The sequence below is a fragment of the Pinus tabuliformis genome, chromosome 4_2 (assembly GCF_031772625.1).
Source record: "Pinus tabuliformis cultivar Carrire ecotype Pingquan chromosome 4_2, CPIR1, whole genome shotgun sequence".
In the NCBI taxonomy this organism is placed as follows: domain Eukaryota; kingdom Viridiplantae; phylum Streptophyta; class Pinopsida; order Pinales; family Pinaceae; genus Pinus; species Pinus tabuliformis.
Genome location: NC_142304.1, coordinates 543,571,994 through 543,644,082, shown reverse-complemented (window position 1 = coordinate 543,644,082; position 72,089 = coordinate 543,571,994). Strand labels below are relative to the sequence as shown.

General features: G+C 38.1%; 1 protein-coding gene across 1 annotated transcript; it reads left to right on the top strand.

Annotated features, from left to right (window-relative positions):
* Nucleotides 1-42,459: 42,459 nt before the first annotated feature.
* LOC149170434 (uncharacterized) lies at nt 42,460-69,754 on the top strand. The gene is made up of 3 exons (XM_089425585.1): nt 42,460-42,570; nt 67,727-68,337; nt 68,584-69,754. Exons 1-3 carry the CDS (start codon nt 42,460-42,462, stop codon nt 69,752-69,754), a joined length of 1,893 nt encoding a protein of 630 aa, XP_089281711.1.
* Nucleotides 69,755-72,089: the final 2,335 nt, after the last annotated feature.

The following is a 72,089-nucleotide window of genomic DNA, read 5'->3' as shown; positions in this document are numbered from 1 at the left end:
ACCTGCTAAAAAAATACCATAGAAATTTACCTAAATACCATAGAAATTTACCTTTAGAGCTGGAAACAAATGCTAAAGTGATTACTGGAATCTCCTAGGCACCTCCTCAACAACAATGCCAAAATGTTGGTTGCAATATTGGTTTATATTTGACTCAACATTTATTTTTTTCAATCCAGAATAATTTATTTCGAGGCGTAGTACTGTATGTACCACAAAGAATCAATACCCTATATAGTTTCACTTAAATCAAGTCAAACCATAAATTATTCTTCCACCCTACAAACTCAAAACAAGATCTCTACTTAAATTTTCACCCCTTTAGTCAATGCTTGTCTACATAAAAAGAGGCAGCTTATTAACAAAACTACACTACCATCTATATTCAAATTTGGAAAAAACTTTCAAAATCACAACCTCACCAACCAAGAAAAATAAATCAAGTGATTGTGCAATCCAATGTGTCACATGTACTAACGAAATATCTTATTGCAAATATATTCCTTCTATATTCAAACCATACATACATTATGCCTAGAAGTATGTATGTGGAAGGCCCAATACTGCTGTAGCCTGTGTTGGATCTTAGAAAAGTACCAATCAATCAAAATTTCATCACACCCTTCATGAAATGATTCATACTCACAACAATTCTCTCACAACTTTCAATAAATAAAATACAACACACAACATCAAATAAAAGCAAAGTAATTGAAAATAATGCACTATTATATTTGAATGCCTATACTTAATATACTAACCATACCCCATGTAGTACCTATGTTGTAATAATCATCCCTAATCTTGGAATCAACCTACATCGTAAATAAAAAGAACGAAATCTATTTTGCTTACCCGAACAAGGGAACAATCGTTGTCTCGATCCAATAATACAAGCACCCGGGACTATGCTAGATTGGGTGACAAGAGAATACAAAGGATAAAATGGTAAAGGGTTTAGAGCAGAGCTTAGGATAGAGTCCAATTGTAATCCAGTTGCTAAGACTTAAAAAAATACAAGAAGTTAAGCCTATTTCATTAATCGATTGGTTACCCCGACCAACAAAAAGGCTAGAACTGATGATAATTAGTCCTTACCCCAAGACTTACCCTTCTCGAAAGAGGATTCAAAATGTCGATAGAAAGAGACAGTCACATGAGGAAAACACTAAATCAGAGCTATACGAACCCTCAATAGTCTCAAATTGATATCGAAACCCACAATGACCTCAAATCGATATCAAAATCTTCAACAATCTCAGATCAATATTGAAACCCTCAAGCAACCAGTTCCAAAACCCCTGCAGCCATTTTAGAATGATGACTGTGAATTTCATCAACAAATAGGAACTCAAATATACATTTTATCAATGAAATAAGGATGAAAAAATGTATTTCATCAACGAAATAAAGATTCAAATCCAACTCATATATTCGAAGAGAGTGACACAAGAATAAAACAACAATCTTAAATATAAGGGAAGCATGATACCAAGAAATCAATATAGTATTTAAAATCGAAATTCTACAGAAATGCTTCAATCCACAACATGCACACACATTTAATCTACAAAAAATATACAAAGGGTTGTGGAGCTGGGCTGGTGGGCCCTTACTAGACCAGCTTCCACACCTAGATTAACGAAATAACTTACAAAAACAAGGAATTAATCATGTAACATAACATAACTCACAAATATAAATAAACACTTAGAATAGAGGTTATATTGATTAAACAATATTCACATCACAAGTTCATCTAGTTTGAGGAGTGAGAACTTCAACAACATCTCCCTATTCTCACTAGTTTTTCTCGTAGGCCCAATTATACAATTTATACATCATAATGAATAACAAAGAGGCACTAAGGCTGACTCCCATTTAGAAACAGTTGGATCTAAGATCCAGTTTAGGTCTAACATGAAACCAAATGCCCTAGACTTGGACACTTGAACCTGGATTTGACTGTAGGAGTTGACCATTGAGTCTTCACCCTTTGCTTTCTCAAGTTGTTACATCGGTGGGGGGAAACAAAAGATTTTGCCTGATCTCATCTAACGATCTGACTGTCAACTCACATCCTGAAAAGTTGATTATGAACCCGTGGTACAGGAAACCACCTAGTTACGGGCACTGCATATATTAGGGTTAGTGGTTTGTATTGATCACATTTTTTTATAGAAAATCACACAAATCAAATAATTCTATCATTAAACATAAATATGCTTACCTAGATTTTTAAAATATTGTATTTTCAATACTTTTCTTCAAAAACCACATCAAATAGAGGATAAACACTTATAGGTTTAGGAAAAAATTGGGTAAAATAGAGGTGGGTAAGGGAAAACATAAGAAATTTTCGGCACCCATTAGTATAGCTCATATGGAACGTTATGTAAGGTCTCAAGTCTCCTTATGTTTGAACTGCCCAGTAGTATTACCTGATACTTTGAAAGATCTCATGGTATCAGGATGGAACTTCCCTTGATGTATTAAATGTGATTCGTGAGGTTCATAGGAATGTTGCCTAGTGTTTCAAAGTCATATGGAGTGACAATATTTGTTTTATGCATAGATTAACTTTATCTCTGCTGTGTTCCTAGCATAAAATCTATCGACATATGCCCTCTAAAATCACTACCATTGTTCCTAGTATTTTCCCTCCATAAATCCTATTAACATATTCCCTCTTTAATGACGAGGCAAACTGTTAGTTTTCTCATATATATGCATACAATAGGGAATATAAGTTTGAAGTAGTTGTTGTACATATATATGGTTTTTATTCATAGATAATAAGAGAAACTCGTGACAATATGCAATCTCCATGGCTTTTAATTGCATTGTCATCTACTCATGATGTAGAGTCATAATGTGTTCCAATAACTTATGTGAGAATGACTAAATGCGAAAAATGTGTTGTCATCATAGTATTTTGGTAATTTTTATGTGTTGTTCATAATAAAGTATTGCCACAAACCGATGTTATGTAAAATCACGTTATGATATCACTGGGCATGTTAATGTGTGAAATTTTATAATTGCATTGTTACAAAGTGTGTTGTTGGGAATATTTTTAAGTGTAACCATTTAACTCAATGCCGGGCATGAACTATTATTTGAGCATGATGTCATGTGAAACCATTTAACTAAACATTGGGCATGACGTATTGTTTATTTATGGTATATGTCATGTGAAACCAATTAACTCAATGCTAAGCATGATGTGATGTCACCAAAAAATGTGTAACCTTTTGTTTCATTACTAGGCATAATGCATTGTTACAACAACGTGTTGCTATACGTTTTGTTGCTTATGAAACCTAGTTTTGCATTGGTTCACCGACCATTCATTTTAGTATCAATGATATGTGTTTTTTGTAATGCTCGGAAGTTATGAAAATGTTGTGATATAACTTTGTTCTCTGGGAGGATTTTTATTATCCTAGGGAATTTTCTATCGGTAAGGTTCTATAGCCACCTAATTGGTTAAAGATCAATTGTTGTACCTCCGTTCCTAGCATTTTTTGTTAAGTTCTATTGACATATGCTCTTACTAAATTGTGACACAACTGTTTATAATTTATATTTATTTATATATATATATATATATATATAGTGAAGAAAAGTTCAATTCTTATTATATATACTTCTATATAGTAGTGGCCCTTCATAAATATTTAGCACTCTTACAAATCTTGTAGAAATTTTGAATAATATGACACTAATTCACAGAGATTATCTTGATTATACACTATTGTGGACTACATGCATAATACATAACCTCCTCTACGTTGATAATCAATTTTGTAGTATTAAAAACAATGAAACATCAATCGCATGCACAAATTAACACAGTATGTAACCCGGGGAAAGCATACAGCTGAAAACCCCACACTATCTATATATTATATTGATTAAGAACATGTAACAATACATAGTACAATACTCCTCACAAGTACTCAGTACTATCTCCACCTGTTACACACAAACTAGCTCAGATCTGAATCAATCACAGGTTCAAATCTCCTCCGCTGCTTGCCTGCCTCCACTGCGCAATCCTGCATGAGAATAGATGATGAATGGCTGAAGTAAACTCATATTTTCTTGGCTGAACCACACAATCCTCATTGGCATTACTCAATCCCATTGATTGTGTAAGATCTCATGCACAACTATAGTCATAACTGATAGCAATCTCAACCTCTAACACCTATCTCCACTGAACTGTCCATGCACTGAGTTAACTGATGAATTCTTTAGTTGCTTTATGAGATAATAATTAGTGAATTAATTAACAATTAATTCACATCACTCATCACTAGTGTATTCTGCAGTTAGACTAAATACAACTAGTTCAACGAAGTCAAACTGAACACAACTCCATCAACTCCACAATCAACTCCACTGAAACTCAATCACTTGAGTTCTAACTGAAGTCCATCATCCAATAACTCAACTGACTCATAAGAAAAGCATATTTACTTCTGACAGCTGCATGTGCCACATATGTAGCTCAAACTGAAGTGCTCCAAGAGGATAAGATAATGTTTATAGTCCAAATATTATTATGAGCTAATAATATTCAACTGTTCTATTTTCAGCCTGGCAGTCTAAAAATAGAAACCACCCATATGTCTAAAAATAGAAGTCCATCTATTTTTACCAACATGACCAATCATCCACAAATAGCATCCTGCAACTCATAGACCATGATCCATATGTCTAAAAATAGACAGTCTAAAAATAGACTTTGCGCCAAAAATAGCCTGCCGGCCCACTTAGTGAAGGTGATTTCTTTTCACTAAGCTCCATCATCTTGTTGCATTTTCAACACTCCCTCTCAACAAGATATGGATTATCTGCAACCCCTATCCTGCAACTCTGGAATGTTTTGCATGCAACACATTTACCCTGTCCACTTGCTCCAGCAACACTTGGAATAAAAACACTCCCAACTGACCACTCTATTGCGCTAGGAACATACTCTGATGCTGAAGCTCTACCTGCTCCTGGCAAATGCTCCCTCTCTGACCTCTGCGCTACTGCAACATCTCCATGCATCTCACACCATTGCACACTTATCTGTGCCACCTAGCACTGTGCAAAACACTTGTGCCTCTTGCATTGCTGTAGCCTGCTAGCTATGCGCTGTCCTAGGATTCCCTGCACTGTCGCTCTCTCTGCCGCTCCATCCGCATTTGTCTCTACCAAATCAGTTAATTCCTGATACTCCACATTGGGGCTCCCTTAGCAAGGTCTCATCCAAGAGGTTGGGTACCTCAAGGATCCTGCCCCTCCTCCTTGGGACAATCACTCTATATCGCCCCACCTCCTACCTGGAGGTATGGTTGCATGTGATCCCTCTGCCCACCCGGCTCGAAGCTTCCCCCTACTGGAGGTATCTGCATGAGTAGATGTCTCTACTCAATCTCCTCTCAGCTTCCCTTGTTGTGGTTGCTCCACAACCTCCTGAAGCTGTTGCACCAATCATGTCTCCTCCACAATCATCTGAGACTTCTTCTAGCTCTGCATGTTGAGAGGTAATATGTGCTCCCTCTAAACCACCAAGTCTCCATCAGTTGCCTCACTGCTCAAGGATTTGCATGCATCTTGAACCTCAAGAGCATACATGTTCTTAACCCGTGAACCAATCTGCTTCACCTGTCTAGTGATGATGTGTCTAAGGAAAACCTTTCCTTTACTGATGACTACATCATAGCCTCTGTCTTCCAACATCGCGATCGACACCAAGTTTCTCTTCAGTCCTGGTATGTACTTGACATTGGTCAAGGTAAGGCGAGCTCCATGCTCCCTCTGAAAAATAACCATGCCTACACCTGAGACACTATACTTCTCATCATTACCCATCGCTATGAGTATCTGGAGATCTTTCTCCTCCAAAGTACTAAACAAACTCTTGTCACCGGTCATGTGGAAAGAAGCTCCACTGTCAAGAAACCAACCACTTCCTACCATGGATGAAACCATGCATGTGAAGAGTGTGAAATCCAACTCAAACTGTGAAGCAAGTGCCTCACCTTCAGATCCTTCCCCGGATCCCTTCTTGGATTTCTTCTTTGGGCAATTAGTAGCATAATGGCCCAACTCATGACAACGAAAGCATCTCACCTTTGACTTGTCAACCTTCTTCCCATCATTGAAAGAACTGGATTCAGAAAGAGAGCTCTTCTCCTTCCCCTTCTTCACCTTACTTGCTAAGGCATAGTTCTCCTCATCATGCATGGATGAATAACTGTCTCTGGTGCTCCATCTGATCTCCTCTTGCACAAGATCCGACCAAAGTCTCTCCCATCTTGGCAATTTCTCCCGACCATTGACAGAGTCCTGATAGGAATTCCAACTCTTCGGAAGACCAAGGAGATCCAAGCTCACCAAGTCCACATCATCGACAGTCACCCCCACACTTCCCAGCTCATCTCGACATTGGGTGAACTTCGTGAGATACCTGGGCATACTGTCTCCATTCTAACACTTAATGTTTCTGAGTTTGTCCTTGAGCACCAACTTCCTCTGGTCGCTCTTGCTTTGGAATAGATCTGTCAACACTTTCCACATCAAGTATGGAGAACCCTTTCCATGCAGGCTGGATACAATGTGATCCTTCACGCCCTCCAATAGAATCCTTCGACACTTTGCTGTCTTCTTTTGCCAAACCACAGCTTCAGCAGCATCAGTAGGCTTTGGGACCTCAGCCTCTATGAAATCCTTCAACCCATTTTCATCTAACACCGCCTCCATCCTGTCTTTCCATGCAATATAATTTGAGCTGCCCTCAAGAGCATACTCCAATCGCAATCCGTTGAAAGACATTTCAACTTTGACACCAAGAAAACACTGTTGCAAATTTGAATTCCACCAGCTCAAAACTCAACTGCCTATGATCTAAAATTTGTGAGAACAAAGATTTCTCGTATAGAGATTGAATGTATGGGATTTTACCTGATATCTCACCTTCCAAAGGAAGGATGAATCCAGAGGCTACCTGGCCCAATTACAGACTCTGCCTGAAGAAATAAAATGTAAACACTTTCTGAATAATAGATCTGATGATCAATAGCTCTGATACCATGTAGAAATTTTGAATAATATTACACTTATTCACAGAGATTATCCTAATTATACACTATTGTAGAATACATGCATAATACATAACCTCCTCTACGTTGATCATCAATTTTGCAGTATTAAAAACAATGAAACATCAATCACATGCACACATTAACACAGGATGTAACTCAGGAAAAGCATACAGCTGAAAACCACACACTATCTGTATATTATATTGTTTGATAACATGTAACAATACATAGTACAATACTCCTCACAAGTACTCAGTACTATCTCCACCTGTTACACACAACTAGCTCAGATCTGAATCAATCACAGGTTTAAATCTCCTCCGCTGCTTGCCTACCTCCACTACGCAATCCTGCATGCGAATATATGATGAATGGCTGAAGCAAACTCGTATTTTCTTGGCTGAACCATGAAATACTCATTGTCATTACTCAATCCCATTGATTGTGCAAGATCTCATGCGCAACTATAGTCACAACTGATAGCAATCTCAACCTCTAACACCTGTCTCCACTGAACTGTCCATGCACTGAGTTAACTGATGTATTCTTTAGTTGCTTTATGAGTTAATAATTAGTGAATTAATTGACAATTAATTCACATCACTCATCACTAGTGTATTCTACAGTTAGACTAAATACAACTAGTTCAACCAAGTCAAACTGAACAAAACTCCATCAACTCCACAATCAACTCCAACGAAACTCAATCACTTGAGTTCTAACTGAAGTCCATCATGCAATAGCTCAAATGACTCATAAGAAAAGCGTATTTCCTTCTGACAGCTGCATGTGCCACATCTATAGCTCAAACTGAAGTGCTCCAGGAGGATAAGATAATGTTTATAGTCCAAATATTATTATGAGTTAATAATATTCGACTGTTCTATTTTTAGCCTAGCAGTCTAAAAATAGAAACCGCCCATATGTCTAAAAATAGAAGTCCATCTATTTTTTCCAACATGACCAATCATCCACAAATAGCATCCTGCCAAAAATAGCCTGCGGGCCCACTTAGTGAAGGCGACTTCTTCCACTAAGCTCCATCATCTTGTTGCATTTTCAACAAATCCAGTAAAGAGAAATGGATCTGAAGCATATGGTAGTTGACAAGTATACAATTTATTGTATTTAATGACGTGCTCACGTGTATAGTTGTTAATGACGTGTTGTGCATGTTAACTCACCACATGGAATGCAATTGTCTTAATTTTAGTTTTCTTACAACTTTCCCTATCTATGATTTTAACGCACTCCATAGAAACAGGGGAACATCATTTTCTAGCCATAAAATCTACAAATGGTAAAACTCTTGAGTTAAAATCTAGTTGCAATGAAATTATATATATAGTTCATAAGAGATGTGATCCTTTGAATGGAAAAGATAACTGATGCTTGCATTATATTTAACTTTTCCACTTAAAATCATATTGTTACTGTGTTAGATGTAAATTTTGTAGGTATATTCTCTTCCAATGAGGGGAGTTGGTTGATATTTTAGCCATATCCACAATATGGAGGCTAGAAACCAAATTTTACAAACAAACTAACTCCACCATTGTCATAATCAAGTAGACAAAGTCAAGTTGCTACAAAAAGGGTTCTACCATATGCAAATAGATTCATCACAATAGATTGAGTAGTTAGAGCCCGAGGATAATGAGGTCATGAAGGACAATTCTACGATGATGGTGTATACAAGGGAGCACCACACCGATATAATCGCTGATAGATACACTTGAATACTAGAGAGAAATTCAAAGCATATGATTTACATCACAGAGGAAGGTTTTCCATACAACCCTATCAGACCTAGAAAATGGTTCCAAAGGCTATGCTTGAGACTTTAGTGCAGCTGCTGTTGGGCCTCATATGTTTCATATTTCCCTTGCCTTATTTCTTAATTTTCATATTATTTTCCAAATCTTTTTTGTGATTAGGCTATGATAATTTGTGTAGTATGGGATTTAGTAGTATTTTACATACATTTATTATTTCATTATTTTATGAATGGATTCAATCATTAAAGAGTTATTTTCTAACGAACGATCCTTGTTATTGGACAAGAATATATTGATACATCGATACTTGATTTTGTTTCCTGGAATGGTTGTAGGATATCATGTAAGCCCCAAGATATTACACTTTGTTTGGAGTGAATTAGTCAAAGATGACCTCTCAAACTGGTCTTCCGGATGCATAAGATATTTGTTACTTAATGAGCATGATTCTCAGGACCACTCATTATTAAAAATAGATCTCGGATCTTTATATTTTACTAGCACAATATAAAAGCTAGTTTTGAACCTCGAAAGGGGTTGTTCAAGTTGTAATATTATTTTTGACACAAGCTCAGACTTGCGATTACATTAATTGTAACTGTTTTTATGCAATCGAATTTAAATGTTTATTACTTAGATCTAGTCTATTGTGACAATTTCTTCATAAGGCAGTTCAATTCTGGATTTGGGCTCGATCCTGGAAATAACACTGTCTTCTCTTGTATCATTAATTTGGTGTTTGATTTTACTGTTCCAACTATTTCTATTTGTGTAGTTTTTCTTAATTTATTGTTGCTAATTTGTTACATTGCATGCTCTGTTTTGAATCAGGTTTATTGAAATCACTATAGAATAGATCTATCGTAGTTAATATGTTAAGAGTAACGTTCTTTCCTTTTGTTTCCTATAGATTATCACATATTTCTATTATGTATGCTTAATCGCTTTCAATAGTCTGATTTTGTAGTATTTCCTTTCTATTCTTTAGTTACTATTCCTTAAGAAACAACTTGTTGTTCAATATGTTTTCTTTTGCTGTTTCCTTTAGAAGCCTATAACAATTAGTATTTTGAACAATTTTCTCTAATTAGAGATTGTATCTTGGGTTGATTCCTTTAATATCACAATTTTACTTTTCAATAGGATCATAATAACTAGTCATATATCCATTTCTCTTGCATAAACTGTGTTGTTAACCTTGAAATAGAAAAACGAAACCTTGGGTTGATAAATTAATGTGCAATAGTTAGTTGGTCCTTTTAGGAATGATTAATTGGCCCAAAATTTTGGGGCCATTGTCGGGGAGGTTGACAAAGAGAGTGCTAGTTGTATCCTTGGGGGATGGGTATTAAAGACAGAAGGTAAGAACCTGTGCACACACTTGAGTAAAAATCTTGTGCTAATGCCTTACCTTAGTTGATGAATTTAGATTGTTTAGTGTGTATGACTAAAAAGAAGCCTAGGAATAGGAATCAGATAGATATAGATCTGAAATCCACTCTGAAAATCACTAAAACCCAAGATCAAGTTGGCATTGGTAGAATGAATTTTATAGAAAAAATCATTCACAGATTAAAATCTCAAGTGTGGGTAGGTCCCTGAGTAGTGTTTGGGAAGGGTTCTACTGCTATTGCCCCATCGAGTAATAGGGTCATCTGCTTGCTAACATTGAGATTCATGAAAAAAATATAGGGTATGAGTAGAGATTCCAAGACATATCTGTTATCCATATAAATCTTTCTAGTAAGAGTGAGGGTAATCTTAAAACTTAAGGGAAGGGGGAGGTGAGACAAGTCAACCATACCCACAACCTTCTGAGTAGGAATTCCCTGTAACACCCATTGTGAGGTGAGAAATTGAAGTTCCTAATTTGAGTAGTGCTACGAGACCTGGTCAATGTATAGAACCCCATCAACATATTATTTTCCAGATAGTACCCCCTGATTATGGGATCCCTAAATATTAATGGAAATTTTTTGATCAAATGGAAAGAACAGTAACAAGAACACACACTTCAATCATAAAATATCTTATTGTTGACTCGCAAACTAATGCACCAATGAAGACTATCCAATTGCGGAACTTTCCAAACTTTCATGGAATGGTTTCTGAAGATCCTGATGCATTCTTTTTTGAGTTCGATATTTTATGCTGAGGATATGATTATACTACCGACCCCAAAAAAATGAAGTTGTTTCCTTCTATCTTAAAGGGAGAAACACTACGATGATTCATGGGACTGGGGGGTGGTACTATAACTTCATGGGACTGAATGAAGGAATATTTCGTTACTAAGTATAAATATTATTGCCAATCTAGGGATCTAAGGAAAGAAATATTTAAGATGATATCAAAAGAAGATGAAACTTTGGAAGAATATGTTGAAAGTTTTCAATATAATTTACAAAGATCTCCATACGCTACTTTAGCCAAGGATGTGTTGAAAACTGACTTGATTAGAGGTATGAAATATAAATGGATAGAAATGGTTAATTTAATGCAGCATGGTGACATTTCCAAAGAAGAATATGATGACATTATAAAACTGTGTATCAGGTGTTCATGAGAGAGTACACGAACCAAGCCTGGGATTCACGATCCTCTCAACAAATCAAGTAAAATTGCAAGGGGAGGAGTTACAAGAGAAGAGATTGGTAATCTTTTAGAAAATGTTGAAAATGATATTTTAAGTACCCTCACAACAAGGTTGGATGTTTTACAGGTAAAACAGAAATATGATGAAGTAGAACAGGCATTGGCTATTTTTTTTCTTCACCGTCAGAAGAAGCGTAGTCGCAAAGAATGTCCGTTGGATACAATTGAGACATGTCCCATTTGCACCAAAGATCATTCGAATTATCATTGTCATTTTATTCTTGGTTTGAAATATTTATTTGAGGAAGATGAAGAAGAGAACAAACCAACATATTTTGTGGCACAATGACGACAATGGAAAAATTGCCCATCAGGTATGCCACTTGACCCTTCTATGTTTTTTTTGGACAATTTGCTCAACAACAATTTCCTGGGTTAAATTAGTAGGTACAAAAACATTCTCCCAATACTTGGAAATCGTAGCCATACAATTTACCACCCTGGACAAATCAGTCATTCCCTGGTCCCCCTTGGCCGAATAAACAATATTCCACAACTTCATGGCAAAGTACACCAAATAATTCATACCCTCCGCAATGGGAAAATAAACTTACTCAAGGGCCAATGTGGTCCCAGAATTGGAAATGCGTCACTGGACCAATTAATCAACCAATGGGAGCAATGCCTTAGGCACAAAATAAACCATCAACACAACCTCCAATTCAATTGGCTCTAAACGTTCCACCTCCGCTCTGACCTCAGTTACTAGCACAACCAAATTTGAATCCAAATAATGGACATGTGAAATTTTTTGAAATTCTAGAAACTTTAGATTTCCATTCTTCTTTGGAATGTAATGAACTACGTTTGATATCTGGGAGGACTATCATTCCATAAGACCACTCAAAAAATCAATAGAAACCAGAAAATGGTAAACTCGTTAAGGAGCAGTCTTTGACATAACATTTATATCTTGCCATAAATATTATTGAAGTAAAGCCATCTCACAAACCAACTAAAAAATATGCACCTATTGAGATTACAGACATTTCTCCTCCATTCGCTGAGAGATTGGCCATAGCAAAAATACCTGTACACCCTATATTAGATCTCTTAAGGGAATTACAATTTTCTTATATCAAAATTCTTCCCCTACAGACTATTAGAGAAATACCAATTTATGGTAAAACCATTAAAGAATTATGTGTTAAAAAGTCGGGTAGGAATCCAAAAGACTCTCCTACAATCCATGTTTTAGGGAAACTCTCTGATCTTATCATGGGAAAACAAATACCTATCAAATATGATGACCCTGGAAACCCTGCAATTACTTTCCAAATTCAGGGATGCAATTTCCCATATACCTTGGTGGACTTGCGGCCATAAATATTATAACACTTGAAACTTGTAGAATCCCTGGAATAACTATATTTAACCCGACTCCAACCATGTTGGAATTAACTGACAGATCCATAGTAAAACCAGAAGGGACCTTGGACAATACAATTGTTTATGTAGATTCCTGGGAATACCTAGTGGATTTTCTGGTCCTCAATCCTAAAAATAAATAGAAGGATGCCCCTAGTTGATATTAGGAAGACCATGGCTTGCCACTGTATATGCAAATATAGGATGTTGAACTAGAAGTATGACCATTTCTAAAGGACCAGTCATTAAGAATATTATCTTATACCCTCCCGCTAAAACTAACATATTGACTAATTATTTTAGATGTTCCCCACCCAAATATCAAGAAGGTAGTTTATGCTCTCCTCTTACTATTGACAAAGCCCTTATCTTTAAAAAGCAAATAAAGGATGATGTAATTAATGGATTCATTAATCAACCTTCCATTATTTGGAACCCAACTTATCAAATGTTGAAATCTTGCTTGATAATGAAGCCCAAGGAGATCCGCTAGAGGACTTGAATGCTGAACATATACCCACGACTACAAGTCATAATAACATTTCTATCGAAATTGAGCTTGGAAAGAACATGAATATTAATGCCAATCTTAATGATCTTCAACATGAAAGGTTAATTAAAATTCTTCAAAAATATAAACAAGATTTTTCCTGCGATATTTAGATATGAAGGGAATTGATCCAGAATTATGCACACATCATATTTATATTAAGAAAGATTCCTGAGCCATTCGAAAATCACAAAGAAGACTAAATCCACACCTTATAGATATATTAAAAGAAGAACTTAAAAAATTCTTGATGTTAATTTTATATATCCTATTTATGATAGCCTGTGGGTTTCACCACTAATGGTAGTACCAAAAAAGAATGACAAATGGAGAATTTGTGTCGACTATAGGGAATTAAATAAAGGCACACAAAAGGGTCATTTCCCCCTTCTATTTGTGGATCAATTCCTTGACACTCTTGTTGGAAATAAATATTTCTATTTCTTGGATGGGTTCATTGAATATAATCAAATTCAGATTTCCCTTGAAGATCAAGATAAAACCACGTTCACTTGCCCATGGGAAACATTTGCATATAGAGTCTTACCATTCAGGCTGTGCAATGCACTAACCAATTTTCAAAGTGAAATCCTCAATATTTTTTGATTTGATTAATGAGGGACTTTAACTATATATGGATGATTTTACCCCCTATGGTAATGAATTTGAACAATCCTTGCATAATCTTGAGAAAGTTCTTTCACGATGTATAGCTACCAAGTTGTGCCTCAGTCATGAAAAATGTCATATCCTAATGATAGGGGCATAGTTTTGGGACATTTTATTTCTGTTGTAGGCATTTAGGTATACCCGACTAAGATTGAGGTAATTCTCAGACTTCCTACTCAAACATAGACAAAGGTACATAATTTCTTCGGTTATGATGGTCATTATCGTTGTTTTATAGCTAATTTTTAAAAAATTGCAACACCTATATAAGTTTTGACTGGATATGTGGAATTTGAATGGAATAATAGATGTGACATTTCTTTTGTAGATCTAAAAAGGTTGGCCTCAACAAATCCTATTTTGCAAGGGCTAAAGTAGAATCTACCATTCCATATATCCTCAGATGTATTAGATGTGACGATAGGATCAATCCCCAAACAAGAAGAGGATAAAAAGGCTTATGCCATTTATTACAATAGAAAAAACCTTACGACAACTAAATTGAATTATACAATGAAAAAAAAATATGTTTTGGTTGTTGTCTATGCCATAAATAAACTCTTCCATTATATAACATGATATCTAGTTTTCTGTACACTGATAATTTTGCCATTCATTATTTAGCTAACAAACCTATTACGAATGGTAGAATAACTCATTGGTTATTGTTGCTGCAGGAGTTCGAAATTACCATAAAGGATCGTCTGGGAAAAGAAAATCTAGTTGCATACTTTTTATGAAGAGTTTCAACTACAGTTGATTATTCCCTAGTTGAAGACCAATTCTTGGATGAGCATTTGTTTGCTGTAACTGTCAAAATACCCTGGCATGCTAACGTACCAAATTATTTGGAAGTTGGAAAATTACCATCAAATTTGTCATATCAGGAAAATAGAGTTATTATCCAGTGCAACACATGATTTTCATCGATGGAAAGTTACCTTTTTCATACAAGGGTTGATCTTCAAATTAGAATATGTGTAAGAGAAGATGAAATTTATGATATCCTCATGGCTTGTCATGATGAACCCTATGGAGGTCATTTTTCTCATCAGAGAACTAAACATAAGGTATCATATATGGGCTAGTTTTGGCCCACAACATTTAAAGATGCAAAGAAAAATTCCCAGAGTTGTGATATTTGCCAAAGGATGGGTCATCCCATTCAGTTTGACGAAATTCCCCTCTAGTCACAAATTGTGTTAGAATCATTCAAAATATGGGCAATGGACTTTGTAAGACCCTTTAACCCACCTTCAAATCAGAAAGCATACATTGTAGTATGTACAAATTATTTTACTAAATGGGTGGAAGTAGTAGCACTCCGAAGGGCTATGAAAGAAGCAGTCATCAAGTTTTTGTTCGAATTATTCATTCAATATGGGCTTCCTCAGGAGATTGTAACAATAGAGGATCACTTTTCACTACCCATAAAATTTCAACCATGTTGCAAAATTATCATATTAAACACATAATCACTTCTCCTTACCATCCACAAGAAAATTGGTAGGTGGAAAGCACTAATAAAGTCTTATAGGAAATCCTAACTAAAAAAATATCTATAAATTGCCGAGACTGGGCTGCCAAGATTCCGAAAGCCTTATGGTATTATCAGAAAACTTGGTGCTATACTACTCGCTATTCACCTTATCAACTCATTTTTGGTAAGGAGCCTATTTTTCCAATTGAATTGAAAGTTAAGACTCTCAGAACCGCTAAGGAAGTTAGATTGGATCTTAGAGAAGCACAAAAACAACGCATACAATAGCTCAATGAATTGGATGAAATGCGTCTTCTTACTCTCTAGTGTACTGCTATAATTCAACAACGAAAAGCTAAATAGCATGATAGGTTGATTGAAAAGAATTTTTTCAGAAAGGTGATTGGGCACTACTATATGACCCAAGATTCCAATATTATCTAGGTAAACGTGAAACAAGGTGGCTTGGCCCTTATGGAATTACCAAATTTTATGACAATGGGACAATATTCCTTACTAAAATTAACAATACTAGCATTTCATTCCTTGCCAATGGTCATCAGCTCCATCTATACCATTTTTTTTTTCTAAGTTAAGACTAACCTAAGTACCCACGGGGGATTTGAACCGGTGACCTATCGCAAGGAGTGCCTTAACAATGCACCCATTCACCGTCAATCCAAAGCCCCGTGGGCTGCTCCATCTATACCATTAACCACTTAATAGAGAATATTTTCTTCACGAAATTGATAACGATGCCAATTTGCAGGTTTTAGCTGATCGAGGAAATTTCCCCATGAACACAACTAGGTAAATGTTTCCCAGAAACATTCTTCTTTTGTACATAATGTAAATAATTTTCAGAAAAAAAAAAAAAAAAAAAAAAAAAAAAAAAAGACCGCTAAGATTTTTATCATAATTGTTGTTTCCTTAGTCATAACCACTGTTTTCTCAGTTGCAGTTGTTATTTCCATAGTTACAACTACTATTTCCTAAATTACAGTTGATATTTCCTTAGTCATAGACATTGTTTCCTTAGTTACAGTTGTTGTTTCCTCAGTCACAATTGTTGTTTCCTCATTTGCAGTTGTTGTTTCTTTAGTTACAACCACTATTTCCTCAGTTACAGTTGTTGTTTCCTTAGTCACAACTGCTCTTTCCTCAGTTACAGTTGCTGTTTCCTCAGTCACAACCGCTGTTTCCTTTATCACACTTGTTGTTTCCTTAGTCACAATGTTGTTTCCTTTAATTACAACTACTAATTTTTAATATGTGATTATTATTTCCTAGCCTAGTTATATATTTATTTCCTTAGGGAAAGGAACATTTTCTTAGCATTCTCCTCATATGATGGTGGAAAACTAACTTATTTTATGGTTATCATTAGAGAATCTTTTATGAGAAATCATTATTAGAATTCTGAAATTTCCATGATTCTTAATCCTTTTTAGTGTTGTAGAAAAATTACAAAAGTTCTTATAATGCATTCCTCTCATCGCCACTTAAGGAATATCTTTTCACTCCAATATTTCAACAATAAGTGATCGTAAGTTTTTGAGGACAAAATTAGCAATCTAGAAAAGTAATTACTGTAATAATTTTTACACCATCCCTATCTCTTAAGGAGTTGACATGCCACCCCATTTACTAAGTAACCTATTAATATAATTATAACTTAACATAGGATATGAGGTCTCATCACGAGCCGACCTACCATGACCATAGGATCTAGTTGAGCGAAATTACCATTTCTAGTTACCAAGCCAGAGTAATGGCCTTTGGCCTTTAAATTCAAAGGACAAGAGGTCTCATCACGAGCCGACTTGTTCACCTTATTAGCTCTAGTGAATGACATTGTTGCTAACTAGTTATGATGCCAGAACAATGGACTTCTGTAAATGCTTCGAAAAACATAAATATAACAACAAATTTTGAAAATTTCCTTAGTAAATGGGACATTGACATCTCAAGGGGTTGAAAAGAAACCCTATCGAGGCCATGGACGCCTACTGGCCGCATAGGACATGCCTGTGGTATTGAAGTAAAATTAAACATTATAATATATCTTAGCTATTTTGTTCCTTTAGAATTAATAAAAGAACGTTGGTTAAATTTATTATGGACATTCCTAAAACCTTCCTAGAAGGTAGTGATGTTTGGTTTTCTATGAGTATTTCATTATAATTCTACATACTAGAAATACATGTTTTTTTTGGGAATTTAACATTCTAAATTAATCTCCTTTATTTTCCTATTGATGTACTTGATACAATTATTGTTTCCATCAACCTTTATTTTTTCTGCATCCTCTATGGATCATAAAAATTTGCGTTATCATTATAGCACATGAGCCTTGAAAATAATAATGATTTCCCCATACGTCATAGATATACTCTTATTCTTATTTTTCCTTTTGACAACCACTTTATTGCACTGCATTAATACACCATTATCCTTCAAACGTGCCAAAACTGCCATCTTATCAAAAGTTGATTAAAGAATGCGGACAACCTTTAAATATTATTTTTTTGGGGGGGGGGGGGGGCAGTTGGCACTGACAGATGACTATTATTCATGTTTTCGAACACCATTGCATGCCATGGAACCTATTTACTCTGTGAAAACTTTTTTTACTATATATTGTCAATTATGTTGTTTCCAATTGCAAGATTGCACCTTGTTGAATAGTTAAAAAATGGGTTTGAATTTAGCCTGATACGAACCTACACAACCCTTTTGTTCTCGAATACTAGCAAAGAATTGAACAAAAAATGGAAGGATTATAACCCCAATTCATTACTTGAACAATGGAAGGAAGTAGCAGGGATTTTCCAGTGATACATCACTTGTGATGGAATATATGATGTGGTACAGGGGTGTCATCTCAAAGTCATGGCATCCCAAAGGAAAAATTGTAAATTTGAACCTTCCATACTTTCTTAATCTAGTATTGCATAAGACTACCACTAGATTAAGGAGGTCCAAGGACCAAGCTTTAGTAGTAAGTCACCATGGACTCATCAAGCTATTAATCATAAGAATTCTTACCCAAGTTCAATAGACATGGAAAGGATTCCTTCGAAACCTTGACGATGGTCAAGACACTCCTTTGGAAAATGAAACAATCATTAGAGAATCTGGGGATATTGTAGTTAGTGATGATAAATGAGGAAACTTTAAATGAAACTCTCATAACAGAAATATCCCGCAAGGAACTAAACAAATTGTAAAACCTCAAAAACTCAGCAGAGTGGAGAAAAGAATGACATCAATTATAAATTCCCTCCCTAAGAGAAGAAGGAGGTCAGCTAGACTTTTGGAGTAGGGTCAGAGTTCTTTGAACCCTCTTGAGCATCTAATAGAAGAAAATTTGACTCAAGGAGAAGAAAAATCAGTTCAAAATTTATCAATTTCTGAACAAATGGAGTAGGAAATAAAAATAGCCCAATCATTAGAAGGGCTAGAGAGTATACTTGATACTGGGAATTTCGGAGAAGCTGTGAACACTTCAATAGAAAAACTTGTAGTTAATTTTGATAGTACTCTCGACCAGGGAGCTTCACCAAATGCACCGACTATAACTTCTCCTATTAATTATATAGATATTGTCATCCTGGAATCAAATAGTGATCCTGAAGTTACTTCATCTCACGGATGTTCTAGAGACTTTGTTGCTACTTTACAAGAGCCTTCCTCTCTAGAGGGAAAAACACCACAATATTTTGAAATTTTGATTTGTGAAGAACGAGATGATGGCACTGTCTTTTCAGCTGAACCTCAATTTTTTTTTTGTGATGAGGAGTTCCTAAAGTTTGGAACCAATGTGATGACAAGGGAAGCTGACAACCTACCGACAGTCAAACCCACTTAGGAAACTATTTTCGAAGAAGCCAAAATATTAGTTACTATTTCCTCCCCAGTAGCCTTAGTTAACATTCATGTTCAGATAACAATGGGTATTAAAGCTGGGAGAAATAAAGGAAAAGGGAAAATTCAGAAGGAAATTGATAAATTAAAGAAAGAAAATATGAAATTATAAGGAAAAGTACAACAACTAAAGAATTTTTTACATGGCAATAAGAATTTTCATAGAGATTATGTGAAGAGGTCTAAAAGAAATGGAAGTCTAGACTGATGTTATATCTCTCCTTAATGAAGCCAGAACTCAGAAAAACTTTGTTCTTGCTGCTACTGAAGTAAGAACCCAAACTAAACCTAAGGAATAGATGATGGACTCTCCTCCTACCCTTATTGAAATAGGAATTCAGGCTGATCCACCATTTACTTTTAATGACATAGGGGTACAAACAGAAGAGGTGCCTCCCTATACTCCCTTGATTATAGAACTCTCCATTAGAGTCCCACATAAAACTATGGAGGAACAAAAACATACTATAGCAAGATATTAGGCAGTAGTGGTGCCTTGGAGGGAACATCAAGAGTTACTTCAATGATTTAAAGATCTGACAACAACAAAAGATGAGACCTATGCACAACTAAGAGCATCTGAAAAGGAAGTACAACACTTAAATAATCACCTTAAGAAAGATGCAAAGAAAATTAAGGAAATTTTCTCTATTTCTTCAGATGCCTTGGCATGTAGGTTCCCGACTCGAAATTATGCTTTATATTTGCTCGAGCGATATATGTTGCTTAAAGTGAAGGAAATACAATTTGGGCAACCACATGAGTTCAAAAATGTACTGGATTTTATTTCTACTTTTCGAAGACAGGATGAGTATATATAATATCTTCTGTGTGAGATGTATATGCATAATTTATTTCTAGAAGAGTGTATAATTTTCTCTACAAATCAGCTAGCTCACTGATATCATGTAGAAATTTCACCTACAGATCCAACTGATATATGCAATGTACTAAAGCATAATACTAGATCTACATCTACCATAAACTTTGCGGAAGCTTAATTGAACATGAGCAACATCAAGCATGAACACATATAACTGATAAGAAGGAATCAATCTCACATAACATAGAATATATCATTGGGGAAAGCACCAACATAAAACCCCAACACTGTATTATCAATCAAGTGGAAATCCTCAACAACATACAAAAAGAATCAGCCCAAAAGCTATCTTGCTCTCTCTGTACTATGATGATCTTCAATCAGAATATGAAAATCATGGACTACCTGGGCCTCATTATATAGGCTATAAGTTGGCCTAACCATACCTGCTGTCACCTCAGGTCCAACTACATAATCATAGAAGAAAATAGATTCCTTCCTCATGCAAGGAATACTTACTAGAAATATCCAAGCATCTGATAGTACATTGTCCCTCATCTGATCTCAATTGGGTCTCTATCTGAACTGCCATGCATTAGTTATCCATGAGAGAATACTCAGTTATCTGAAAATAATAGTTGTCACATGCATGCGAGCATCAACAAACTATATCTCATTAATTTAACAACTTGTTAAATTAATCTAACTAGACTTGACTAAGTTAAACTAAGTCAATTGATCCTCTCAATATATAACTGAACCTTATCTCCTTTAATCAAGGGATAAATTCCTAAATCAAGAGGGAAAATAATTTCATGATCTCACAAAGACTTCAAGTTTAATTTTCCATAACTAATTAACTCATGGAGATTAATTAATTAGTATTTTAAACTACTATTAAGACCAAATTCAGGCCGTGGGGGTTTGGTCTAGTGGCAAGCGAACGATTTGTTAAGTCATTCGTGCAGCTATGCAGGTCATGAGTTCAAACCCCAAGAAAACCCGAGGGACGTTCAAGGCGGCCTGGGCGGTCCCTCCTAGAGGTTATAGAGGTAGCCGATGGGATTCGACCCCGTGTAACGCGAGTACGATACCATCGATGTTGCCGATTCCTCTAGTAAAAAAAAAAAAAAAAAAAAAAAAAAAGACCAAATTCAGTTTTACTTCCTATAGATAGACTGAGGACTACTATAAATAGGAAGGGACCCAAAAATTCTATTTTTAGAAGATGTTATTTTTAGTAGTTTCACTTCTCACCCAAGGTGGGAAATGACCTCACTAGCCAAACTGCTATTTTTAGCAAGTTCTACTTTTACATTTCTTGTTGCACATTTTTCAACACTCCCTCTCAACAAGAAAGGCTTCCTCTCAAACCTGATCCTGTACCTTTGGAATGTTCTGCATGCAACACATCTACCCGGTCTGATTTCTCCTGAAATTCTCAGAACAAAAACACTCCCAACTGACCTCTTTGTTGGGCTAGAAACATACTCTGATGCTGAGGCTCTACCTGTTGCTTAAAAGTGCTCCCTCTCTAACCTCTGCGCTACTGCAACATCTCCATGCATCTCGCACCATTGCACCCTTCTCTGTGCTACCCTGCACTGTGCAACACACTTGTGCCTCTCGCATTGTTGCAGCCTGCATGCTCTATGCTGTCTTAGGATTCCTTGCATTGTAGCTCTCTCTGCCGCTCCATCCACATCTGTCTCTACTCAATTAGTTTAGTTCCTGCTACTCCACATCGGGGCTCTTGTAGCAAGGTCTCATCCAAGAGGTTGGGTACCTCAAGGATCCTGCCCCTCCTCCTTGGGATGGTCACTCTATATCGCCCCACCTCCTACCTGGAGGTATGGATGCATGTGATCCCTCTGCCCACCTGACTCATAGTTTCCCCCTACTGGAGGTCTCTGCATGAGTAGATGTCTCTACTCGATCTCCACTCAGCTTCCCTTGTTGTGGTTGCTCCACAACCTCTTGAAGACGCTGCACCAATCGTGGCTCCTCAACAATCGTCTAAGACTTCTTCTAGCACTGCATGTTGAGAGGTAATATACTCTCCCTCTCAACCACCAAGTCTCCATCAGTTGTCTTGCTGCTCAATGCTTTGCATGCATCTTGAACCTCAAGAGCATATAGGTTCTTGACCCGTGAACCAATCTGCTTCACCTGTCTAGTGATGATGTGTCTAAGGAAAACTTTTCCCTTACTGAAGACTACATCATAGCGTCTGTCTTCTAGCATCGTGATCAACAACAAGTTTCTCTTTAGTCCTAGTACATACTTGACATCGGTCAAGGTAAGGCAAGCTCCATGCTCCCTCTAAAAAATCCATGCCTACACCTGAGACATTATACTTCTCATCATTACCCATCGCTATGAGTATCTAGAGATCTTTTTCCTCCAATGTACTGAACAAACTCTTGTCGCCGGTCATGTGGAAAGAAGCTCCACTATCAAGAAACCAACTACTTCCCACCACGGATGAAACCATGCATGTGAAGAGTGTGAAATACAACTCAAACTGTGAAGAAAGTGCCCCACCTTCAGATCCTTCCCTAGATCTCTTCTTGGATTTCATCTGTGGACAATTTGCAGCATAATGGCCCACCTCATGACAACAAAAGCATCGCACTTTCGATTTTTCAACCTTCTTCCCACCATTGGAAGAACTGGATTTAGAAAGAGAAACCTTCTCCTTCCCCTTCTTTGCCTTACTTGCTAAGGCACAGTTCTCCTCATCCTCCAAGGATGAAGAACCGTCTCTGGTGCTCTGTCTGATCTCCTCCTGTATCAAATCGGACCATAGTCGTTTCCAATCTGGCAGTTTCTCCCTTCCATTAACCGAGTCCTGGTAGCTATGCCAGCTCTTAGGAAGGCCAAGGAGTGCTAGACTCACCATATCATCATCAACTGTCACGACCCCTACACTTGCAAGCTCATCCCTGCATGTGATGAGATTGGTCAGATACATAGAGATCGTCTCATCCTTTTCACACTTGATATTTTGAAGTTTGTCCTTCAGTGCTAGCTTCCTATGATCATTGCTATTTTGATATAAATCTTTCAATGTTTTCCACATTGCATGCAGAGTCTCCTTCCCATGGAGGCTCGAGACAATGTGATCTCACACTCCCTCTAAGAGAATTCTCCTAGATCTAGCCACACACTTCTTCCATTCCACCAGTTGAGTAGCATCAGTAGGCTTAGGGACTTCTTGATCAATGAATTCCTTAAGACCATTATCTTCTAATATTTCCTCCATGCGATCCTTCCAAGCTATATAGTTTGAGCTGCCATCAAGGGCATACTCAAACCTCAAACCATAGAACACCATCGGTGAAATAGATGTGATAAGAACTTGAGATCTATATCCTGAATAATAAACTTTGAATTCCTTCTTCTATACTGTTCTTCCTTGATCACCTGTGCTTCGATACCATGTATAATTTTCTCTACAAATCATCTTGCTCACTGATATCATGTAGAAATTTCACGTGTAGATCCAACTGTTATATGCAATGTACTAAAGCACAATACTAGATCTACATCTACCATAAAATTTGCGGAAGCTTAATTGAACATGAGCAAAATCAAGCATGAACACATATAACTGATAAGAAGGAATCAATCTCACATAACACAGAATATATCACTGGGGAAAGAACTAGCATAAAAACACAACACTGTATTATCAATCAAGTGGAAATCCTCAACAACATACAACAAGAATCAGCTCAAAAGCTATCCTGCTCTCTTTGTACTTTGATGATCTTCAATTAGAAGATGAAAATCATGGACTACCTAGGCCTCATTATATAGGTTTGTAAGTTGGTCTAATCATACCTGTTGTCACCTCAGGTCCAACTACACAGTCATAGAAGAAAATAGATTCCTTCCTCATGCAAGGAATACTTACTAGAAATATCCAAGCATCTGATAGTACATTATCCCTCATCTGATCTCAACTGGGTCTCTGTCTGAACTGCCATGCATTAGTTACCCATGAGAGAATACTCAACTATCTGAAAATAATAGTGGTCACATGCATGCAAGCATCTACAAACTATATCTCATTAATTTAACAACTTGTTAAATTAATCTAACTGGACTTGACTAAGTTAAATTAAGTCAACTGAACCTCTTGATATAGAACTGGACCTTATCTCCTTTAATCAAGGGATAAATTCTTAAATCAAGAGAGAAAATAATTGCATGATCTGACAAAGACTTCAAGTTTAATTTTCCATAACTAATTAACTCATGGAGATTAATTAATTAATATTTTAAACTGTTGTTAATACCAAATTCGTTTTTACATCCTATAGATAGACCAGGGACTACTATAAATAGGAAGGGACCAAAAAATGCTATTTTTAGCAGTTTCACCTCTCACCCAAGGTGGCCAATGACCTCACTGACCAAACTGCTATTTTTAGCAAGTTCTATTTTTACATTTCTTGTTGCACATTCTTCAACAAAGAGCAGGTAGAATAAAATCCTATCCCATTCATTTGAGGTATTCAATTCAGGATTTCATATCATTTGCTAGAAATCAGGTAAAGTGGGCAAAGGCTTATCATACCTTTCAGAGAAGGGAGCATGGTCTGGATCTTTGGGTTAGAGGGGAACCTACTAACCCCTTATGCACACAAATTTGTCATGGAATTTTCATAAAGAAACCTGATGTTTCTATTGCAATTGCACAAAACCAATATGATGTCTTGAACCCGGGAATGGAATATTTGGAAGACATCAGACATGAGGCTCTTTGTGGAGTTAAGGAAAGATGCTAGACATCACCGAATGAAGTCAAGAACAGAGAACCTTTGGTTATCACAACTTTCAATATGCCATGACTAGAGCGGGAGACTATGTTTACCCAATATTGGAAAGAGGTATACACTAGATAGGATGCAGGTATCAAAGGCCCATGATTTGGTGCCCTGAGTCATTCTATAAATTTGATTATGACTTATCAGGGACAGGGTGCACAGGCTCAACTTCTACCTCCATGCCTTTATCCTCATCTTTTGTGATGAGCAGGTCCTCTAGGTTTTCTTCTTCTTCATCGGTTTTGATGGTGACGACTTTCCCCTTGTCCTCCATTGTTAGCTTGGTGCGCAGCGGGTTCCGGGGGACACACGTATGGGGACCATTACTTGTTTGTCCTTCTCGGGTCTTGGCGTGCGTGGTGATTTTGGGATTTCTACCACAATATCGGTGCGTTCCGGAGCATCCCCCACAGTTAGGGCCTGCGCGACCTCTTCGGCAGTCATTTCTGTTATTTCCATAACATCTACTGCTATTGCCATTGTGTTATTCCAAGAAATCTAGCACTCCCGAACTTAGGGGCTCAATCGACGCTTAGCTCACAAAAGTCAAGGTTCTTCTCAATGACTCAATTCAAAAAGGACCAAGTGTTGTTTATTGGGTAGCCCTTTGTAATTTATAGCACTTTTTAGATTTGAATTTAACCATCCCCCCCAAATTCGGTTTATTAATGCTCCCTTGGCAGTAGATTTTTCCAAATCTTGCCCATAAATTGTGTATTAAATGCCTATCACCCGCTCCATTTGGCCTCAAGTCAAGAATCCCATTGTGAATAGTGATTTCAACAGTCACTTTCTGGCCAACCCTCACAGTAGCGCTGCCACCCATGCGTGGTCACGGACCTTGTGACTTTTTGTTTCTGCATGCAGCTCCAACATCGTGTAGCTCCTAGGCAAAGTAGTTTATAGTCCCGCACTTCCTTTCAACTACTTGGAGTGCTAAGACTGTACTTCTCTTAGCTAGTCAGGTGGCCGCACCACCCGAGTATGGTTTCCTTTGATCATCCATCATTCTCCTGGGAAATACCTAACTTTCTCCGTTACTGGCGACGCCACGTACCTTATCATCTGTAGTACACCACCATGGTTACTTTGCTTAGTAATATGCAGTCCAATCAAGGCACCAGACTGATCAATCCTCGACAATAGTCCTCAAACTTGTCAGCGTGATCATGCATACCCTGCCTTATCATCCCAGTCTTTTTATCGAGGAAATATTCCATTATTTCGTCATCTAGCTTCTTGACTTCTGCGTCCACCAGAGCACTTTTATTTCTTAATCGTACCCTTTATTTTTCATGTTCCTAGAGCCTAGAGTTTCCCAGTTGGATTTCTTCTTCCAGGGTTTCGTGAACGGCGTATCTACCGGTGCTAGTATGCGTGGACCAACATTTCCCTGTATTATAGGATTTACAGTGGTTCCTTGATACTCGAGCTTTTGGGGTGCCTGCGAGGTCAGGTGCTTGCACGTGGTCCTATAAGCCCATTGAACCACTAGTATGTGCAAGTTCTAGTCAGTCCGCTTCATATTGTGGACCTTGTTCATCGTTTCACATACTTGGTTAAAGGCTTCCGTGTGGATATCCTTCTGCGCACTTGGTCTTTATGTACTTTTTGGTCCCAACTGGAGAGGTCATTCACGCCATTTCCTTACCCACACCTAATTTCCGATCATGTCTCATACCGCGAGGACGGTGTGTATTCGCGCAGGTTTCACACCATATGCCTGTATACACTTGGATAGGTGGGTGCGTGGGCCGATTCAATTTTGTCTGTTAATCACTTCTAAGGCTTCCCAAATTGCATGTGCATCATTCTTTTGTATTCGTGCCTGTCTTCAAAACTTTGTTGGTGTGTACCACACCATCTCGTGAGCATAGCTCGTAGTACCCATTTCAAAGTGTCGAAATGTTGCTGTTCCGGTACTTCCCTTTCAAATTTGTTCAAGATATCATTGTTGGGCCTCCAAAATGTCTTCAAAATGACATCCAATTTCACCTTTATCGCCACCATTTCACTCACATGTCGCAACTCCATAACCATATAACCTTTCATTAGCCACCATTTTCATAAATATATGGGTTAGGATCCTTATTTACCAAAGTTATTTATGTTATGTGTTTAAAGTGAATTTATGATTAAAAACTTGGAAATTAACATGGTTTCATGTATCTATATACATGGCTTGAGTTTCATGACATGTGTAGGTCATTTGGAAGCTTCCAAGGCACCCTTATGTGGCCTCCAATGCTCAAATTCAAATTCCCTTCAAAGGAGATTTAGATAAAGGTCAAAGACGGATATGTGTCCTATTTGGACTGTAACTCAATGAGGTGTCTCATTATTTCTTATTTGGATTAGAACTCCATGAGACACTTAGGGGATATGTGTCGCATTATGAGCTATTTGGTTGTAACTATATGAGATTTTAGTGGATCCTCATTAAATAGGGTAGCTTCTTATGTTTTTGTATAAATAGGAGAGCCTTCTCCTTTGAAAGGCATGTGTAAATTTGGAGAAATGCTCATGTTTTTAATAGGGAATTTGGAGCTTATACTAAGAGATTTGAAGATTTAGTTTTTCTTGCATATGTAGCTTCTTCACTTGCCATCCTCATACACCATTGCAATGGCCATCTAATGATTGTGAGATTTAATTGATTTTATAGATTAAAGTTCATTTGCTTTCTTAGTAGTAGTTTTAGAATGACTGTGTAATCTTTGCATTTCTAAAAACATTCAATAGGGAAGATTTATGTATTTTCTAACTGGATTAAGTTTGAGGTAAGGGCTCATAGTTATTTAGTTTCCTTTCATGTTATGTTATTTGCTTTCTTAGATCAAACCATCAATTCAATGTATAATTGAATAAAGGATTAGGCCAAGAAGGTGACTTCAAATTGGGTGATTGAATGTTCAACCTATGCAATCATTGAGCTTTACTTTTTCATGCTTTTATATTTGCTTTTAAGATCATCATTTAATTGCATTAACTGATATTCCTAAAGATCATTCTAAGAAATTGATTTAAACATATTTCAAGATTGAATGGTTGAATATTTGATACATGAAACTACTAAGTTATTTTCTGCACACTTTACTTGTTTTTCTAGGACATTAGAAGTTAAAGTATAAATAGTTGCTTACACATCATCTCAAGAAGATAACACTTCATAATTGAATGCTGGAGTAACTAAGCATACATTAGTTGTATTTGATTTCACAGGTTAGTTGAATTTCATTTTCATTATTTGATTTCATAGATTAGATGAATTGGTTTTCGTTATTTTGTAGTTAGATTGATCTAAACTGAAATACAATTTCTAGCACATATAGTACATGCATTCTTCACAAGTTTATGAAACCCCTAGGTTGAAAAATTAAATGATAGGCAATCACTTTGCCCCAACAATCGTCCACCTCACTCAACCCATCATACGTAGGCAGATCTCTTACCTCTATTGCTATGCAGCGCAACGAACTTGTCATAATGTTACTGTTGAGCGTGGTTACCTCATGTAACTGGTTCTACCATCGCTCTATCTCCTCATCAGAATCTGATGTGCAGGAGCTTTCGCACTCCCATGAGATTTGGCCATCCTTGGTTGGATTTACCCAGTCCTACTCCCATGTGGTTATTTTGTAGATACAGTCCAAGTCATCGTCATTGTCGTAGTCGTGCACTGGCTTTGTGTAGCATGATCCTTCTGTAGGGTCTAAAGGTACCACTACACGTAGTGACTTTTTCTCAAAGATCATCTTGTGCTTCTTTAGATTTATTACTCCATTCATGTCAGTGGCCCAATGTATTCCTAATAGCGCAGGGTAGGGATTGCTGTCATCAACAATCTCTATTACTTCGAAATCTGCTAGTGCGCTTGCTCCTTTGTTGTATACTGTGATTCCCTGCAATCTCCCCACAGGTAGTATTTTTTGCCGGTTCATCATTCTTAGTTGGATAGGAGACCATTGCAGCGCAAGCCTACCCATGCGCTCCCATGTCTGCTTTGGCAGGACGTTCGCATTCGATCTTAGGTCCAGAATCACTTGGTCCATCTCATATTCCCCGATCTGTGTGGTCAATCTCATCTCCCTTCCTATTTGTGTGGTGTGCTTCCCGAGCTTTTGGATTACTCGTGGTTCTCTTGGCATGGTCCCAACGCATCTAGTTATGAGTTCTTGTAGCCCCTTTACAGCCTTGTTGTCGCACAACAACTTCATGCATGTCTCCAAGAATGTAGTGAGCATCGATGGGTCCATTTTTGGCTCCAGTCTGTCTTTACTTCCTGAAATGGAGGCATCCACGAAGCTCCTATTAGCTTCCATGAAGGTCTCCTTAGCGCATTCCAAATCAAATTCTGGTTCCTTCATTGGAGCCTTGTGAACCTAGGTACTTTATTCAGGCTGCTTGCCTTTGTCATCCCCTGTCGTAATACCACTCGGGAGCACGATATTTACATTAGGGTCTTCCTTGCGCGGCTCAAACCTCATCATTTGTAGGTTCTAAGTCAAGGGAGGCTGGAGTGCTCCTTTATCGCGCAACCTCGCTATCAGTGTGGGACAGTCCTCTGTCTCATGATCAAACTGCTTACAATATAAGCATGATGGTCTCGTTGGACTTGTACAATCGCGGGCATAATGTCCCAGCCCTCCATAATTGTAACACACCAGTTGTTCGCAACCTCTTCTTGGTCCCCCTCCACGTCGGCCTCGTCTGCACCCTTGAAATCCAGTGCACACCATTCCTGCATTTTGATTGAGGGGTCGGGTTTCGGCCTAAACTTTGTAGGTAGGAGCTCGATCCATCATCAGTTCATAACTTCTGTAGGTGCACTCATCATGTCCTACCGACCTACAGATATTACAAAACAACTGCTGTGAATTCTGCATATACTTCTATAGTAGATGGCAGTTATCTGTAGCACGTTTTCCTCCTATCTGACAAATCGCGCACCATAATGCAGGCACCGTGCTTAGTCCTACTTGTGCCTCCGGTCTTAATGGCATTGGTCCTCCTCCTGCAAGGTAATTCACGAACACTGGGCAGTGGTCCTTGTCATGTCCCTAACCTTTGCACTTTACGCACCATACCTCCTCGCGCACTTCTGGGTGAGCTGTCCTGTCTTGTTTCAAACTCTGCATCTCAAGGCACAAGTTTTTCAACTGCGCATGGATCTGCTGAACTCCCAGGTTAGGATCTTGTATCAAAGTCTCGTGCAGCCTCATCGCAATCTCCAAGGCCTCGGCCTGAGTGGTTAGCCTCTGTTGTGACAACACATTCTTTAGATGTAGTGTTAGTGATGCTAAAAACTATACGCGGTGTTTCCCATTTATTAAGGTCATATTAGCTTCATGAATTGTACACTTCAATCTCTAATCCAACTCCCAAGGGGTCTCGCCTGGAAGCATCATGATTTCCTTGAACCCAATGATTGACTGGGTCTCTAACTTTGTCCTGCTAAATTCTTTGTTTAGCGCAACTTGGATATCCACGATTCCCACATTCAGATTGTCATTGGAATGCTTAATGTACCAGGTCAGCGTGCGATCCTGCAGAGCACTAACCAACTTTACCTTCTTTATATTGTCATCCGTGACACCCTGTGCTTCCCATACAACTTTTACCATGAACCAAAACTGGTCCAGATCTCCATTCCCTACTCCCTTGAACACTGGTAGTTTTATTGCGATGGCCATACTACTTTGTGGTGGGGGCGGAGGTGGGGGCGAAGATGGTGAATCTAGCGATGGTGTGGGGGGGGGGGTGGGGTGGTATGTGCAGAATTCTCTGCCTTATCGAACTGATCACACTTCTTGGTGAGACCTTCGCGAGCTCTTCCTCACCCCCTCACAAAGGTGAAATCAAGGGGCTAGTTTCTATTTTTGTGTTACCTTTGTTTCTATAGATTCTCCCACTTCATGTATCCTGAAACATCAATTTATTCGTATAACTTGGTTTTCACACATTAGCATTTTAATCCAAGTGTTCAAATATTTAACGTACTTACCTTGCAGTCCCTTGAGGAAGCATCGTTCTGCCTCGATATAGTTGACTGAAGTATCTACCAAGAATTAGGTGATGAATCATCCTATGATTCGATCGAGCTAGTGATCGACAACACGCGTGCTTTGATCTTCTGATGCTTTGAGTCTGCACACCAATTTTGGAGTCCACACAATAGATTTTTCAAGTTTATGCCTTCCTTGGCTATTTGCTAGCTTCGCGATCCACTCGTATAACTCATTAGGGAAGGAAGCAAATAAAATTTTGTGGATCTCTGTATACAAGTAGCAATCTAACTACTCTTCCTTTGATGGTCGTGGGTTCCTGTTTTCCTGCACCACGAACTCGTGAATCTTTCTGTCCAACCACTCTTCAATTCATTTCTTTGTCAGATTCCAGTGATACGAAATCATACATCTCTATGCAGATCCCAGTCTTGGAAACATAATCATTTGTTGGCTTGTTCGGGCCTGACCCAGGTTCAGAGTTAATTAGCCAAACAAATCCCTGTAGCACTTTCCCTTTCGGCAACAGTTCGAGAAGCACGGACTGACGTCTCATCCGAAGTAGTATGGGAGGGTGCTAGAACTAGGCTTCCGCACACTTGAGATGTCTGAGAAGTTTGACTGGTCCTTTTTTTGTCCTTGCATGCAGGTTGCTTCACACATGTTCCTGTTCCTCGTGGCTTGATACATTACCTTCGCATAGCCCTACCTAGGGGTTGTGCGCTACGCTCTGTGCTATTACCTAAGATCTTGCTTATATTCCATTATTAGTTAATTATCTTTGCCTACTTGAATGTTTTAAGTAATAATTAGTTATACAAAATATTCATACAGGTTCGCGTAGTAAAGAAACAATATACTTGCAAATTATAGTCAATCATGCATTAACCCCGGAAAAGATAAATAGAAATGTAGTAAAACTTCTCTTTATTAATTTTCCCAACAATTATAGACTCGACCTGCCCTGCACACTTAGCTGCAGGGGTCCGCGCACTCAGCTGCGTACTACTAGGCCTCTATGCACACAGCTGCAGAGCCTTCTCCTACTCTATGACCCACAGACACACTTTACACTTCAACTCAATCACTTAGACTTCTCCTCCTCTCATCTCTGTTCATTATTCATTATTTTCTACACTTAGAGCCTCACTCTATTTATACAATCCCATGGTCTGTGGACCATGGGTAGGCCTATCCAGCCGACATTACATTACAAAACTAGGGCGGACAACCCTGTGACTCTATCATACTTTTGTGCCCCGCGCCCGCAATTCACGAAGCTTTTATAACAAGATTTGGTCAAAACTTGGGCTTTAAGCCCCAAAACATGCCTTGAGGGGGCATTCCATGCCCAACAATGGGCCTCATATTTGTCATATTTTCCTTGCCTTATTTCTTATTTTTCTTATTATATTCCAAATATTTCTTGTGATTAGGCTATGTTAATTTGTGTACTATGGGATTTAGTAGTATTTTATATGCATTTATTATTTCATTATTTTATGAATGTATTTGATCATTAAAGTGATATTTTCTAACGAATTAATCCTCATTATTTGACATGAATCTATTGATACATCGATACTTGATGTTGTTTCCTGGAATGGTAGTGGGATATCGCGTAAGCCCCAAGCTGTTACACTCTGTTTGGAGTGAATTAGTTAAAGATTACCTCTTGACCTGGTCTTCTAGATGCATTAATATCTTTGTAACTTAAACGAGCATCTTGAGAAACCTTATATTCTCTAGATCAATCATTATTAAAAATAGATTATTTGATCTATATCTTTTATTGGTATGATATAAAAACTAGTGTTGAGCCTCGAAAGGGGTTGTTCAAGTTGTAATATTATTTTTGACACAATCTCATACTTACGATTACATTAATTGTATCTAGTTTTCTACAATCGAATGGAAATTTTTATTACTCAGATCTAGTCTACTGTGCTGATTTCTTCATAAGACAACTTGATTTTAGATTTGGGCCAGATCCCGGAAACAACGTTGTCTTCTCTTGTATCATTAATTTCATATTTTATTTTTTTTTCTAGTTAAGACTAACCTAAGTACCCACGGGGGGTTTGAACCGATGACCTATTGCAAGGAGTGCATTAACAGCACACCCATTCACCGTCAATCCAAAGCCCCGTGGGCAATTTCGTCTTTTATTTTACTGTTCTAGCTATTTCTATTTGTGTAGCTGTTCTTAATTTCTCACTGCTCATCTGTTACATTGCATGCTTCATTTTGAATTATATTTATTGAAATAGTTATAAAATAAATATGCAATAGCTAATCTATTAAGAGTAGTGTTCTTTCCTTCCGTTTCCTACATATTATCATAGATTTCTATTATGTTTGCTTAATTGCTTTCAACAGTGTGATTTTTTAGTATTGCCTTTCTATTCTGTAGTTGTTGTTCCTTAAGAAACAACTTGTTGTTGAGTATGTATTATTTTGCTGTTTCCTCTAGAGGCCTATAACAATTAATATTTTGAATAGTTTGTGATAATTAGAGATTTCATCTTAGGTTGATTCCTTTAATTTCACGACTTTAATTTTCATTCGGATCATAACAACTAGCCATATATGCATTTCTCTTGCATAAACTGTGCCAATAACCTTGAAATAGAAAAATGAAACCTCGGGTTGATAAATTAATGCGTTGTAGTGTTTTCTTCTCAAAGATCTATGAAAAGAACCCACTTAAGATTTTGGAAGACAAATAATCTCAACAATATGAATGGCTGCTAAACATTGTAGATATGTAGCAACTGATAGAAACAAAGCCTGCCAAATTCTGGATCTATGCCACAATCAACAACAAAAAGAAAGAGTAATAACTCCAATCATCCAATGGAAACCAGATATACAAAGAATATTTTTATTATAACACCTGTGAAGGGAACAAATAAATGTTACCAGTCCCCCTCTATGGGATGGGTTCTTGGCTATTCTCAAATGTCTTTAGCTTATGCAGAGTATCTCTCCTCTATAATGTATAAACCTAGCAAATAATGGTGTGCGACAATGAAAATAATAAGAGTTACAACAATGAGTGCAACAATGAAAATAATCAAAAGTGAATAATGAATGGAAAATCCTTATATTTATAACAAAATATTGAGTTATCCTCGAATAATGGGAAATAATAAAATATTATTGATCCCATTCTTGGAATAACCATCTAGAATATTTTATTATATTTGTTTAGGAGGGAAAAAGTATTTAAACTTTTATTTAGAAATAATAAATAAATAAATTATTTATTTATCATCTCAAGGAATTATTTAAGGAATAATAAACAAATAATGATTTATTTAATTATTCCTAAGGGATTTAGTCAAATTTGACAAAGAATAATAATTAATTAGTGATTAATTAATTATTCTTAGAGAAAAATAAGATAATTAATGATTTGTCTATTTATTTTTCATGATTGGGTCAAATATGACAAGGAATAATAACTGAACAATGGTTTAATTAGTTATTCCTAGAATAAAATCAAATAAATAGTGATTTATTTAATTATTCTTCATGGGTTTAACTATAAATTACTTAACAAAAGTGGTTTATTAAGTAATTTCTCACAGTGAAAGCAATTTTACTATGGTAAAATTGGCTTTACATGGTGTACTTCGATCCATCTAGTAAATTAGGCTAGATAATCAATTTTTTGGTGATAACAGATTTCCCCCCAACGTACGAGTGTTAGGAGAAAAACGTATGACCGAAGTACGTTGTAAAGACACAATCACTAGACAACATAGGGGGGAGAGAGAGAGAGAGAGAGAGAGAGAGAGAGAGAGAGAGAGAGAGAGAGAGAGACCAATAAAGCTGAAGTGAAAGAGGATAGGGACAAAGGGGGTGAGACTAATGCAAGTCTCCTTTTATGTTGTGGTACCAGACCTCAATGAGGTGGGGGAGGCATACCCATACTTGTTGAGATAACTTAGTACAAAAATAAAGGTTCACCTAGAAATATAAAACTTAGTAATGAAGTACATGACATGCTGGCATAACAGAGCCATAAAATAATACAATGTGTCCCATATACATAATGCACCTAGAAAAACATGAGCAATGACTAAATACAATAATATCTGATTACATGAGATACAAAGCCCCTTCCCTCAAAAAATGGGTGGGAGGGAGGGTAGAACAACCAGAGAAGCCCCGCTGAACAAGGAAGGGCTCTACAAAAATGAATGGATCATCTGGAGGAGACCTACATGCTGTGAACACTATGATCAGTAGGAACTGAACCCATCAACTCTATGGAACTGCATTTGAGGCTGTAGCATAGTAGGTATGCATCTGGGCATGTGGGGGGCTACCTGAAGGGTCACCCCCTCATGAGGTGTGAAACATCTCACACACACCTGAGAATCACTGGTACAATTTGTTGCATCACTGGACCATCAAGTGTATGAATCATGAACATGAAATGACCAAGTCAAAGGGAAATAATGTGTCCCTCTTCTTGATCCGAGGCGCCGAAAAATAATGGAAGCTGGAACCAAGATACACTACCCTCTAGGTCGTTCTTTTGGAATAAATCAGCTGATGTCGACAAAATAGGGCTTGCGATAGATGAGGAAAAGAGGATCCTCAACTAAGGCATGAGGGAAAATAGTAATGTGACTGATGGAATGACACCATGGATAATGGAAAAAGTGGGATTGAGGCACAAACATACGACTTACCTTGTCAGAGCATAAAATGCATGGTTGACCTGGCGGTGATTGAATCAACTCCGAAGGGGATGGGGAGAGTATGAATGGAGGTCAAAATGGGCAACAAAGGATGAACGATATACAAATATGGATGGAATACTATGACATGATATAATGGGACATGAAATAGACTCGAAGAATGTAAGGGTGACTCATCATGGATGCTCTGAACAAGGGTGACTCGATAATGCTGCCACATAGACTAGGCCTGATGGTGACCATTAAAACATGAGTAAATGATGGTTACTCATGACGAAAATTGACATTTGGTATGACAAGTATTAAGAGGAGGTGGACCTCAAAGTACAAGTGTTGCTTTATGATGAAATTTGATTTTGAGAGGCGACAAAGTGACCTTTCTTGGAAAAAAGGCTTTCTAGTGAAGTGTCAAATCATCAAAAACTGAGGAAGACACATTATAGAACTCGGTGAGATCTTTCCAATGGTGTTGATGGTTTGTCAAACTGAGCTACTATCTAGTCATAATAGGCAATAGAAAAATTGGGGATTTTTATATGAAAGGACGTTTTCCCTCCAATTTGGATTCATTTGCAAGTGAGATGTGGTGAATTTGGAGAGGAGGAAAATGCCCTAAATATTGCAGAGATCGTAGCAGACAAACTCACCGTCAGAATCAGGATCTGCGACTTTCAGGTAGGTGGCCTTACTCATGTCTTCAATTTCAGTGGTTTATTTCCTGATTTTTGGTACCTGGCAGCTCCCTGAGAGACCCCTACTGTTGATCACGGTCGCATTGCACTTTTTGGGCCCAGAAGTACTATATGGCTCATAGGAAACAACTAGAAACTTGCGAGATCACACTTTCTGGGTTGAAAACTGTGATTTGGGGCTGGAGAGAGGGTTGGTATGTTGACCTGGTGGGGACAGAAGGCTGATCAGTGTAGACCATTGTTTTATTCTTTGAATTGACAAGACATGTGGTGTTTTGCAGGCATGGTAGAAATGAAAATCAACTGATGTGAACGAGACATAGATACTCTTTGATCTGACATCCAGGGGGATTAGGGGATTCGAGGGGCATTGGCTCGTTATGGGGTTCTCAATTTGGTAGAGAACCCATTGATGAGGGTAGGTGAGCCCTTACTATCGAGAATTATGAGTTATTGGGATCCAGACTAGGAGGTCTTTGTCATGTAGGGGCACAAGATTGAGCTCACATTACAAGATATTTATTTCTTGACTAGACTACCTCCCCTCGAAGTGGTGGGGGTTATTCATCCAGTCTTACCTCATGGGAGGAACATTACTAATTTTCTTGAGTGCCATTGTCGATGGGGTGTTCGTGTCAAGGGCATGACTATCCCGCTTGTTGATCTAGAGAGGCTAGAGACATAGGTTGTTGCCACAACTGTGCTATGAGTCTTGGGCACCCAAGCATTCCACTACATCATTGGTGGGTAGATGATGTTGGTCGAGATTGTTTTGGCTGGGACCTACTATGGGTGGGCCCATATGATGTTGTCGGTAGTGAAATGACAGTTAGGTCTTTGCAGGAGGCAGGTGAACCGTGATTGTGCTTTTGGTATAGTACTATGTGCATTCTTCTTTGAGAAGATACCCACTATCTCTCCTCATGTACAGATCTAAGATGGGGGCCTACAGGAGCCCAGGATGCACTGCTAGGGGAAGCTCTTGTGGAGAGGAGGAGGGGGAGTCGGTTGGGTGTTCTGACCTAAGTTTTTCATACATTGGGATCAAATGCCCTTTTATATTGATGATTACCATTATATTGGGATGAACTATTAGGGGGATCCTGACTTGCCACTTCCATCCAGGCAAGAATGGGGACCAGATGGTAAGTGTTAAGTTGCTATTCTTATGGTGCATTTCATGGGTTTATCACGTGTATATGGTATTGAGTGTAAAATATGTTGTATGTAGACATAGCACTAGTAAAGTAGACATGATATGCAGTCCAAGTCGTAATGCCTGGGGCTGCAGATTGATGGACATCATCATCACATCAAGGTTGAGACGATACTGTGCTGCTTGCTGATCTTCATCGTAGGTTTGATGTACTCTTGACTGGAGTTTCAGAGCGTGGATGGCATGTCTTAGAGGATCGATACACATATGAGTGCACCGGTCTTCCCTCAGAGTGGGGAGGTATTGTGCGGCACATGGAGATGGTTTGTCAGGCAGTACGTGATCTACGTGTAGGTGGAGCAAAGCCTTTGGTGCGAGATCCATCGAACAATGACTATATGTAGGGACATGTGGGTCCGATTGATTGTGATATTTATAACATGCTATGAGCATGTCAGATGTATTTAGAGCTATGGATCCAAACACTTTTATGTTAAATAATGTGATTATGCATTTTATATGACGATGATGGTTCGCCATTTGTTTTGTTTATGGTTATCTTCTATGGTATACATGTGATAGATGCCAATCTAGAATGTTGTTTTCAATGGAATCTACATAGTTATTTTGGGCTCTAGGAACATGACTGAACGTAATGGTTTCAAATTCACATACCAACAACTTAACTCGTACATATTTTCTAAATAGGACTTGGTTATGATACACACCATTCAATTGCATGACGAGTAGCAAGGAATCTAAACGAACATGAATATGAAGGATGCAATGAGCAAGGGCATCGACTAAAAGACCTATCACTACATCATATTCAGCCTGGTTATTAGTGGCAGATCTAATGTACACGCCGTTTGAAAGGACTAACATATGCAAGGGGGTAAAAAAGACCCATGCTGCCAAGGTTATATTTCGGGAGAGGCAACTCGCACCATCAGCATGACCAATATATGGTGTGGATGATGGATCCAACTGAAAGGTGAAAAATAAAACAGATGAGATGATGAAATCTACCCAACTTCATGGCAGAAATAAAGACACACAAATCAAAGGGATGTGCTATGAGTGAAATTTCTTGAGGTAGAGCGCATGGGAGAATCAAGAAGGAAATGGCCTTCAAAATCCTCCACAGAAATGCCCCCTTGCCTAAGTGAAAGGGTAATCAGGGGTAGACATAGCTTCCATGGTGTCCTCATCAGGCTGGGAGATGGGCGTCTGGGAGGAAGACTGAATACATGATGCATCAACATTACGTGGTGCATCAACTTGATAAATAAGGTTCACATACACATCATCTTCAATGGTGCATGACGAGCTGGTAGATGAAGGATCTACAGATGTTGAGACCTCGGACTCTATCGAAGGGTGTTCGATAGAAGTGTGCTTAGAAACGTCAGAAAGGCTTACCTACGAGGAACTCAAGGATGATGACAAGTAAAGGATATGGCCCGTGGTGTCCGTCATCTCGAAATCCAGGGGAGGCATCATGATGGTGGGACTAGAGTCCCCCTTTTCTAGTTTAGTGGTACCAGAACCCATGGTTAGAGGAGTAAGTGTTCCACTACAAGTGGTCTCATATTCGTAAAGTGCCTGAAGGCAACCACAAAATTTGTGTGACGAGGGAAACAATTGGAATAGTGACCATAATGATCACACAAGGCACAAGGGTGATTTGTGCGCAGCATTTTTAGTTTCTTAGGTGGTCTCAGTAAGTTAACATGGACTTCAGGGATATTTGACTCAAGGAACGTTTCATGAACCAAAGGTTTGAGTTGAGGAAGTTTGAGACAATTATTGGTGGCATGCCCAACAATTTTACAAAAAGCACATGGGGGTGACGAATTTGGGGCCTTAGGGGCTAGAGGAGCTTGGGGAGCCCTATCCTTAGGTTCTTTCCTCTTAGCTTTGGCCCCTTGTCTGGATGCTTTCACAACATGAGTTGGTTCTTGTTGAGGTTGTGATGGAATTGAAGTAGATGTAGGGGTCGTAGGGACTAGTTGAACTGGGGTCAAAGTGTGGTAAGGTCTTAGTTGACCAGGCATAATGCTTGCAAGGTGATCGATGTACCATACTGGGATCCCCAGAGTCATGTTAGGAAGGACCAGTGAAGCCCTGATAGGGACATAAAATACTCCCGGAGGGGGGAATAAGAAAGGTATCTGGCATGTAGGGTAATGACCCGGTGGAATATATCATAGATGGTTGAGACCTGGAGGAACAGTTCCTGGGGGAAACATAGTTGAGGCACCCACAAACAGAGGAGGTCCTTGGGGTGTGGATCCAGAGGGCTCAGTTGGGATGGAAAAAATAGGGTGCTGAGGAGCTGATCGTTGATCGGATGTACCAGACTTCTTAAGAGCAGTCCATGATGCTTGTAACATGCAAACACTCATAGATTTAGGCTTTGAAATAGGAGGGGGAGGACTAGGGAAAGCACCCAACAATGAGGAATATTTATAGACTCCGGGTGAAACAATGGTGAGAGGAGTTGAATACTATTTATTGGACACCGATGAGAAAATGCACTCAGGGAAGGTCATGGATGTTGGCTCCTATTAGGTCAACTAATTGATGGTAATGATCTTCCCTTTGTGGGGGAAGCATATCTTACGAAACACTCCAAACGTGACGACTGACATGGCATATGTGTAACTAAAACATAAGAAAATGTTGTGATCCAAAGGGGCATCAATGAATTCAATGTTGACATGGACAATCTTGCTAGCAAGAGTCACTAGATAGTTTTGGTACATGCCAAGGGCCCGGGAGGAGTGTCCATCCCAAGCACGCAAAGTGATGGTGGAGGGGGACAAATAAGGTGACTTAAGTTGTTTCCAAATAGAAGTGGACATCACACAGGTGGATGCACCTTCATCAATAATCCATCAGGAGATGATGGCATTATAGACATGGACTGGTATCTGGAAAGCAACAGATGAAGGCAATGGGGGATGTTTTCATGTATCAACCGGAAAGATAATCAACTGATCATCAGAAGGATCTACTATACCCAAGGCAGTTAGTAGAGATTTATTTTGAGATGGGCATGATTAGAGGACTTCCAATGCTGACATGGCAACAAGTGATTGCACCAAGTCGTCTACTATACTGTATGTATGGGTAGATCGATTAGAAGCCGCATTATGGTGTAATGGTCCCTTTGGGATCTTGGGAATGGTATCAACTTTAGGTTGAGGGATCTGTAACATACCATTTGGTGTCGTAAGAGGCTCAACATGTTCTTTGGTTTTGGACTCAGTGGCAAATGAAGTCGAGGGATTGTCATATTGATGCGACTGAGTTTGCAGGTTGATATTGGAGGGGTTATCCTCACCAGAGTTCATCAAAAGGATATGGTAGTCACCAGGACCAGAAGGTTGGTGGGTATGGACTGCTTGACCTAGCTAGGGTTGAGCAGCAACAAATCCTTGCTAAGGGAAATCATTTGTGAGCACTGCCGGTTGATATGGCGTAGGATTCTGAGGTGATTTTTAACCTCTAGAAGTTGCTTGAGCTTCCCACATTTGGTGCATTTGGGGTAAGAGAGGACACTCATGTGTATAATGGCCATGTACAACAAAACATAAAAAAGGCTTATTCATATGAATAACCTTGTTCTGCTTGGGATGGCTGCTCTATTTTTGGTTGTTGGTGTTAGGCTGGTTCCCCTAGGGTTCACTAGGTTGATTACCTTGATTACCCTGCTTACCCTTCCATTTTATTATTCCTTTTCTTCGAATATTGGGTATTGGTCACACTATACTGTAAAGCCACCTAGTCCTAAGGGGGTGGTGGCTGCTGGGGCTTAGAATGCATGGGAGGCTATGACATTAATGCTTGAGGATCTGGAGTGCTAGGCTGTGCATAATGAGAAGCAACATTTTGGTAAATAGGGTGGGGTCCTGAAAACATGTTGTTAGCAGGAGGGGCATGAGTGTTAGAGGAATTGGTGCCCCCTTGCAGATAGCCATAACTTTGCTGATTATATGGCAAAGGGTGTGAAAGGGTTCCAATGATACTGTTGGTGGCGTGACATGCCCCTGGTGCATTGGAACTTCCATATGAGGGAGGTATGAAATGACGATATAGACATAACCTGATTGTGCATAAATCATATCATATCTCAGAGCAGTTTGGAGAGCTTCTTCCTCGATCTAAGGAAAATGGGATGCGACATCTTTTCCAATGTGTGCTAGAAGGCTCCTAAGAAACCAATCTAGATAGAAATGGTCTTTGAAGGGCGGGGCACTACATGTTCTTCTCCTTCGATGCCACTCTTAAACATGGTCACATAGGCGAGTGGCGGAGGACTCGCAGAATGATGTCAATAGCTTTATACTAGTGTCATACCGGAGATGTAACTGGAAATATGAGAGGAACACTTTAGTAGCTTCGTGAAAATGAAATGAGATGCGACGGGCTGTTCTACATACCATTTTGCAGCGCCTCCAGTGAGCATGCATTGGAATAATCGAAGATGAATGGAGTCATCAGTAATGGAGTTAGATGAACACCACATGTGGAAGGATCGACCAGGGTTGGTAGGGTCCTCTCCGATATTCCCCTCAAACTTTGGGATGTTTGAGGGAAGCTTAGTTGACATAGAGGGCCAATGACCATCATGGTGTATGGGGTTGTTTATCAACTGGTTAAAATCTGGTAGACTTAACCTAGCCATTAAGGGAAGCATGGGGGCTGCCAAAACAGTTCCTGAGACTATTCCACTTCCTGTGACCACTGGGATAGAACCAGAGCGAACAACAGGTTGGGTTCTTGCACCAGCTGTGGGTCCGGACATGGTGACGATAGGTGGTGAAGGAAACTCAGAATTAGAATAACTAGGAGAAGATTCGGTATGGGGACTCATAGGGCTATGAACTCGAACCCAAGGGGGAGGGGTAATATGTCCAAGTGGAAATTGGGGGTGAAGGCCTAATAGTTTTCGCGACAAATGCCTTGCTGGCGCAATGGTGGTAAGACACATGTGACATGAAAATGGTGAAGGGAGATAAACAATATGGCTTTGTCTTGACGAGGGGAGATAAATTTATTATGATAAGTCTTGGCTTAGCAATGTAAACCAAGCACCCTTCGCTTAAGGTGTGCTTTTGTGTGCAAGTGTATTTATTGATTAAGCCCAGATCGTGTTCATAAAAAAAGAAAAAAGCTTGCTGAAAATAAACTGAAATTAACAACAGAAAATGAACAACAAAAAATTAATCAAACCCCACCCAAACTAGGCTTGCAAACACTGTTCTGGTTGGTGAATAAATCAATGGAAAATACACTAAAATGGTTAAGATATCTAGATGTCAGTGTGACTTGGATCAAGTGACACTAAGCTGTTGGAAAGTGGTGCAACAACAAAAAAAACGAGAGGGGAAGATTGCTGCAAAAAGATAGGGAGATTGGTAAAACACTTAGGGAAACCGATGGGACCCTAAGGTCAATGACCAAACAAGTTTAAATGTGAAACTATGGATGGTGACAACCTATCTTTACAGATCTAAAATAGAAGGGTATAGATCTAGAAAATGCGGCTGAAAGCGCTGCAGAAACTTAGACTACTCACTCAGCTAAACTCCTCCTAGAAAGGTGGAAGCATACTAGAAGCCCTAGGGGAAGATAAATTTGACTTTGAAGAGTAAATTAGAGTGGATCAAGGCCTAAGCGGGGTGAGACGAAGGTTAGACAACCCAACAGATAGTTCTCTGCAAAACCCAGAAACAGATATGAGAAAAACCCTAAAACCGAGAAATCACAAGTACTAACCTGTTTTCTTGTAGGGATCACACTTTTTGGGTTGATAAGTGTGCTTTGGCCTCTAGATCATACTTTTTGGGCCAAAAAGTGAGATTTCTACTCCATGGATCCCGGTCGGAAAATCTTGGAAAAAAGTGCCGCCTTTGTCGTGGCTAGTTCCTATGACCTGCGAAAAAGACCATAAAGCTTGCGGAGGTCAGAAATTTAATAGATCTAGTGTTAAAAAACTAGGAAACATTAAGAGAATTGAAAAAATAAGAAACCCTAAGTTGAAAATTGAAGGTCATTGAGGTTTCTGGATTTGAAGTATAATCTCCAGTGGAGTCACTAATTTTGTTGTAATGTTTTCTTCTCAAAGATGTACAAAAAGAACCCACTTAAGATTGTGGATGACAAACAACCTCAACAATATAAATGGCTGCTAAACATTGTAGATCTGTAGCAACTGATAGAAACAAAACCTGCCAAAGTTTGGATCTATGCTACAATCATAGTTAAACAACAAAAAGAAAGAGTAATAACTCCAATCATCCAATGGAAACCAAATATACAAAGAATAGTTTTATTATAATACCTGTGAATGGAAGAAATAAATGTTACCAGTCCCCCTCTATGGGATGGATTCTTGGCTATCCTCAAACGTCTTCATCTTATGTAGAGTCTCTCTCCTCTACAATGTATAAACCAAACAAATAATGGTGTGCGACAACGAAAATAATGAGAGTTACAAAAATGAGTGCAACAATGAAAATAATCAAAAGTGAATAATGAATGGAAAACCCTTCTATTTATAACAAAATATTGAGTTATCCTTGAATAATGAGCAATAATAAAATATTATTGATCCCATTCTTGGAATAACCGTCTGGAATATTTTATTATATTTGTTGAGGAGGGAATAAGTATTTAAACTTTTATTTAGAAATAATAAAAAAATAAATTATTTGTTTATCATCTCAAGGAATTAATTAAGGAATAATAAACAAATAATGATTTATTTAATTATTCCTAAGGGATTTAGTCAAATTTGACAAAGATATTGAGAATCTTGCTTTGAGAATCTCTCTGTTTAATATACATAGATAGGGGTAGAGACATTAGTATGCAATTCAACCTCCATATATTAAATATGTTCATCACCACTTTACATTCAATGCCATTATCTATGGCGCACGAAGTCAGCCATGGTGTATCACACAGATCATTATCTCAATCTCCATAGACTAAGAACGTTTAACACATGTAGACTATTCAAGGAATGGTGTTATAGGGTGATTACCCCTAAGAATAAAATGATACTTTCTTGAAAGAGAGGACTAAGCCATTTAATACACCTAATATATATATATATATATATATATATATATATATATATATATATATATATATATATATATATATATATATATATATATATATAGATATATATATATAAGAGGTTGTGTTACAAGTGACATCATAATGAAGTTTCAACATTGGGCCTCGGGGTAAAAATAATAAACCAGTATATTAATTGATTAAAATGATCATATATGTATATGTGTGCTAGTTAGTATTAACAACTATAAGTCTAGAAGACATTGGTATGATGCACCTCTATTTAATGTAATCAATAGTTGCATGCCTCAATGTCAAAACATCACAAGAAATAACATGACAAGGAAAATAAACAAAAATGTGGTCGTGTATAGCTTCAACAAATCCCAACATGAGATAGAAGAAATATGTGTCAGATGGGAGAGGTCAATTGAGTAGCGTGGAGAAGGAGAATTTCTCAACTGGGTCAACACCTCAAGGAGTCTCAAGGCCAAGCTAAGAAGTTACAAAGCTGACAATGAAAGACTAGTCAAGGCCCATGAAAGGCAAGGAAATGTCAATGTTACTCCCTTATAGAGCCTTTTAAAATTGTAGAGCTAAGGAAAATATGGACCACGAGTCAACCCTAGAAATAAATAGAGATACATGGAATAGGAGGAAGAGACAAATTTAGCAGATGGAAACTGATGCAGAAGCTTGGTTGATGGGAATGAGGAAGTTCTTTAGGATTCTCAATTATTCTGAGATCATGAAGAAGAGGGTGGCCACATTTAGCTTGAAGGGAAAATATGATATATGGTGGGAAGATGTGAAAATTTGAAAAATATATGAGAAGAATATCTGACCTAGTGTGTATTCGAGGAGTTGTTTCATAAAAAGTACCCATCAGAGAGATTTTTCAATAGAAAGAAAAGGGATTCTATGAGCTCAAGATGGGATAAATGTCACATGGTGAATACACCACCAAGTTTGTAGAGTTTTTGCGATATGTACCCTACTTGAAGTAAGAGAAAGAAATTTTCCAAAGATTTATTAGTGGACTAACCCAATCTTTCAAGGATCACATTGAATTTGATGAATCTTAGGCATTAGAGGATGTCATTAGAAAATTGAAGCATTATTATGAGTAGTCAAAACACAGGACAAAAATTAAGGGTGGTTGGAAGCCAGAAAGTAATAGAAAGAATACAAAAATATGGCATAAGAAAGGAAGGGAAATGAAAACCACAGGTAAAAAGGAAGATGTAGCCTCAACTAGTATAGGCCAACCTGAACCAAAATTCAAACCAACTGAAAAAGGGCATGTGCATCAACCTATAGGAGGATAAAATAGATCAAATGATAAGAAACCATTGCAATGCTATACATTTGGAGGAAATCAATGTAAGACAGATTTCCCACAATGGAAGGATTCCAGGCCACAAATATACAACATAAAAGAAGATTTCACTATGAGTGATGTAACTTAGAGTATATCCAATATATATTCCACCATTGACAACAGACAGGATGACCATTAGGAATCCATCATTGAAATGGAAGATAAATTTTTTAATCAAATTGTCTCTATTCTAATTGACCCTAGCTCCTATTATAGTTATATTATCCTTGAGCTTGTATATCATTTCCAGCTAGCCAAAGAAACGCATGGAGAGGCATGGTTGGTCTAGCTAGCCGCAAGGAAAAAGACAAGAGTAAGCCAATGGGTAAAATCATGCACATTTGAAATCAATGGAATGACAACCATAAACAACCTTAATCTACTTCCCTTGGGTGCATATAGTATACTACTAGGAATCTATTGGTTGTACACCCATAAAACAAAAGTAGATTATTATGAGAAGGATATTGAATGCTTAGATAAGATTGGGGAAAGAAGAACACTACAAGAAAAAACAAAACCTACCTTAGTGAGAATGATCGCAACTATGAGAGCTTAGCATAGCTGTAGAAAAGGGTGTGCCCTATTTCCGTACACATATCTAGTAATGCGGAAGCTAATAGAAATGTAAGGAAATAAGATAATGAGGTCCTGGATAAATATCCTATTCTATAAAAATACCGAGATGTATTTCATCTAGACATCCCTAGTATACCCCCTCATAGGGAGGTATACTTTTCTATAGAGTTGATGGTAGGAGCATCACCAACTTCCAAGGAATTCTATAGGATGAGTACTCATGAATTGGTAGAACTCAAACTACAATTAAAGGATATTCTTGCTAAGGGCTACATAATACCAAGTGTGCCTCCATGGGGAGCACCAATATTATTTGTAAATAAAAATGATGGCACACTCATATGATGCATTGAGTACAGTGTTACACTAAAATTTGTCACCATGACTATTTGCAGTTAGTATGGCTCCATCAATTGTCATACTATCCTCCTTGGCAAGCCTCATACCTCTGCTCTCCATGTCAAACTTCAAGAAAGAGAGAAAGTCATTAAAAATCTATATATCTCTAGGTACGCAGTTTCTCTTAGCCTTACCTGCGTGTACGCACTCCAAGTTCACAATACCTGCGTACTTGTATGCTCTGTATGTAAAGCAATGGGTTCGTACTCCTGTAAAGGTCAAAAGGCGCAAGTTTCACTCCAAAAAAGTTACTTGTGGTCATTTCTAGAGCATTCTAGAAGCTTGTTTGACGTGCATGAAGCGCCTCCAGATGGTTCATGTATCCCTACCAAAGAGGAACTTATCCCATCAAGAGGGGAGCTATCCCATCCAAAGAGGGGCTTATCTCATTGATGGTGGACCTGAATAACTTCCTCTAGAGCACTATAAATATAGGCATTGGGCCAAAGGGAGGAGAGGTTGAAAGCTGAACATTCCTAAGGGTAGATGCTGCTGGAATTAGGACTCCCTTGTAAAGCTTGAGAGGAGAGATTCCCATCCTTTCCTTGCCTTGTTTGAGAGTGGGTGAGTTGATCAAAGTAAAGGAAAACTCTTGCTGGACCCTAGGAGGGACTTGCACAACACCAAGGCTCAGTTTGTAATGGTTCCTTTTGTTACCTTTTAATGCAAATGAACTTATTTTTCTCAATAGATTGTTATTCATGGTTTGTTTCATATACTCCTTGGTCTATATGATAGGTATGTATTGTTTTATGAGTTTATCAGGTGCTATTTAATCTTTTGGCTTGTTAGTGAATGCAGGTTTCGAAGAGAAGGAGGAGCTCATCCGGATCGGCGAGGCTGGACTACTACAAAGCGTTGGACTAAAGGTATGTTAAAGATCCCCTGATTACTTGTATTTGCAATGCATGTTTAGAGAAACGTAACTTTATTTGTCTTGTTTGTCACTAGAAAGCTTTTGCTTCTAGGGAGGTCGGTTGTGTCCGCACTAACGACTCTTTCCGCATGACAAAATGGCGACCATACTGGGGAATCCATTGATGTGAATGTTTTTTCCTTTGTATGAAACTTTGTTCTGAGAAAAGTCGTTTGTTTTCTGGTTTTTGGCTGTTTGACTGTGCATTTGGGTGGGCTAGCTTAGGGTTAATTTAGATTTTAATTTTTCTTGGTTTTTCTAGAAGTATGCAGCCTCTGCGTTGAGCACAGTGCGTACCTGTACGCACTACAGCTTTGTGCACAGAGCGTACACGCACCTGTGCAAACAGGTTGCCTGCGTACCCTGTCAAAATTGAGAAAATTTTCAATTTTCTCCTTTTTGCCTCTTAGATTTTGTTTTTAATTTGTTTTTGCTGCCCAGATCCACTGGTTATCTGCCATAAATCTTCACCTAAGCTTGTTTCATTGGCATTCCTGCTTTAAGCTTTCATCAATTGGGTGTTTTGAGTCTCTTTTTTGAGAAATTCTAAATTTGATTTCCTTTGGTCATTACTTGGAGGTTTGTCTAAGTCTTTTCACAATTTTGCATCTTTTTGCTTTTGCTTTTTCAAAAAAATTTCCCCCTCATTCGCCGGGGGGGGGGGGGCTAAATTGTGTATGAGTGTTAATCGCCTTTGAGTGTTTTTATTTTTTGATCTTTGGAACTCTCACCCAATTTTCTCGACTTGCACTTGATTGGTTCTTAGATTACATTAGAATCATCTTGTGTTTGAGGATTCTCTTGCATAGATCACATTTGCATAATTAGAATTCTCATTTTCAGAATATGAATGAAAAATGTGCATAGATTACATTTGCATACTTTTCAAGTGAATTGTGCATAGGTTACAATTGCATAGTTTACATTCTGAAAAATCAATCGTAGATTTAGATCAGCTTTCTTTGATTTGAATTTACACAAAAATAAAAATAAAAAAAATGGTTTGGAATTGATTTGCATTAGTTTTTCTTGATGAAATTAGTGCATTAGAGAATTTGGTATATTTTCTCTTAGTGATCAATTTTTTGCATTGTTGGAAGTGAATGGAAACTCTCTCCTTACTTTAATTAGGATTCATCGAATTGAAAAGATCACATTATCATATTCGATTGCATTCAGTTGAGTCGGGTCATAACACCATTGGTTTCATATCCATTTACCCATTTGAGTAATAACAGCCTTAATAACACAGCGCTTAATTAAAATTCATCGAGTAATTTTTACATTTCTAGGGCTCTGAAACACCAATATAGATCAGGCTAGTGTCTTGGAGTAGGAGAGTAATTAACTCTCCAAGACGGCAAAACCAAACAAGTAGCTCATCTTGTGGTAGGATAAATCCAATTGTTACATTTATGCTCTGGGAAAGCTCCTCTTAAAGGAGAAGCACGAGACCGTGTCCGAACCAGTGAGGGGATCAATCCTCCTTCATTGGGAAAGACGCCAGATACGCACGTACTACAAATGGTAAACCTCGGATTATTGTTGAGGAGCCTGGGGTTACTTGTCGGTAAACCTTGGATTATTATCAAGGAGCCGGTAAGGGGATTGAGCTTGTTACTCTGCCATTGCGTGCTATCGGGTCGTAGACTGTTCCCCCAGGTGTATTTGTTGCTATTGGTGACCTTAGTGACCATTATCTTTAGGGTTCTACCCAAGGTGACGGTGGAGGGAAGATCCCAATGTACCTGGAGCAGACGTCGGCTAGACTCACTTGGATTTTCTGGGGGGTTCACTTCACTCGAGATGGTTAAAGTGGAGGAACTTGGTCCAGTCTATTCATTAAGCAGGTTGCCGGGGTAACTGTTCCACCCGCCACTTCTGTACTGAATTCTACGATGTTGGATTTCATCCCCAACTAGTGTTTTCGGTCCGGAAGGTTACTGTTTGTGTATGGTTTGACTCCTAGATTTGATAGTGCGTGTTAATTTGTTTGTTTTTACTTTTAGAGACCATAGGTGTGAATTGTGAATTTTAATTGTTAGGTGTGAATTGTGAATTGTTAATTTTAGTTTTAAATTGTTAATAAAATTCACTGAAGTTGAATATAATGGCAAATGTTCCGGAATTTACCAACCTAGGAACCCCTCCTAACGAGAATCCTAGTACTTTTCCTTACTTTGGAAATGTTGGTCCTCCTTATATGGCTACTTTTTCATTACCTGGATTTACAATAGGTTTACCGATATGGTTATTTTCAACTTCGTTGGCCCAAAGTACTCCAATTGTTCCACCTCAACCGAATGCTTCACCTCAACAGAGTTCACCATCTCAACATCACCAACCTTCTGTTGACCCTTTACCTTCTTCGCCTAATTTTTCTTCCTCCATTTCTTCCTCTTCGCCTGGTAAAAGCCTTGATGCTAGTAACCAGGAGGCTAAGAAGAAGAAGAAAGGGAAGAAGAAGAAGAAGAAGAAGAAGCAAGATAAGGAAGAAGTCAACCAATCAACTGTTAGTTGTGTTGAAGAAAACTCCGACATGCATCGTAAACCCAAATACCCTTGCAAGCTTTGTAAGGGTGACCACTTCCTTGTCAATTGTCCTGGTATTCCAAAGGCCTTGGAAGTATGGTCAGAAAAATCTCATCAACTTTCCATTGCTCCATCAACCAGTGATAGTCAGGTTCCTGGGAAAAAGGGTAAAGTTAGGTTTCCTTGTAAGTTATGCAAAGGGAGTCATCAAACTCACGTTTGCCCTCACATGGATGAAGCCTCAACATTTTTGGAAAACCTTACTGTTCCACAGCAAGAATTTCCAACTGGTTACCGTAAACTTTCTCCCAACCTACTGTCAACTGACGGAGTGATTGATCTAAATTCAAGTACAGTCGATCACACTCTGCCATTGACGAGTGAAACTCATGTCACTCAGGTTGATGATCCATTAGTTGATCAAGTGGTCGATTCAATTTCACATTCGGTTGATCCCACTTTCCATTTAGAGAGTGAACTTCATACCGCTCAGGTTCTTCTTGTTACATCAGATTCTTCTATGCCGGGGGGCATTTCACCTGTTTCTACAGAACCCCCTCCAAGTACTGAGGTCTTTTCCTTTGATTGGAATAGACTGACAGAACCTCGTCTTCCTTCCTCCATCCCTTTCCAAATAATTGTCAAGGCTGGTGGTAGGGACATACATTGTACTCAGGTAGATGAAGGTGCTTCTGTTAGTATTTTATCCTCAACTGTTTGGAAAGCTTTGGGTTCTCCTCAGCTTGCGCCTATTACATAGAATCTGAAAGCTTTTAACAGAACCATTAGTGAACCTTTAGGGATCCTTCCTAAGTTTTCTATTACCTTGGAAGGTAAAACTGTCTATATTGATCTTATGGTAGTTCGAGGTCCCTTGGATTTCAATTTACTCCTTGGGCGAGACTATGTTTATGCAATGAAAGCTATCGTATCGACACTCTTTCGCGTGATGTCTTTCCCTCACAATGGCAGTATTGTGACTGTAGACCAGCTTTCATTCCCTCGTCTTGTCTCAGCTACCAATAATATGACAACCCTAAATGTTCCTGATTCTAAAGTGGTATCTACCCTGCCACGGGTTAATTATGTGGCAACTGGTCCCATGTTTTCAGTTACCGATGTAAGTGAGCCTCTCACTGTTTTCTCATCTTCCTTTGATTTAGATCTGGTAATTGACATGGAGAACTCTATGGGATTACTTGAACACGATGTTCTTATCCCTTTTGAGTCCCTTGACATGTGTTCCTTCCAGAGAAGTATTCTTCCTTCTGATGAAGACCTCTTGGAAGCCATGATCAAGGTGTGTCCATTGACATGTCTTTCTTCCAATTGGAAGCCATGATCAAGGGTGGTGAGGAAAGTTCCTTTTACTGTGTCAACCTCATTAAAAAATGAATCAGTGTAAATGAGGAAAGTTCCTTTTACTGTGTCAACCTCGTTAAAAAATGAATCAGTGAGTGTGAGGAAAGTTCCTTTTACTGTGTCAACCTCGTTAAAAAATGAATCAGTGTGTACTAGGATAGTTTATTCCTCTCTCAACCTCGTTAAAAAATGAAACTGGATGTAGCGAGGACAGTTCCTGTTACTGAGTCAACCTCGTTAAAAAATGAATCAAGTTAGAGGATAGTTCCTGTTACTGAGTCAACCTCGTTAAAAAATGAATCAGGCATGAGGATAGTTCCTGTTACTGAGTCAACCTCCTTAAAAAATGAATCAGGTAGATTTTAGGATATGTAGGTAGATTGTAGAAAGTAGGATTTTGAGGATAGTTCCTGTTACTGAGTCAACCTCGTTAAAAAATGAATCAGGTATGAGGATAGTTCTTTTCTTGTGTCAACCTCCTTAAAAATGAAACAACTCCCTTTTCAAGTTAAATATTGAAAGTAAACCTTCATTCCATCCATCTGGTTGAATGCAATGAAGCCTGGGGGGCATGTACCTCGCTTTGCATCATTATACTGGGGGCATGCGAACTTCTTGAGCATAGTTCCTTGTCTTGTGTCACGCTCGTTAAAAAATGAAACAAGGGTAGGTTAAGTAGGTAGATTGTAGAGCGTAGTCATGAGCATAGTTCCTTGTCTTGTGTCAAGCTCATTAAAAAATGAAACAAGGATTTTAGAGCATAGTTCCTTGTCTTGTGTCAAGCTCGTTAAAAAAAGAAACAAGGAGTCATGAGCATAGTTCTTTGTCTTGTGTCAAGCTTGTTAAAAAATGAATCAAGGTTTTTAGAGTAAAGTTTTTGTTAGGTAGATTGTAGAGAGTAGTTACGAGCATAGTTCCTTATCTTGTGTCAAGCTCGTTTAAAAAATGAAACACAGGTTTTGAGGATAGTTCTTTTCCTGTGTCAACCTCACTAAAAATTGAAACAACTCCCACAAGTCTTTCCAAGATCTTGAAAGTAAAGCTTCATTCCATACACCTCATTGAATTCAATGAAGCTTGGGGGGCATGAACCTCGTTTTGCGTCATTATGCTGGGGGCATGTGAACTTATAACAAGCATAGTTTTTCATTTCAAGCTTGCATAAACATGAAACCGAATCCGAGCATAGTTCTTTTCCTGTGTCAAGCTCGTTAAAAAATGAAACAAATCCTCCTCTACTTGAGTCGAGAGATTGACTAGATCTCATAAATGTTAAGTATTTAGGTTAGTTATTTCAGTGTTTTGCATAATTTTCTTACAGTTTTAGGTCGAGTCTTTCAAACGATCTCGTACATGAACCTTCATTCCATCCAGCTTGTACTTAGTTGAATGAAATGAAGCTGGGGGGGCATGCGCTCTAGCAGTTACGCTTAGGGGGCATCAAGCACAGTTTTCTCCCTGTTTCAAGCTTGTGTAAAAATGAAACTACTTTGAAGCATAGTTTTTATTTGTTTCAAGCTTTTGTAAAAATGAAACCTATCTTGAGTCAATTTCAGTTATTTTCAAGACTCGTTAAACTCATGAAAATCCCGAGATTATTTTGCTATCTTTCAGTCTCGTAAAACAAATGAAAATGCCGAGTTCTTTCCGTCTTTTCCTACTCGTAAATTAAATTGAAAGTCGGCCATATGAGTACATTTTTATCATTTTTTCGAACTCATTAAAACTTACGAAAAAATGAAAACCATGAGTACATTTTTATCATTTTTTCGAACTCATTAAAAACTTATGAAAAAGTGAAAACCATGAGTACATTTTTATCATTTTTTTCGAACTCGTTAAAACTTACGAAAAAGTGAAACCTTAGAGTCATCTTTTAAGCCCTTTTCTGACTCCTAAAACATGAAAAGATTGCCGAGCGTTTCTTTTACACTCATTAAAACGGAATTAAAAGACGGTCCCCTTATATCTCTTTTCTGACCGTAAAAACAGGAAAAGGTTGCCGGGTTTTTGTCGTTTCAAACTCGATACTGGAAATAAAACTACATGTCCTTGATCGCTTCTTACTTTTCATGTCAAAGGCACTAATCATGAAAGTACTCCTTGGTCGCAAGACTAAGCGGTTCTCTCAAGTATTATTTTATACTTTTTCGGGCTTGGGAGACACAACTTTACGAAAAAGTTCAACCTGGAGTCTTCTTAAGTTTTTTCAGACTCTCTAAAAATGAAAAACGCCGAGTTTATCCTATACTGGACTCGTTAAAATTTCACAGTAAAGGACCTGTTCGATTACAAACAGGAACGGACCACTCCTTCTTAGGGTTTGAATTAAAACTAAGTCAGACTCATTCGAAGGATGAGCTTATAATCAAGCATATGTTATCCTCCTCAAGCTTGTAAAAAATAAAGAGGAACTTGCCAGAAATGGTGGGGGAAAAGAGAGAAAAATGAGCCCATTTGTTATCCTTTGTCTCAGAAGAAGCCTTATTACCACTCTTGAACACGACACTTCTCATTCACCTAGGTTGGGAAATCCTTTGCCTCACAGTTGATCAAACCACATTGAAAGTCTTTAGCCGGGTATTAACTTTGGGTCAAATGTCACCAAGCCATCTGTCGTGTCGTTATGTGTTCAAGAGGTCTCTGCAATAAACATTCATTTGCAAAATACGCGTCATCCATTTTGACCATCCCTGAGTCAGTCCTTACAGCTACATTTCTTCAACTTGATCTATGATTTCGTGTTGTGGGCTTGCCTGCAACGGGTCGCTTTCTATCGACATCAGCACATTATCTAGAAACATGACCTAGGAATCGTCAGTACCTTGAAGTCTGCATGCATCAATGGCAGGTTTCTCGCCTTTGATGATAGTTTACATCATTGACTTTCGATCGAAGGATTCCGTGAAATGTTCGACATCAACTCATTCATTCACATCTCATGGATTGTACTGGGTACTTTGAGAACCATTGACATCACTGGTGGTCTCTCTCACGCTTGTTAACAGTTTACATCATTGACTGGTAATCAAGTGGTTTCTACCATGTTCGACATCAACTCATTTATTCACATGGATAGAATCGTACCTGTTCGGGAAGTAGAAATGAAGACCCTGGATCTAGTTTCCACCATCCAGGCTGCGAGGAGTTTTGTATTCATTATACAGTAGACTAACTATAAACAGATGGCTGCGTCCATACTGTGTCTACAAAAGTCTATGATTATGATGTATTGAAAAATCATTCTTGTATCAGAGCAGTAGTTAGTTTCTTAGTTAAAGTTTTTGATCTGAGTATGGGAATGCCTACCTCAGCGATGATATGATCTTATATATGTATTTTGTGTTGAATACTTGCAGGTTCCGACTGGGCTCTCCACAAGATAATCCTTGAAATGATAAAGTACTTCACCCTTCCTAGATTATATGAAACCCTTATCTGCTACAGGCTTCGCACTTTAGGGGGAAATCTGCTACACTAAAATTTGTCACCATGACTATTTGCAGTTAGTATGGCTCCATCAACTGTCATACTATCCTCCTTGGCAAGCCTCATACCTCTGCTCTCCATGTCAAACTTCAAGAAAGAGAGAAAGTCATTAAAAATCTATATATCTCTGGGTACGTAGTTTCTCTTAGCCTTACCTGCGTGTACGCACTCCAAGTTCACAATACCTGCGTACTTGTACGCTCTGTATGTAAAGCAATGGGTGCATACTCCTGTAAAGGTCAAAAGGCACAAGTTTCACTCCAAAAAAGTTACTTGCGGTCATTTCTAGAGCATTCTAGAAGCTTGTTTGACATGTATGAAGCGCCTCCAGATGGTTCATGTATCCCTACCAAAGAGGAACTTATCCCATCAAGAGGGGAGCTATCCCATCCAAAGAGGGGCTTATCCCATTGATGGTGGACCTGAATAACTTCCTCTAGAGCATTATAAATACAGGCATTGGGCCAAAGGGAGGAGAGGTTGAAAGCTGAACATTCCTAAGGGTAGATGCTGCTGGAATTAGGACTCCCTTGTAAAGCTTGAGAGGAGAGATTCCCATCCTTTCCTAGCCTTATTTGAGAGTGGGTGAGCTGATCAAAGTAAAGGAAAACTCTTGCTGGACCCTAGGAGAGACTTGCACAACACCAAGGCTTAGGTTGTAATGGTTCCTTTTGTTACCTTTTAATGCAAATGAACTTATTTTTCTCAATAGATTGTTATTCATGGTTTGTTTCATATACTCCTTGGTCTATATGATAGGTATGTATTGTTTTATGAGTTTATCAGGTGCTATTTAATCTTTTGGCTTGTTAGTGAATGCAGGTTTCAAAGAGAAGGAGGAGCTCATCCGGATCGGCGAGGCTGGACTACTACAAAGCGTTGGACTAAAGGTATGTTAAAGATCCCCTGATTACTTTTATTTGCAATGCATGTTTAGAGAAAGGTAACTTTATTTGTCTTGTTTGTCACTAGAATGCTTTTGCTTCTAGGGAGGTCGGTTGTGTCCGCACTAACGACTCTTTCCGCATGACATACAGGAAATTAAATAAGATGACCATAAAAAATAGATACACCTTGCTACAAATATGATTTATTATATCAGTTGAGAGGAGCGACAATCATCTCCAAAATCCATCTGAGATGAGGATATCATCAAGTTCAGATCAAGGAGGAGGGTATCCATAAGAGAAACTTTCAAACAAGGTAAGATCACTACAAGCTTGTGGTGGTTCCCTTCAGGCTTACAAATGCCCCTACCAATTTTATGTTCCTTTTGAGCAACATGTTGCACCCTTATCTAGATAAATTTGTGATTGTATTTAACGATGACATATTGGTGTATTCAAGAACCAAGGAGGAATATGAACAACACTTAGGAGTAATAATACAACTATTGAAGGAACACAAGCTTTATGCAAAGACGATTAAGTGTGATTTCTTCCCATCCTATATCCATTATTTGGACATATAGTCTCCAAGGATGGAATAACAGTGGATCTAGAAAAGATCAAAGCCATAATGGAGTAGCCATAATGGGATTGGATAGTTACTATAGGTGATTTATTAAAATTTTCTCCAAGATAGGTCATTCAATTATCAAAAGAAGTTCAAGTGGACTGCTAAATGTGAAACCATATTTTATCAGTAAAAAAAATTGCTCACCAATGCAGCAGTCTTAAGGATTTCTGATCTAGACAAGGACTTTTTACCTTACACTGATGCTTGCAAAGGACTTGGTGGGGTATTAATGTAGGATGGAAATCTTCTTTTCTATGAATCTCAAAAGCTGAATGGACATGAGATAAATTATGTGGTGCCTGACTTGGTGCTAGGCGCTATTAACCATGCATTAAAAATGTGGAGTAACGATTGGTCATGGAGGAATGTAATAATTGTTTAATCAACCTAAATTGAATGTGAGGCAAGCTGGTTGGTTGGAAACACTTAGCAACTTTTAATTTGATATCAAATATATAAAGGGAAAGAAGAATAGGGTTGTCGATGCCCTTAGTAGAAAAGTGAAAATAAACCACCTAACAATGATTAACTCTTATGTAACTAAGCTTGGAGAATAAATTATAGATACATGACAATATGACAAGCAATATTAAATATAAAGGAAGAGTTACAACAAGTACACAAGGGAGAAAAGAGTGAGGAATATCACCTCACAAAAGAGGGCTTGATCAAATTCAAAAATAGGATCTATGTGCTAAAAAACAGTGAATTGAAGAGGCTCATACTCAAGGAATTCCATTCCAAACCATAATATAACCATCTAGGATATCAGAAGACCCTCATAGCCATAAAAAAGGTTTTACTATTGGCCTAATATGAAGAAAGAGATAGCATACTTTGTTGCAAAATGTATGGAATTCCAATAGGTAAAGGCTAAATTTGAAACACACAACATGCCAAATCTTCATCTGGGGAATTGTGAGACTACATGGGGTTCCCAAGAAAATCATCTATGATATAGACGCTAAGTTTACCTCAATATTTTGGAAGGAACTATTCGAGGATTAGGGAGAGAATTGACCTTCAACATAATTTATCATCCATAAATGAATGGAAAAACAAAAAGAAAAAAAGATCCTTGAAGATATGTTGAAGATGTGTGTGATGCATTAGCCAAAGAGATGGTAAGAGTGCCTCCTACTCATAGATTTCATATACAATAATGGGTATCATGAATCTTTGAAGATGAGTCCCTTTGAGGTACTATTTAGGAGGTGTTGTAACACTCCTATTAGCTAGAATGGCCTCGTAAATAGGGTCTTAATTGGACCTATAATGTTAAGGGATTTGGAACAATAAATGTAGGCCATTAAGAAAATTTTTAAGGCAACACATGACCATAATTTTTTTTATGTGGATCAACATAGAGTGCATAAGGAATTTCAAGTTGGGGAACATGTATATATATGCATTAGAACCTAAAATATATCCCTAAAGATTGGGTCATGTGCCAAGTTTGCACCATGATTTTGTGGATATTTTGAGGTACCAGAAAGGATTGGACCAATGGCTTACATATTTTCCTTACCTCCTTTAGTAAAAAATCATGATGTCTTCCATGTATCCTTTAGAAATATATGCAATATCCTAGTAATGCCATTGATTGGTCTGTTCTACAGGTGGAACCAGAGGGATAATTCTAACTCGAACCATTATGCATCATAGAGTAGAGGAATCTCATGCTTTGGAACTAAGAAATAGAGTTGGTTAAACTACAATGGAAACACTTTGGACCTGAGGAATCTAAATGGGAAACCATTGATCAAATGCAAGGATATTACCTATATTTGATTATTAGATAAGTAAATATGAAAAACGTTGTAAATATTGTATAAATATATTAGCTCCATGAAAAAATATAACTAATACATTACATGTTTTGTTTTATTGTATATGGTCATAGACCACCGAGGATGGTGTTCCCCTCAAGAGGGAGGTGTTGTAATGACCCAATCATCCAGCAAAATATGTAGATATTGTGTTAATGGTCCCGGTCATAACACATTCATCTATATAATGTAAATATTTCCTTGGCCACCTTACATTTGTATGGTTACTGTAAATACTTTCTTAGTTATCCTGGTATGCATGTTGACATTTTCATTTGTATGGTTATTGTAAATAATTTCTTAGTCATCCTGGTATACATGTTGAAGTCTGCATTTGCATGGCTATTGTAAACACTTTCTTAGTTATCTTTGTATACATGTTAAAGATAATAAATATAACTATGATTTGTTCTGTTGCCTTACAATGGTTTAGGGGGTGAACCTTTACTTGTCATTTATACTTATGTAATTAGTGGAAAAAGATAATTTACCTTTACCTTCTCAAATGGGTGGAGGATTTAGGTGTGGATATAAAGATTAAGGGTTCAAGGATTACAAGGGAAAGAATATTGACCCTGAAAATTTTCTAAATAACTAATCCAATTCAAGACACCTATTGATATCTAGAAAAGGAAATAATGGAAATGCCGATAATAACATGGAAAGAGGATTAGGGTATGTTATTATTTATCAACAAATATATGGATTTTATGTGGTCCACGTTAAGTTTATAATCCAAATATTATGTCAATCATTATGATTTGATATATCACATGTGTTGTCTTAGATTAACATCAAGACCTAATAAGCCCCTAAATGCTGCAAGCATTGGTGTTTGTATGTCTAGGGAATATTTATGTAGTAAAGGATCCTTCAAACACACTCGTAGATATATATGAGAGAATTAGCACATGGTGGAGAAAATTTTTTCCTTCACACTTTTTTGACTCTAGAAAAAGCCCTGGGAAGATGGCAGATGACAAGAAAGGAGATAAAGAGAGGCCAAATGGCAGGAAATGGATTGGCCTACAAAAATGAGTGGTAGTGATAGGGCCAAAAGGGATAGGGAGACACCTCTGGTTGGTGCAGAGGGGTTGGGCCTTAACTACCTAGAGGATAGAATAGTAGAAAAAGAAGGGAAAGTCAAACTAGTAGGGGGTACAAAAACATAGAGAACAATGGAAGTGTAGTGAAGGAGGAAAGAAGAAAATAGTAGAAAGAAAAATAGAGAGATAAAGTTAGTAAGGAGGGATAGGCATATGAAGAAAATAATTGAGGGAATTTTTTGTGAAGGAAGGAGAGGCATGAGTTCAAAACCATGTGGTTGACATTGTGAGGGTAGCAGGGGGAGTTGCAACACTAAAGGTTAGTCACGATGAACTGCAAAGTCTTACTTTTGAGTGGTGTTAGAATCCTACTATTTTTGCACCTATTTAGTGTCTATATGCTAGGGTGTGTTTCAACATATAGTTTTTTTCTTGAAATTGGTTTAACATAGAAACCTGTTGTGGATACAGAGACTTAAATCCATTAATTTGATATCAACTCTTATTGCTATTTTGCATTGCCAGATATACATGGATTGTAGGGCTTTCATATCTCCTATCCTTTAGAATTATGCATTCTGGTAGAGATATAGTTTGGTAAGGCTATTACTCTATTATCATTACCATTCATAGAACAAGAATTTGAAATCATGTTTGTTTGGCTTAACTACCTTCCACCTAGTTTGGTAGGAAAACGACCGAGTCAAACTTTATGCCTCATAGCAATACACCATATATGTGAATTTTTTTATTTTTATTTTTTATGTTAATAGAACTATTGTTTAAGTTCTCTAGGATACTTGAGTTGACTGAGGGTGGATATTTTATCTCTGGAGTCCCTCATTAGCTAAAGTGTGGAGTCTTATAGCTACCCTAGCTTAATTTATTTGTTGAGTTCTCAACGTTAGTACACTCTGGATTCCCAACAATGGGTGGAGTTGATGAGAAATCTCAGGGTGGAGGAAATTATCTAGGATCCCTAAAATAAGAGAGGGTGGAGATTTTCATCACTGGAGTCCCTCATTAGCCGATGGGTGGAGTTTTAGAAAATTATATTTTACGGAGCAATGGAACACATAAAATATTGCAGAAATACAAACACAGAAAACACATAAAAAAAGAGAGACACAGATATATGTGGTTCACCTAGTTTGGGCTACGTCCACGGAGAAACAACCAGTCCTTATTTTATTATATTATTCAGAAAACTAAAGAGATACAACCTACAACAGATCCACTGTAACACCCTCTTCGCTCTCAATCTACTCTCTCTTCCTTACTCAAAATACAGATATACATAGACGCAATACAATTCCCTCATATATATTGAGGGGTTGCCTTATAGGGAAAAAAACCCTAAATTAAACATAACTTCTACCGTCAGATCATCCACCTAATGAACAACCCAGATTGACTAGAAATTACTAGATTTTTACAAGGCATTTTTACATCTATTTTTAGCTTCGGGGGCGCTACCCCCGAACCCCCACGGGGGAATTGCTGGCCCTTAGACCCCCGCATGCAGGGGTGTACAATCTTCCTAGGGTATACATCCGGCTGAAACCTTTGAATATAGAAGATAATCAGGCTCCACACCCAACATGGAGGACGATACCTATGAAACCCTTATATAGGCCTACAAACGAACATCTATATGCAGGGTGGAGGTGGGACAAACCTTTAGAATCCTTGGTATGGTCATTGGGAGAATCTTGAAAAGCTATGGGGTCGTAGATACATCGTAGGTAGTTTACTAATGTTGGGAGGAAAATTATGAATCTTATCCCAATGTCCATTATCACACATTTCTAGGTACCTTATTAGTTGTGATGCCTAGGTTTTCTTGGGCAATGGATATATTACAAGATAACAGTACTTTCTAATTTGCATGGTAGGATGTGGATTAATTGATGTTGTGGTCATGAATAACATTTTACACTTTGGCACTATTATTAAGTCATATGCTTAATGTACTTCCACACGCTGGAGGGTCACACATCATAGGAAAGAAACATACAAACTTTTGGGACAATATTTCTCATAGGGAACATTATGCAAGGTCTCAAGTCTCCTTAAGTTTTAGCCACTAGGTAGTAAAACTTGGCACTTGGAAATACCTCATGGTATTAGGGTGGAACTTCCCTTGTTGTGTTAAATGTGATGTGTGAGGTTCATAAGAATGCTTCCTAGTGTTTCGAAGTCATCTAGAGTGAATTTTTATTTTATTCACATATTAGCTTTATCACTGGTGGGTTCCTAGCATATTCTTTGTCAATATATTCCCTCTAAAATAACTACCTATGTTCCTAGTATTTTACCTGCATAAGTTATATTAATGTATTCCCTCTTTAATGACCTTGAAAACTGTTAGTTTTCTCATATATATGCATACAATAGGGAAGAGAAGGTTGTATTAATTGTTGTACCTATATTTGTTTTTCTTTTTCATAGACAACAAGAGAAATTCGTGACAGTATGCAATCTATGTGGCTTGTAATTGCACTGTCATCTACTCATACTACATAGTCATAACATTTTGCAATAACTTATGTGAGAATGACTAAATGTGAGCAATGTGTTGTCACCATAGCATTTTGGTAATTGTTATGTGGTGTTCATCATAAAGTATTTCCACACATCGATGTTATTTAAAATAACGTTATGATATCCTTGGGCATGATAACGTGTGAAATCGTTTAATTGAATTGTTACAAAGTGTGTTGTTATTGTATATTCATGGTTGGGAATATTGCTAAGTGTACTCATTTAACTCAATGTTGGGTATGAACTATTGTTTGGGCATGATGTCATGTGGAACCATTTAACTCAACGCTGAGCATGAAGTATTGTTTATTTATGGTTGATGTGATGTGAAACCAATTAACTCAAAGCTGAGCATGATGTAATGTCACCCAAAAATGTGCAGCGTTTTGTTTCATTATTGGGCATAATAAATTGTTAAAATAACATGTTTCTTTTTGTTTTGTTGCTTATGAAACCTAGTTTTGCATTAGTTCTCCAACCATGCATCTTAGCATCTATGATATGTGTTTTTTAGTAATGCGTGGAAGTTATGACAATGTTGTGATATAACTCTATTCTCTGCGAGGATTTTTGTTGTCCTAGGGAATTTCCTATATGTTAAGGTTCTATGAGCCACCTAATTGGTTAAAAATCAATTGTTGTACTTATGTTCCTAAAATTTTCATCAAGTTCTATTGAAATATGCTCTTAATTAATTGTTGCACAACTGTTGAGTTTTCTTATGTGTATGTGTGTGTGTGTTGATAAGCATATAGGTTCTTGTATCCAATGATGTGCTGCCATGTATATTTTTTAATGACGCGTTGTGTATGTTAACTCACCACAGGGCATGCAATAGTTTTAGTTGTAGTTTGCTTACAACTTGTCCTATCGATGTTTTTAACACATCCTGTAGCAACTAAGGAACATCATTTTCTAGCCATAAAATATGCAAATCGTAAATCTCTTGAGTTCAAATCTAGTTGTGATGACATTATATATATAGTTCACAAAATATGTGATCCTTGTAATGGGAAAGATAACCGATGTTTGCATTATCTTTAACTTTTCCATCAGAAATCATATAACTATGTGTTAGATGTAAAGTTTGTAGCTATATTATTTTCCAATGAGGGGAGTGGGTTGATATTTTAGTCATATCCATAATGTGGAGGCCAAAACCAAATTTTCCAAACAAACTAACTCCATCACTATCATAATCGAGTAGACAAAGTTAGGTTGCCACAAAAATGTTTTACCATATGTAAATAAAGTCATCACAATAGATTGAGTAATTAGAGCTTGAGGATAATATGGTCATGAAGGACAATTCTACGATGATGGTGTATTAGAGGGACTGGTACACTAAAATAATCAATGATATATATGATTGAAGTTATGAGATAAATTCATAGCATAAGCTTTATATCACTGAGGAAGGTTTTCCATATAGCCCTAACAGATCCAGAAAAGGGTTCCAAAGGCTATGCTTGAGAGTTTCAGTTCAAATACACAAAGTATATACACATCAGAAAATAAATTATACTTCACATAGGTTTTAAAGCAGTCCCGAAATTATATGAAATAAATTAGTTACATAATTACCAGGTAATATCAACATTATAATCCAATATCCTTGCTTTGATAACTTCTCTATTTAATATACATGATGAGGCTCATCAATAGGTAAATTATATGGGCCTTAATTTCACTCCCCATCTGATTAAAATTAACTTTTCTCGCATTTCTTTACAAATTTTATTATATTTTGCTTAGTGAGAAGGGTAAAGGTGAGAGGTTATGTCATGTGGCCTAATGTACATTAATTGCAAGATTTGGAGTAGTTTTGGGCTAATTTAAGTGTAGTAACTCGAAGAAGAAAATCAAGAGAGATTTTAGGATATTGGGTCTCCCTCCTTAACTCCTCAATCACTTGAAGATTCCTCCACCAAATCTCATCATCTCGGAGTTACAAGCAGCCAAGCCCACCAAGTTCATTGGCATCCATGCCAGTGATAGTTGAAGACAATTCAATCTCAAGTTTGGGAGCCAAGCCTCATGTTGACGGTGCTAGACCCAACAACCTATAAGGGGATCTCCCTGATAAGAAGTCCCAATTATACCTCAAACTGTTTGGTGTAGGAGTCCCAACAGTGGGTTGTAAAGCAATTCCTTGACTGCGATGTCGCACAGAGGCAAGTAAGATAACTCTGTTGGTAGCAAGGGTGTGACCACTGCAGTGAGTCAGGGAAGGTGCATGAGAGGTTATAACACATGGGGGTTCAGATGAGTGTGCCCCTTGGCAACCTGTAAAAGTACTCAGCTGGGAAGGGAACACACGAGTGAAGATGCATCACAAGCTACAAAGTAGGTCTGCCGACAATCCAAAGTGATGGTTAAACCAACATCACATCTGCCACAAGATTCATATAATTGCATAAAAAATAGTTCATACACAACTACTTTAGTTAAACAACATACATCGCTACAACAACCAGAATAGTCCAACTATAATAACAACATATGCATGAAAATGTGCTAGCTCTTATTATATAAAGAAATGTAAGTTCCAATCATAAAATACATCCATGTAAACCCACTAGGCCCAATAGTGGAACATTATAGCCACATCCACCTGCTTCCCTAGAGAGATGAACTAGCTTCGTGCAGTGGAGAAGTCAAGGCGCATTACAATATTATCCAAGCTCTCTCCAAGATAGTCATATTGGAAGCTTAGATAACCAAAAGCCTATACAATGAGTTATGAGGGACTATTTATAGCAAAGGGTGGGGTGACCCTTGACATTCCCCTTTGCGATAGTTCAACTACCCTCACGACTCTTCACCTACTCTATGACTGTTACATCCAATTATTGATACTTCACTTACACTTGACATGACTCAATATTACAATGCACACGTACTCATGTCAGACAACATGGCTTGAGCAAGCCATGCAAGACATCACTGGCACTCAGTCTGCTATGATGAGACCAACTCTTTGACATGCTTGTGATGTTGAAGGTGGTGAGTTGATGCCAAGCTTGGTCATCCATGATGGTGTGCATGCACTTCATGGTGACATCTTGTTGAAGCTAATTTTTGCCTCCATTGCAACTGATGCATTAGCTCGTCTCCTTCATCAAAATCGTCTACTAACATGCACAAGGTCTTCTTGGGCATGGCTGAGCTAACAACACACTGATGCATAGTGTCCATGCTGATCTTCAAGTGTGTGTTAGTGGTCATGCGCATCAACTTGCCAAAGTACATGTTCAGTTTCAGTTGGACTTGCTTCTTGTCTTTACTTGGTGATTGTGTTGAATGGGTTGGATTGCATGCGTGCGCACAATGACATGCATGCTGTTGAATCCCTTGCATGTGATCAATAACACTGCTCACCATGTCTACTCTGTGTCAACTGCTGAGATGGATATTTAACTTGTATGGGTGCAGTTTCATCTATGAGTTCATGTTGCACCCACTGCTGTTCCTGTTCCTGCTGCAACTCATTCGTCTATTTGTACAACTTCATGTTCTTCCCGAGTTGCTGCTTCAGCACATGCAACTCCTTTCTTCCATTCCCTTTCTTCGTGCAATCTTCATGTCACGCCGTCGCCTCATAGCTTGAGTCTCCAAATTTTCTTTAATTATCAGTGGATCTTCTAGATCTTGCAACTTTGTTCCACCTCTGTGTTGTCAAAAGCCTTCCTCTTGCATTTGTTACATTCGCTACATTCGCTGCATTCGATGAATTTGTTCTATTCACTGCATTCGCATTATTCATTGTATTTTCTACATTCACGACGTTCGTTGTATTTGCTGCATTCGATACATTCACTACATTCACTACATTCACTACATTCATTGTATTTGCTACGTTCGGTATGCTACCTTCAGCTACCATTCATGATGCTACTTACTGTGATATCTTGATGTTCTTGTCTACAAATAACTTGATATCTTCGTGAGTAGGCAAGCTCATAGACATTTTATCAATTGCATCTCCAGGTGTGCTCTGAATGGTGTCTTCAACTCTGCCCTCTTGGAAACCATTGTACCTACACTGCTGAGAGGAAAATGAACATGTACAATACCTGGAGACATGGAAACACTCATGGCAAGAAATCTGTCAGTCAAAAACCAAACTGAACTTGAGAACTGACTTGCAACATAATCATGAAGGTTGCACAATTTCAGCTGGGAGGTTGGGATACTAACTACCAAGACTACACGAGGCACAGTCTGGGCTGCTAGGACACTAATTGACTACTAGAAATATGCAATGCACAGTCTACTCTGGCTGTTGACTGCTGGAATTACACAATGCACTATCTCAGCTGGCAATGGCTGCAGGCTCAGTGACTGCCTTGCTCAATTTTCTTGGCCAACAGTCACTGTCCCTCAGGATTGTACAAAGTAGGCTTGGGGAACAGTTGCTGGGCAAAAATGTGTATTTCTGGAAAGGAAGGCAGAGCCTTCCCTCTCGGGATTGCACAATGTTGTCTAGTGAGGCAGACTCTGGGCCAAGGTTGGCCAGACTCATCGACGGGCAACTGAACACGAATGTGAATGCGAATGCATGATGATACTGAGCGTAAGCATAATTGAATGATCATTCATGCAAATTGTTATCACTCAAGAAAAAATTCTAAATTGTTCACATCAGTTCGATTGTTTGCCAAAGGCACATAAATCCTTTTCAACAGTTTCACAGCGCAACATAATTCAAGTGATTTCATAGCGCATAATTCATATTTTGCAATGGCTGCGCTACGCAATTGGGGATTTGTTTGAATACATAGCAAGTCTCACCCAGATGTCAGACTTATCAGAATCCGTTGTGTTTTAGATCGTTAGGTGTCGTGGTACTGGCACGTGTTGCAGTTGTTGCTGAGAAGGAGACAAAGGGTTCGCTTGCGTGCCTCAGGATACAGTCTTGACACGAATAGTCCAGTGGGTTCAATTATCTGTTTTATTTCAATGTGGTATTCTGACCTGTTCATGAAACACAATTAGAAGAACAAATCAGTTGATGTTGTTGGGCGCTAGGGCTTTTATAACAGGTGAAAATGTGAGCGGTTCCTTGTCATGGGCAGTGAGTTGCTGCCGAAATTACATTTAAAAAGGAGCGGTAGTAGAGACATTGTTTTGATTTTCAGCTTTGAAGATTCAGATGGAGAACAGTTCTCAGCCACCTGGATTCTGCTTTCACCCGACGGATGAAGAATTGTTCACCCACTATCTGAAAAAGAAAAGAACACACATTATAGGATTTTGGGATCAATACTCTGAAACAAGAGGGTAGCCAGAGAAGCCATCTTCTACTCATACACAGCCTACATTAATGGTTTTGCTGCCATTCTGGAAGAAGAGCACGCTGTCTCTCTATCAAAACACCCACAGGTATTGTCTGTATTTGTCAACAAAGTCGGCAGTCTGCAGACAACTCACTCATGGGGATTTCTCGGCCTAGAAAAAGGAGTGAGAGAGTCTGAAAATGAAGAAATTCCTCAGCAATCGCTATGGAAAAAAGGAGAGTTCCGGAAGAACATTATCATTGCTCACCTGGATACAGGAGTATGGCCTGAAACTGCAAGCTTCAGTGACAAAGGTTTCGGGTCTGTTCCTACCAGATGGAAAGGGATCTGCCAAAATGGCACAAAATTCACTTCAAGTCAATGCAATAGGAAATTGATTGGAGCTAGATACTTTATCAAGGGATTTGAAGCTTTATATGGGCATCTGAATCTGTCTCTATTAGAGGAATATCGTTCCCCGCGAGACAAAGAAGGGCATGGAACGCACACTCTGTCCACAGCGGGTGGGAATTTTGTGAGAAATGCAAGTTTATACGGACTTGCAAATGGAGGAACAAGATTGCTGGGTTCACTGCTGAAGGAAGCACTAAAGTTTTGATTTATCATGGCGCCAATAGATGTAAAGATGTGGCCGAGCTTTCTCAATACGATTTTGTTTTGACTACTTATTCCATTGTTGAGATAGAACATAGAAAGCATTTGATGCCTGCAAAAGAAAAATGTCAATGGTGTACTAAATTATTTTATCCAGATCGGTTGGCCATCCACCTCCGTTTCTTTTGTGGACCCACTGCCGTGAAAACTGAAAAGCAATGCCAATGAAAAAATGTAAAAAAGGAAATCAGGTAATGCGGGTACTGATAGTGAAATAGATGTCCATGACAAGAAGTTGAAGGGGAAACGAAAGTCTAAGAGACCAATAGATGATGAAAAATTCGAACTGGCTTCTGGCAGGAGGAAATGCAAATCGCAGATGAAAGAGACCGATGGATATGTGGAGGGTAAGGGTCAAAGGAAATGGAGAAAGCAGAAAAACGTGAATATCGATTTTGAAGATACTATAGAGGCTGCCAGCAATGCCTCAGGTTCATCAGCTGACACAGGGTCCTCTATTCTACATTCAGTCAAATGGAATCGAATAATATTGGATGAGGCCCATTTTATCAAGAATAGAAGATGCAACACAGCTAAAACTGTATTTTCATTACATTCATCTTACAAGTGGGCTCTCAGTGGCACTCCTCTTCAAAACCGTGTGGGAGAATTGTATTCACTTGTTTGGTTCTTAGAGATCTATCCTTACTCCTATTACTTCTGTAAGAAATGCGACTGCAAATCACTTGATTACAACTTTTGCAAGCATTGGCGGAAATATGATCATTGTGATCATTCACCACTACACCATTTTTGCTGGTGGAATAAGTATGTTGAAAATCCGATAAAGAAATGGGGCTACAGATATGAAGGTCATCAGGCTCTGATTTTTCTCAAGTACAAAGTTCTAGATAGCATAGTTTTAAGGCATACCAAGTACGAACGGGCAGCAGATCTTGCCTTTCCTCCCAGAGTAGCATTTCTAAGACGGGATGCATTTGATGCAAGAGAAGAGGACTTTTACCAAGCTTTATATACGCAAAGTCAATCACAGTTTAACACATATATAACTGTGGGAACACTTCTTAACAATTATGCTCATATCTTTGATCTGCTCACAAGATTGCGCCAGGCAGTAGATCATCCATACCTGGTGGTTTATTCTAAAACTTCCATGTCACTTGCAAATGGTCAGAACAACACATTTGATTCATCTACAGCAAAAAATGTTTGCAGTCTCTGTAATGATCAATGCAATGATCCAGTGAGTGCATCATGTGGACACACATTCTGCAGAGGTTGTATAGAAGAATATACCTCAACTTCTGGACAGTCTTCATGCCCACCTTGTTCAACACCTCTCACAATTGACTTAACCGGGAGAAGGAATGCAAATAACTCAGCAGTTTCGTAGCGCTCTACGAAACTGCTGTAGGTGATGGTTTTAACACAGACAGGCAGTTTTGTATTATGAGCGGGAATTTTGAAAGGGAAACGCCAAAAGGGCATGCAAGACATCAGCTGGAGCAACAATAGTCAATCAGATCAAGACAGGTAGATGTTTTTTTTAAAGGGTTGAATATTCAAATCCAATTTCGAATTTTTGTCATAAAGTCCCTTTATCACCGTTCAAGAGGTATCAAATGATGTGCATACAAGGAACTTCTGCCTGCACACATGTCCATCGATGAAGCTTACAGCACATCAAGAACGTGGCAGTGTTCCATGTTTTGGGTTATTAAAGGCTAGAAGACATGCTTCTGTACATTCGAGCATTTTGAGGAAAACTAAAGCCGAGAAGTAAGGGAAATCTCCTAATACTTCTGAGCAGTTAAAAGATTCAGCGTTCAAGGTCAATATGGAGCATTAAACATCCATCTCAGCCAAATCGAAAGAGAACCAGGTGTCAAAGAACAAGGAGAGGCCATTATGCATGGAAAATGGAGTTAGAGTCATAGTTAATTTAGAACTCTTTAAAAACTCCAGTCAGCACTTTATTTGTATTCATTAGTTAGTTCAATAGCTGATAGGTGTCAGTAGAGGTAGTTATCGAATTCCCCTCATGCTGGAGGAGGAAGCTCGAATTAGTTAGAATAAGGATTCTATATATAACTGAAACAACAATGTAATGGGGGTTGGAAATTTTATAACAGAGTACTGTTTTGGCTTATGTAAAGACAGAGTTTCAGTAATATAATTTGGCTGCTTTTCTTCTCAGGATTCATGAAGGATTTCCATGTTCAGAATGTGTGATTTTATTCTTTCCTTAATGTCTTTTACAGTTGCATAGATGTGTAATCACTCAGAATTCACTGATTGTGCTCTGATTTCCTGTATGCATTTATGAACTGTGGTTTTATATGAGTTGTGTTCTGAACATCCAAATGCTAAATGCCCTGACTTCTATGTAAAGGTAGTATCATTGTTTATTGAGGTGTTATTGACTCCATAGGCCCAATGGAAACTTGTTTAATGTTTTCCAGCATCCGTATTTATCACAGATATATCACAAAGAGTTAGCCATCTTATTCTTAACCAAAATCAATAACCCTTTGAGAGAGCCCTCTCAGGCTAAGGAGGCTAAGCCTTAGTCAAAAGATTGGTTTGAAACAGTTACTTGAAGTCTTCCTGGTTTGCAGCCTTCCAGGGCCTGATTTTGAGATAACATTTTGGTGCGTCTGCCGGGAGTCTGAAGATTATTCTTTCCCGAAATCATGAAGCTGAACTTCTGAAGGTAGCAGGAGCTCAGAAGGTTTTCGAGGCTGCAATCTACCTTGGCGACTCCATTGTTGAAGAATTCGAAATTCATAGATTCATGGTGATTCCACTGGAGTTATGAAGGACCCAGATGCTACCATTCTTATTTCATGGTATGCATGCATAAATTTTTCAGGAATTCATGGTTTCCCAAATCATTTTCCAAAGGATGCATATTTTCTAAGGAATGGTCCAAAATTCAACGGAGAGGATTTGAGTTTAACTTTGAAGCATATATCAGATTTCTGTGATTTTACTGAGCTTCTTAGAGTTAAACATGAGGATGTTTGCATTATGTTGTTCTATGATTCATTTCAAGGGAAATGTAAACGGTGGATTGAAAGCTTTCCTGCCAAATCCATCAAGTCATTTGAAGACTTTTGGCTTATGTTTTTGGAGGAATGGATAGATAGATCAGATGTGGTGGCAAACTCTCCTTCAATTCAAGGTTTCAAACATTGGAATAATGATCATAGTAATGGAGAAACAAATGAAAATTTTTCTTTGTCCTTGTCCTCGTATCTAAAATCATTTGAGTGTAAGGCAGAGGATAAGATGAAATTTTTGGATGAATTTGCTAAAGACATTGAAGGTTTACAAGGTCAAATTCAGGCATATAGTCTTCATAATCATGATCACTATTTTCAGAAGCTTTCTATGGCAGAACACAAGGAGAGAGTGTTGCTTCCTTTCTCTTTCACGATTGAGGAAGTGTACACTGTTGTTGAAGATCAGTTTTCACAACTAGAAAGTTACAGCAATCATCAAGCTGATCATGTATTCTAGGATCCTATAGCTGACTACATGGAAGAGTTTTACTCTCCAATGTTTCAGTTTTTCTATGAAGATCAGAGGCAATTTCAGTGGCAGTGGTCATCACAATATCATTGTGGCTCTGAACTCCGATGCAGTCAAAGAAATCAAACATCAGATAAGACAAATGATTGGCTACATTGGAAATTTCACATTGATTGAGCTGAAAGAAATTTGAA

Coding starts and splice junctions, on each gene's coding strand:
- LOC149170434 (XM_089425585.1), top strand. CDS start 42,460: ATGGGGGCTGCCAAAACAGTTCCTGAGACTATTCCACTTCCTGTGACC. Junction 42,571..67,726: donor CAGCTGTGGGTCCGGACATG/GTGACGATAGGT, acceptor CTCTGAAACAAG/AGGGTAGCCAGAGAAGCCAT. Junction 68,338..68,583: donor CTGCTGAAGGAAGCACTAAA/GTTTTGATTTAT, acceptor AATGTAAAAAAG/GAAATCAGGTAATGCGGGTA.